Source organism: Mauremys mutica, chromosome 17, assembly GCF_020497125.1.
Source record: "Mauremys mutica isolate MM-2020 ecotype Southern chromosome 17, ASM2049712v1, whole genome shotgun sequence".
Lineage (NCBI taxonomy): Eukaryota > Metazoa > Chordata > Testudines > Geoemydidae > Mauremys > Mauremys mutica.
Genome location: NC_059088.1, coordinates 28,069,633 through 28,127,079, shown reverse-complemented (window position 1 = coordinate 28,127,079; position 57,447 = coordinate 28,069,633). Strand labels below are relative to the sequence as shown.

General features: G+C 50.6%; 2 protein-coding genes across 2 annotated transcripts; both read left to right on the top strand.

Annotated features, from left to right (window-relative positions):
* Positions 1-9,382: 9,382 nt before the first annotated feature.
* LOC123351990 (protein S100-A12-like) lies at positions 9,383-11,757 on the top strand. Its single transcript, XM_044991674.1, has 3 exons — positions 9,383-9,519; positions 9,967-10,131; positions 11,467-11,757. Exons 1-3 carry the CDS (start codon positions 9,511-9,513, stop codon positions 11,629-11,631), a joined length of 339 nt encoding a protein of 112 aa, XP_044847609.1. The 5' UTR covers positions 9,383-9,510; the 3' UTR covers positions 11,632-11,757.
* Positions 11,758-28,381: 16,624 nt separating this feature from the next.
* Positions 28,382-34,490, top strand: LOC123352104 (peptidoglycan recognition protein 3-like). Its single transcript, XM_044991847.1, has 5 exons — positions 28,382-28,501; positions 30,666-30,763; positions 31,351-31,558; positions 32,557-32,675; positions 33,349-34,490. Exons 2-5 carry the CDS (start codon positions 30,715-30,717, stop codon positions 33,525-33,527), a joined length of 555 nt encoding a protein of 184 aa, XP_044847782.1. The 5' UTR covers positions 28,382-28,501; positions 30,666-30,714; the 3' UTR covers positions 33,528-34,490.
* Positions 34,491-57,447: the final 22,957 nt, after the last annotated feature.

The window sequence follows — 57,447 nt, the reverse complement described above, 5'->3', positions numbered from 1 at the left end:
TTAAAGAGGCAGCATGATTCATTGGGGTAGGGGACAGGATTGGGACTCATCTGCTGGCTGACCTTAGACAAGTCACTTTCTAGCTCTCTGCCTTGGTTTGTCTTGTCTATTTCAACTGTAAACTCTTTGGGACAGGGATTGTCTTTTACTATGTACAGCGCCTAGCGCAATGGGACCCCTAGGTACTACAGAGCTGCAGATAATAATAATATTGGCCTTAGTGGAGCTCTCCCCATTGGCACCAGCTGAGGATCTGGCCCCAGTTGCCTTTTCCTAATAGAGGTTCTTTGCCATGAACGAATGCTGAAAGGAGTGTGGGTGTGTGGGAGGGGAACTTCGGGTTTGAGATGCTCCAGTTGCTGCTACAGGTCTCCTGCTCCCCTTTCAGGTTTCTCCAGGAAGATGCTGACCCCGCTGGAAGGTGCTGTTGCCACCATTGTGGAAATCTTCCACAAATATTCGTGCAATGAGCCTCATCATGACAAGCTCTCCAAGGGGGAACTGAAATGCCTGATTCAGAAAGAGCTTGGGAACATTCTGCAGGTGAGTCAGCCCAAGACGGGTTAGCTTGTCCTGCCCCGGGAGGAATGGCAGGACATTTCAGTGGGCAGGTACTGGGTCAATGGGCCGGATTCTGCTCTAATTACACCGGCGTGACCCACTTGAAGGCAATTCATTCACAGTCCATAGCCTCAATGCAGTTAGACACTATTCCCAGACATTCTTAAGTCAAAAGCAGCTCTGTTCTAGTATTTCGCCTCTGTCTGCTGCCTCCCATCTTTATTCCATTCAAATCCTGACACAGGACGAGATTCTGAACTCCCTGTGAATCTGGACTAACCCCGTGCAGCTGAGATCCGAATTTGGTCCCCGGGCAGTCTTGGGGAAAGGGTGCGCCAATAAAAGTTGCTGGGTCCTGTCTCAGTGTTTGCACCTCTTTTAATTGTCGGGTGCTGTTGCTCCTGATTCTGCTGTCGGGTGCACCAGAGCACATTAGGAGTAGCTCCAGTACAATCAATGGAGTTACAAGGGTGGAAGATTGGAACCAGCCATGCAACAGCGTAGGGTGACCAGATGTCCTGATTTTATAGGGACAGTCCCGATTTTTGGGTCTTTTTCTTAAATAGGCTCCTATTACCCCCACCCCCTGTCCTGATTTTTTACATTTGCTGTCTGGTCGCCCTAGCAGCAGCTGGTCTCTTTGGGACAGTAACAATCCCATGGCTTTTACTTGTAGACATCAGCATCCGCCCAAGAGGATTTGGGGGAAATCTCCAGGTTTAGGAGCTTGTTGCATAATTTGCATTTCCAGAGCTGGTCAACATTTTCCAGATGAAACATTTTTTTTAATCAAAAAAGGCCTTTTTAAAAAAAACCCACATTTTTCTTTTTAAAAATGGTTAATGATGCACAAACTTGACATAGTTTGCAAACAAGAGGTGCCTTTGTAAAAAATGGAAAACATGATAACGATGCTCTTGACAATTTTAGTGGATGGCAAAATTAAAGACACACAAACATCCAAATGTAGTTTTGTATTTTTCAGTCGGCTCTAATCAGCCCTTTTCCTAGAAAGAGTCTGCTGCAAATAATGCCATGTTCCCCCTTCCCCCACTTTCTCAACAGCATCCAAATGACCCGCATCAACTCAAAGGCATATTTGATGACCTGGACGTAAATAAGGATCAGGAGATTAGCTTTAAGGAGTTTATGATACTGATAACCACATTGCTCATTTGTGTCCATGACAAATTACACAGCGTATAGAAGCACCATCCCCATCCTCCAGTGTAACAAGGGAAAGATCCTGTAATTTGTAAAAAGAGATGAATTGACCAGCACCGATTTCTTTCCACTGTGTTACAGTGAGATGTGAACTATCTGCTTGTCTGACCGCTGTAATGCCATGGGATAATTATCATACGAGATAATAAAGCTTCATTAAAGCTCCCAGTTTGTCGTTGTTATTTGTAGTGCAGTAATGCCTAGAGACTCCAGTCAGGATCACGGCCTCGGTGTGCCACAGTCATTGACGGTCCTTATTCCTCTGACTCTGCAAGGTGATTTGCATGATTAGCAAAGAGCAGAGTCCTGGGGAAAGCAGTGGGGTGCAGGGGCTGTCCGAGCAGAGCAGCTTGCAGAGAAGCTGAATATGAGACAAGGAAAACACGGTTTCCTTGCACTGCATTTCATTGATTCATGGATGTTGAGGCCAGAAGGCACTAAATAAAGGCCAGTTATTTTGGTGGCTAAATGGGAATTGAGCTTCTTTGAAAAAAAAATCTACCCCACAGTGAACTGGTCCCAATTCACCCAGTATTCAACAACTGCTGAATCCCAGTCTGGTGTCTTGCCTGCAAGACACTCTTTCCTCTTCAATATACAGTGATACACATGGAGAGTGTATTCAGTGCTTGGAGGAAAGACTCCCTTTGAATATATCTTTATGCTGCGTGTGGCTGATGGTGTGCAAACATGCCTTGTTAGACCGGCTGCAAACAGAAAGGCAGAGAAATTCCAGTGAGGAGCAGGAGAGAGCAATTGGAATGGTCCCCTTTCAAACCAGAACATGGCCGGCACGGCCAGTTGAGGCTTGCTAAGAATGCTGCCTCTCCGGTAAATCTGCTGCTTCCCGGCCAGCTGCCTGCATCCCAGAACACAAAGTGACAAACGCAATTTCCTGAGCTCAGCCAGAAATGCTGCAACTGGTAGTTAGCTGACAAACCTGTTGAGAAATGGGCCCCCTGCCAGCTGTTGCAGGCTTCCCATTTGTTTCGGTTGTGAAATTAGTTCGCATTCTTTGGACTCAGAAGACCATTTTGCACTCCCCCAGAGCTTTGGAGCTCAGTGCCCCTTACAAACAGTAATAAATCCAGCCGCCCCTGGATGCAGCGCTGGTGTAGCCGGGTTGGTCCCAGACTATTAGAGAGACGCGGTGGGGGAGGCGATATCTTTTACTGGACCAACTTCTGCTGGGGAGAGGGACCCGCTTTCGAGAGACACGGAGCTCTCCTGCAGGCCTGGGGAAGAGCTCTGGGTAAGCTCAAAAGCGTCTCTGTCTAATTGCTCCAGTTGGTCCAGTAAAAGATCAGGCCTCCCCCACTGTGTCCATCTAAACTCCACTTGGGTTGCTCATTCTATAACCATCTTCTGCAGGGTTCCTAGACCTTCTGCTGCAGCAACTGGTGCTGGCCTCTGTCAGAGACAAGCTCCTGGACTGGAAGGACCCACTGGGCTGAGCCAGTCTGGCTATTCCTATGTCCTCCATAAGTCCCTATTTTACCTGTCCAAGGCCCAGAGAGATGCAAAGTGTTGGGTGCCCCTGAGAGATGCTGATCTCTCTCAGTTCCCACTGTCCCAATGGGAACTGAGGGGGCTTGGCCGTTTTTGCAGGATCATGCCATGAAAAGGTCTGGTTTTCCCAAGGGGTGGGCCCACAGCTGCAGCTTGCACCCCTGGGAGTCAGCCTCTGTCTAGCCAGTGTTTCTAAGAGTGGCTTCTGGTTTTGCATGCCTTGCTGTTTGGACACTTCACTTAAGACCCCTTCGGCGTGATTTATGGGAGTGCCAGCTGAAGTCAACGGGTGCTCCAGGTGCTCTGAAAATCAGGCCCTAGGAGCTAGATTTTCAAAAGAGCTTGGGGCTGAGATTAGCTAATGGCCAGCACCCACCATCAGGCCAGCTAGGAGCCCCAGCCACGGATCAGGACTCCATCGTGCTAGGAGCTGTACAAACAGAATAAGAGGCCAAAAACGGAAGCACCCATCATTAGAGGCCTCGTAAATATTTTGGCCTAAGTGACTTGATTAAGGCAGCAGAGTTAGGACTAGAACCCAAGTCTGCCAACTTCGCTACAAGTCAACCCTTCCTCCTCCCTGTGTGTAGCACCTCCTGAGATGGAGAATCAGACTTGGGATCAAGCCCCCTTACCGAGATCTCGTGAAACAAAGAGCACGGGGCTGGGTGCACGCACCGCTGCCCTCCGGATGTGTCGAGGGGCCATTTCCTTTCCAGCACAGAGATCAGAATTAAACCTTGGTGGACGGGATGTGGCAAGAAATCAGCACTTTGCTTGGAAAAAAACCAACCCCGTCATTTCAGTCTTGCAGCAGATGAATGAGAATGCATTAATGTCAAGCCCGAGGATGAAGAGAAATAGGCTGGTTATATTGTGTAACAGGGAGCAAATGCCACCATTTATTGTAATGTCACTTTACTAACCTGGATAATTTACTAGGTCAAACACGCTCTGAAAACAGAATAATTAGACAGTAAACAGCCTTAGAGCTACAGAACAGAAATCCAGGGAACAGCAGCGAAGGACTATATAGCGTTAATGCAAATCACGGCATGGTGATCCTGGACAATGCAGGGCCAGATTCACAGCTGCTACAAGCCAGCATAACTGGCTGGGATGATTTAGTTGGGATTGGTCCTGCTTTGAGCAGGGGGGTGGACTAGATACCTCCTGAGGTCCCGTCCAACCCTGACAGTCTGTGATTCTATGATGCTGTGATAATGACGCCGCTCTACATCCGCTGAGCACCTGGGCTGGACTCTGTGAAGAAGGTTGGTCTTACAGATAAGGCACCTGGCTGATAGCTCAGGGGACGTCGGGTCTTTTCCTGGCTCTGCTGCAGACTCCCTGTGACCGGGGCAAGTCTCTTCCCCCCTCCCCCATCTGTAAAAAGGGGGACGCTGCCCCCTCCACCCCTTGGAGCGCGAGCGCTTTGAGGCAGGGGCTGTCGCACTCTGGATCTGCGCCCAGCCTAGGTGCTGCCAGGTGATGACATTCACAATCGCCGTCTTTATTAGGGTCCTCAGCAAAGGGGCGTTGAGACTCCCTCCAGCTGCTCCCCATTGCAGCCCCTCTTCTTTCTTAGAGCTGCTTCGTGCTACTCCGCCACTGCGGTGCGCCCTTAGAGACCGTCTCCTGGGCCTGGGGGGGCACCGTAGGGCGACCCGACAGCAAGTGTGGAAAAGCGGGTCGGGGGTGTGTGTGTAATAGGAGCTTATATAAGAAAAAGACCCAAAAATCAGGACTGTCCCTATAATATCAGGACATTTGGTCACCCTAGATCACTGTCCTACAGGTTGATCCCTGATGGTGTCAAACCACCCTAGCAGCTCAGACATCCTCAGGGCTGCTCAGGAGTAGCCTGGCTCAGACCCAGCCCAGGAGGCAGGAGAGGGCTTGCCGACATTACTGCGTTTTGCATGCCATGATTGACAGCAGCCATGATCCTGGAGCTGATTTTACAGGGGTGGAAAAGTAACCTCAATGCTCAGAATAGAGCAACGACCTCTGACTTAGCAGCCCAGGAAAAGATCCCCCGCCAGGAGGTCCGTCACTTACGGTGACGCTGGTGACTTTCCATCACTGCAGAGAGGGGACCATGGCTGGGAGTTAGAAAATTGCACTGACAGCAGATACGAATGCAGTTGAAGGCCCGGCAGTGAAACAAGCCGACGTGCAGCTCCGTTCAGTGCAGCAGCCAACATGCTGCGGAGCTCCATTTAGCAGAGCCCTTGCAATTCTCATTCCAAGGCGGGTGAAAATAAAAACCTTGTGAAAGCCGAGTTAATCCACAGTGGAAGCATTTTGATATAAGGCCACCAGAAAATCTTGCTTCGTGTTTGATCTGAGAGCCTTGCAGGCAAGTGTCATGGTCTCGTCTCTGCAGACAGTGGAGTGCTGACAGCTTGAAAAATCCCACTGAGCACGGAAACTCCTTTTGGAAAGTAAAAGTAAACTTGTCAACTCCTCCTGGCCGCTGAGGCTTGGAAACGTGGGTTGTGTCGGGGAGAAATCACCGGTAAATCAGCATTATTATCGGCTGTTGTAAATCAGCAACGCTCCATTGAAGTCAATGGGACGAGGCCAATTTGAAAAAGGTCAATAACAATACAGGCCAATCACCATCTGGGCATCGGGCCCAGGCTATTATTTATATACAGTAAAAGCCAAAGGCCACAACTGACCCCTGGCGAGGTGCTGTCCATGCACATAAGAGAATCCCTGCCCCAAAGGGCTTCTAAACGAAATAGACAAATCCACCCAATCGTGGAAGAAAGGCAGAACGTCGTCCTCCTGTCACAGATGGGGAAACTGACCCATAGAGAGATCAAAGGACTTGTCCAGAGCTGGGACCGGCCCCCGGCCCTTCTGGCTATTACCCCAGTGTCTTCATGACAAGGCCGTCCCCCCTGGCTGGACAGTGGCCCATACATCGACAAAGCGGGCCCAATCTCGAGGGGCTGTTAGGTGCTGCGGGTTAGATCCCTTGCTCTTAGTTAGGGCCTGGTACAGAGCCCATTGAGTCACTGGATCTGACCGCTGGGCTCCTTTGGACTGAATCTCTCAGGCGTAAGGGAGTCACAGTGGCAGGTACCCCCAGAAGAAGATGCAAATTGCTGCAGTTTGAACTTCTTTGCATCAGGGCCCTCTGAACCCCTTAAGCAACGGGAGGGGATATGCGGAGAACTGACCAGAACCAGGGCAGCAGGAAACCTTTCATCGTCAGGCAGTGCACAGCTCATCCAGAAATTCTCCTGACGCCTCTTGGGTTGATTTAGCTTTGCTGGGTTTTTTCGGTGAGTCAGGTAAATCTAATTTTAATATGTTTGGTCTCAACTTTTCATCTCTCATGGAAGAAACCTAGAGGCTAAGAAATCAATCGGCAGCCTATCGAAGGTATTTACAGCCCCAGTAACTAGCACATAGGCACTAGATGCCCATTATTCATTTCAAACATGCTGAGCACCCAGCAGCTGTGCGTGACTTCCCTGCATGCTGTAGGGTACGCAGCAGAGCAATCCCCACAGCTCTTACTGGTAGACAACCACACCTGCGTAATGGTATGTCTTCAAGCCCAGGCTGCCCTTACCTTGAGCTGCTAACCTAAGGTACAAGCAGAGTTGCCGTGTCTTCACTGCCATTTTAACTCAAGTTACGCACACGCTTTGTGTGTGTGTGCAGGGTAGACGTACCCTAAGACGACTGGGCAAAGGCTCCATCGTGGTTGGGGGATGGAGGAATTTGCTGCATCATGGTCATTTCTTTTCCTAGTCAGAGATTTCTGTTACCTCCTTCTCCACCAGAAATGAAATGCTATCTCCAAAGACCGGGACAGCAACAAAGACCAACCGCTCCGCTCCAGTGAGTTCATAGCCACGAAGGCATCCTCCAGGAAGAAAACCTGTGAGCCGCTAGAACTCCCCCAAACCCAGCAGCGGTTTCCTTTTGCTGCCTTAGAACGAGAGAACAGTGAGTGAGGAGGGAAGCGGAATGGGACGAGAAAACGTAGCTACGGGTGACGTGAGCTGGGGGTGACGTGAGCTGCGGCGCTGAGAGAATCAGTTCCTTGTCAGTTCTCTAAGCCTCTTCATGGCAATTTCTACTAGGGCAACTCCTTCCACCTTCCAGTTCTTCCGCAATTTCTAGATTTTCTCGTGTTATAGCCGCAGAATCCGAGACGTTTGCCTTTATCCTCCCTGTGAATTCCCTGCTGCTCGGTCTCTGGGCCGGGGTCAGTATAGGAGAGGAGAGGAATGGAGCTTGCTTGCTTAGCCTGGGGACGCAAAGGGTGGCGGTGGGGGTCGGACTGCTCGCTATAAATACAGAAACACCAGGGAGGCAGGAGAGCTATTTAAGCTTAAGGCAGTTCTGGATAAACTGGCCATGAAAAATGCAAGGCTAGTGCATTGTTGTGGCCTACAGACCCCGAACCACACTGGGTTAGAAACATGTTCCAGCCTGATGGCTGAACCCCATGCTCAGGGCAGCGAAGGATGGGGGGCTCTGAGCCAGCTCTCCACCTCTCAGCTCCGGGGGCCATGGAGGGCAGGAGCCGCTCCTGACGTAACTATAGCCACCCCCCGGGGACGTCTGTGCCCGCTAAGGACTGGGCAGAACGCCATGCCCACCTTTGTCCGCCTCCGACGTGCCCCTGTATAGCAGGGAGGGCAGGTGATGTACCACCAGCCATGATGGTATTGCACAGCATCCCAAGGTCCCCCAGATCAGAAGATGCCCCTTTAGAGCAGCTTTCTCTCTTCTTTGTTGGATCTTAAGCAGTGTTTCAAGATGACCAGTTCTTCCTTCTCTCCGTTCCTCCCTCCTTCCATCCACCCAGGCACCCCTCCATCAGTCTATCCGGCCGTCGCGGCTTTGACTCGCCCGTCACCGTTGTAGCTAAGCACCATTAAGACACTTCTGAAGCAGGAGGCCTCTCATCCCTGGGCCGTCCACTTTCTGTATGGTCATGCTGCTCTGCTTGGCTGGGCGGTGATGAAAACGGGCCGCATGGAGGTGCAGGGGGACGCACCGTCTGCTCCAGTAACCCGGGGGGTCTGGGAAGGAAGCCCGGGAATGAGCATAGGGAGGCCGAGGGAAGGCTGCAGGACAGGGCGCTTTAATGGGGATAGAAAAGACTTGACAATTCCCCGGCTCGATGACACCACGCCAGGCACCTCCAGCCTGGCTCGTAAAATGCCCCCTGGACATTGGCCTCAGCCCCAGTCAGCGAGGGAGTCCCAGGGCTGGTATCGGGGGGTGGGGGACGGCTGCCAACCCAGCCGTGTCATTAGCAAGAATAAATGCACACACAGACTGTCCCACCCGCCTGCGGTCGCTCCAATACTTTGGGCATCTTCTTCCCCAGCCTAGAGATAGAGACAAGATTCCCCAGTGATGGGGGTCAGCCTGGTCCAGTGGGAGGGGACTCAGGGGAACTGAGTCCTGTTCCAAACTCTGCCAGTGGCCTGGCGGGCCACCTTGGGCCGTCACCTCCCCTCTGTTTGTCCTCCCCCCCTTTGTCTAGCTAGACTGTGAGCTCTTCGGAGGAGGGTCTGTCTCTCGCTGTGCGTCTGTGCAGCGTCTGGCACAATAGGGCCCTGAGCTCTGCTGGGGATCGAAGTGCTGCTGAAATCTAAATACTGAACACTTGCAGGGGACCCAGGCATGCACCTCTCTGCATTCACAGGCAGTTCCACTAACACCTCATGCTTGTGTGAAAACTGAATAACAGGGTCCCAAGAAATTGCAGGGGACCAAAGTCGACCCATTACTTAGACCTACACTCAACATCCAATGCCCCCCTCCCCTGCTCTTTGGTGCCTTCGGAAAGAGGGAGAACACAGGCCGAATCAACTGTTGCAACATTTAGTCACAATCGGGAAGAGGTGGTGGCCGAAGGGGGGTGGGGGGTCCACAGCCCTGAGACTCAGCTCTGAGCTCTCTGAACAACACCACTGACTGGTGTGCCAAGCTCCAAGCATCTGAAGTTGCAGAAAAAGCCACAGGAATTCCATTTAAGGAACTGCACGAAAACCTTAGGCAATGCCTGGGTGCGTAACGGCGCTGTACTGCAATCAGGTGAGATAGAAGCGTTTCGCAAGTGAGGGACGGAGCAGAACGCTGGACAGACTATAAAAGGGGCCACCCTCCTGCCCCTCTTCATTCCACCTTCTTTCTTGCTCTTGGTTCTTCCTCGCTCTTCCCTTGCACAAAATGAGTCTGGTGAGTCCCAGTGTAACAGGTTACCTGAATTTCCTATGTCTCATGCTAATATTCTCTTTTAAAGCGTGTAGCTTAAGGGGAATGGTGAGGACATTTCCTGCATATAGACGGAGCCTTAGCAGCCTATTTCTTCCTGCCTTATCTGTGAGGGTGACTCCTGAATGCAGCGAACCGTTGCAGTATCTGGAAGCACTTTCAGACCTAGCTTGGCTGCTTTGGTTCATTGGTAATGCTGTCTTGCCGGTTGAGTTTGCATGTGTCTAATTTTGGATGCATCTTGGCAGTGAGCTATTTCGGGAGCCTCAATTTTTGACCGCCCAGCGTGAGGCATTTTAAGAGCACTTGATTTTCAGAGGGTGGCTGCTCAGCACTGCCTGAAAATCAGGTCCATTAAGGTTTCTTCCAGTTGGACTCCTCTAAAATTCAGCCCAACGGTTTCCCTTTCAGTCTACCCAGCAAACGATCAAGGGGGATCTTTCTCAGCTGGAAAATGCCATTGAGACAATCATCAACATTTTCCACCAATATTCGGTACGCGTCGGGCATTTCGACACCCTGACCAAGGGGGAGCTGAAGCAACTGATTGACAAGCACCTTGTGAACTTCCTGAAGGTGAGTGAAATCAGAGCAGCTTGACTCGTACTCTGCAGGGCCAGATCTTCCTCTGCAAAGAATGGAGCAACATTGACATAGGGTAGCCGAGGGTCTGGCCCATGTTCTGGAAAGCGGAATGTGCCTAGAGACTGAATTTAACTAGAACAGGGTGGGGGCAATTCTTGGTCTGGAACGGGGGGCTCAGATCCTTTCACCTCCTCTCTCTGTTCACCCCAGTTCCCCGGTGTTTGACTTTCCTTAGCTGACTGCAGTTTTGCAAAGGAATCCGGCGAGATCCGGTACATGTGCCATAGGGTCTAAGGCGGTTGAATTTGGGAATGTAAAAAAGCAGAGTGTTTTGCTTTGCAGCTGTCTCACAACAGACAAATAGGTGCCGTTTTGTTGCAGAGAGTCTATCTCGGCTTAGCAAGCCCTCCTCACTGTGGTATCTGCACACCTTGAAAGGGCTTCTTGGGAACGATAGGGCACCAGGAACCATTTGATGCCAGCATGGCAGTAGATAACCACTCCTGTGCTCCCTATTGTATTTACTTCTGCTGTCTATCCCCTTCCCCTCCCCCAGTGTATTCCAAACTCCTTTTCTACACACCTCTTCAGCGTGATCACACCCACCGTGTGCTCTGTGTTGCAGCAGCCCTGGTGGCTCCTGCCCCTTGGCAAGCTGGCATGTCCCCCCCCAGCTGTGATACAGCCTCATGGGAAGGGCACTGGATGGGGCTCAGGAGACCTCGGTTCACCTCCTAGCTCTGCTGGTGACCTTGGGCAAGTCCCTGCTTGCTCTGTGCCTCAGTTTCCCACGGGGGAAAATGATACTGGCTTCCTTTGTAAAGCACCTCGAAATCTAACGATTAGAAGAGCGAGGCTGTTATGTGATCCTTCTCCCTTGAGACCCAGGCAGAGCCATTCCAGTCTGTAATCAGGAGTGAGCCCATCAGGGGAAGGGCAAGAGGTGCTCAGAGTTTAAGGACCCAGTTGGCTGGTGGGGTGGGAAACGCCCAGCTGTGCTACAGTGGTTTGCAGCTGTACTTTACCAAAGGGAGAGGGAGCATCATCCCCGGGGGAAACCGAAAGGCAAAGCAGGCAGGAATAGGCTCCCACTCCTGCACCCTCAGCACTGGGCTGCATGGTCCCTGAAGGGCGCCTGGCCCTCAGACCATAGGCAAGGCCAGCCTGGCTTAGCCCTCTGGTCCCTCTTGCTCATTCTCCAGACTGGTGCCTGAGGGTCCTGGTGGGGCTGTCGGGTGGAGAGCTTCCTGTGTCCTCATCACGTCTCGTGCCGCAAGGAGCCCGCTGCAACTAACGCCCCTTGCCCCCTCCTCTCTTTTCCTACAGAAACAAAAGGACCACGCGTCCATCGATAGCCTGTTCAAAGAACTGGACAAAAACAGAGACCAGCAGCTCAGCTTTGGGGAGTTCATGGTCCTGATCTCCAGGGTGACCATCGCCACCCATGAGCACATCCACCAGGGAGAGGGAGGGCAGCAGCACCAGCACTAAACTCAGGCTGCCCAAGTCTGAGGCTGGGGCCAAACTCATCCAGACAGTAGCTCAAAGCTGCTGAGATTCCCCCTCGCGGGGGTCTGATGATTCGGCCATGAGACAATAAAGTTTTGCTGTAAAGTTCTCCAAGTTTTTTGCCTTTGATTTGTGTTTTCCCGGGAGACTGGTGCCATGTGCCAGCTGGTGCCCCCTGGCAGGGCTCTCAGAGTTGGTCTGTTTTTCTAAAGCCCTCTGGTCCAGCACGGTGGGGCTTCAGCTTTCTGGGGCGAGGGAGGGAGTTTCTGCTTTCAAAATCCCAGAAGCAGAGGAAACCGAGAGCCATTTATGTGTGTGTGTGTGTGGGGGTGCATCTATCTGTCTGTAGAAGAGAGAGTGGGTGGAGAACGAGGCACATTTCAGCAAAAGACGTAAGATAATGAAACATATTGAAATCGATCTCGTTTTCATACTACATCTCGTACAAGGCTGTCACGCACATATCCATCACCGGGGTCCATGGGCAGAACATCTGTATCAATGGCAAAATTTACAATAATCAAAACATATAATGTATCCATGACAAGGTGTAACAATGGACAAAACGTGTGTCTGTGCAAAGGAATAAAACGGGCAAAACACATAAGGGTAGATCCCCGCTGAGGGAAAATGTCCAGCTTGGTTGATGTCAGCTGAGGATCTGTCCTAGGTACATCTATGAACGGGAATGTCATGGGCGAAACATACACAGCATGTCCATGATGGGGAATAACACGTGAAAACCATCAGACAGGTCCATTGCAAGGTATAAGAATGGACACGATGTGGCATGTATCCAACCCAAGAATCTAATGGCATAGGGTGAAATTCTGGCCCCACTGAACTCCACTGACTTCAAGGTGCGAGGAGTCACCCACAGTGAGAAATATAATGAGCAAAATATCTCCAGGCTGAGGTGTAGTAATGGGGAAAACTTGCACCCATGAAAAGGAATCTCCCTGGGCAAACCTCGTCTATTTAGGTTTGAATCCCTGCTGAGTGGCTGGGAATCCCTTTGGCTCCGCCAGCGGTCCCGCTCCCCGACATACCGAGCCTGCGCAGTAGCCCCTTGTCCGGGAGGAAGTGCTCCTGACCGATCAGGTTTATACTCAGTGTGGATTTCTTGGTACACACTCACCCTGCAGACTGCAGCAAAGAGAAAGGGCAGCCCTGGGGTCTCCCTGGGTTCCCTGGATGCGGAGAAATGGCCCACCCCCCTGGCACCAACATTACATTGTGGCTACTGGAAATACGTGTTACCCAGGTTGAATTGACTCAGTAGCAGCATGTCCCAGAAAGTCCAATGGCCAGTGTGGAGTTACATTCTGCCTGGCTAAAAGTCCCCTGCACTTTTGCTGGGGGACACTATCCTCCTTTGCTTCCTGGCCTAGGCCTGCGGGCGGTGAGCAGCGGATGTGCGTGACCTGGGAGGGGGCTGCACTGCAGGGGTGGGGGAAGTGATTCCTGGCTATTGTCTATGGACACAGAAGGGGAACTGGGGATGGAAAAGGCTCCGAGGCCTCTTTATAATTCACTGTGAGTGAAATTCACCCTCGCGGGGTCCAGGCCTGGGTTAAGGGGATGCTCAGCCCTCGTTCCCGCAGGCTTTCCCAGACACCCCGTGCTGGAGGGCCCTGCATTCACCCACAGCATTAGGCTGTTCCCTAATACCAGCAATGGCCCCAGAAATGCAGAAGTAATTCTCCTCTCAGCCACATTAGCGCTTCCTGAGAAACCGCACCGTAAATAACGACCCCCCCCACATCATGTAACTAATGAGCAGCAACAGCCCCGGCTCAGATCTGAATATGTGATTTATCAGCAGCCATTGAATCTGTCTAGACAGACAGCACTGTCCACACTCCCCCTGGCAGCTGCACCCGCATTCATTAGACGAGGGCTTTAATTACATGATTACGATTTATTATGCTAGCACCTAAGGCTCAGAAATCAGGAGCCTAAATACTTTCCTGGATCTGGCCCTCAGAGCTCTCTAGCTACGATTCATGCTGCTGGGCACTCACTTGATAGAACAAGACAGGCCCTGCCACAGAGATCTCACGCAATGAAGACAGACAAAGGATGGGTTATTATCTCCTTTGTACTGAGGGGAAACTGAGGCACAGAGAGATCAATTGACTTGTCCGAGGTCCCACTTGGCGTCTGCGGTGGAGCTAGGATTGAACTCAGATCTCCTGACCCTCACCCTGTGCCTTTCCCCCAAGAACTGCCTCCAGTCAAAAAGCAAACAGAATGTTAGGAACCAATAGCAAAGGGATACATAATAGTACAGAAAATATCATAATGCCACTATCTAAATCCATGGGACGCCCACATCGTGAACATTGCCTGCAGTTCTGGCCGCCCCATCTCAAAAAAGCAATGTTAGAATTGGAAAAGGTGCAGAGAAGGGCAACCAAAATGATCAGGGGTATGGACCAGCTTCCATATGAAGAGAGGTGAAAAAGACTGGGACTGTTCACCTGTGAAAAGAGATGACTAAGGGGGGATATGATAGAGGTTTATGATAACATGACTGGTGTAGAGAGCGTGAGTAAGGAAGTGTTATTCACCCCTTCACAAACTAGGGGTCACACAACGAAATTAATAGGCAGCAGGTTTCAAGCAAACAAAAAGAAGTATTTCTTCACGCAACCCACAGTCAACCTGTGGAACTCATTGCCAGGGGATGTTGCGAAGGCCAAAAAGTATAACAGGGTTCAAAAGAGAAGTAGATAAGTTCATGGAGGATAGATCCATCAATGGTTATTAGCCAAGATGGGCAGGGACGTGACCCTACGCACTGGGTGTCCCTAAACCTCTGACTGCTGGAACTTGACAAGAGGGGATGGATCAATCCAAATTGCCCTGTTCTATTCATTCCCTCTGAAGCATCTGGCGCTAGCCACTCACAGCAGGCAGGATACTGGGCCAGCTGGACAACTGATCTGACCCAGCCTGGCCATTCTGATGTTCTTCATTTTAATGTAGTAAAATGCTAAAGGGAAACTATTTAAAAGAGAAACAGGTGAAAGAAAAGTTTTGTGGGGACACAGAACTCCATAGTGGCAAGTCCTGCTGGTTTTATTAGGATTAAAGATGATTAATTACTCTGCTGGTTATTTGCATGATTGAATCATCAAATCCTAGAAATGAAGAGCAGCAAGGGAGCTCAAGAGGTCGCCTAGTCCATCTTCCCAGGCCGAGGCAGGATTAAATATACCCTAGACCGTCCCTGCCAGGTGTTTAGCTAACTTGTTTTTAAAAACTTCCAGGGATGGGAATTCCATGACCTCCCGAGGTGCCCTGTTCCAGTGCTTAGCTAGCCTTGCTGTTGGAAAGCTTTTCCTAACATCTAACCTGAATCATTCCTGCTGCAAACTAAGCTGATTTCTTCTTGTCCTACCCTCATTGGACATGGAGAATAATTGATCATTGTCCTCTTTAAAGCAACCATTTAAATACTGGAAGAGTGTTATCATGTGTCCTTCAACCTTCTCTTCTCTAGCTAGCGTTCCCCAGTTCTTCTGGCCTTTCCTCAGAGGTCACGTTTCCTAGACCTCTGACACATTTTTGTTGCTCACATCTGGACTTTCCAGTTTGTTCGTGTCTTTCTGGAGCATTAGACACAGGACTCCGGCTGAGGCCTCACCAGTGGTGAGCAAAGCGCAACAGTGACCTCCTGGGTCTTATGACCCTCTTGTTAATACATCCCAGCACGACATTTGTCTTTTTTGCAATAGCATCACACTGTTGACTCATATCCAGTTTGTGATTCACTGTAATCCCCCAGATCCTTTTCTGCAGCACTGCTGCCCAGACGGTTTCCCCCATTTGGAATGGCTGCGTTTGATTTTTCCTTCTTAAGCGAAGGACTTTGCACTTGTTTTTATTCATTTCAGACCAATTCTCCAATTCAGCAGGATTGTTTTGAATTCTAACCCTGTCCTCCAAAGTGCTTGCAACCCCTCCCAGCGTGGTGTCATCTGCAGATTTGTAAGTATACTCTCCACTCCATCACCCAAGACATTAATGAGGATATTGACAAGGGACCTCCCTTGATCTGTCCTCCTCATTTGACAATGAACCATTATGGAAGTACCAACTCAAGATCCAGGCCTCAATGAGAATTTCGCGAATAGATACGGAAACATTCTCCCTTCCCCGAAGAACTTATGTAGAGTGACACAGTCCTTCATCCTAACTCTACTGCTGTCTCTGGACCAGCACTGATTTACACTGGCTGAGGATCTGGCCCATACCCTTTACAATGCAGCCCGTGCATAGAAGAATGTTGCGGTTGTCTTAAGCATTCACCTGTGAAACTAACAAAAATATTGTTCTCCTGGTAGAGGCTAGTCTTTAAAACAAGACAAAAACAGAAGGAGAAATCACAGGCACACTGTTAAAGTGAAATTGCCTATTAGAAGTGAGGGTCTTTAGGTTTCATTGATCCATTTCCCATCTTCTGGTGTTAAGCAAAACTCCCCATTCAAATACATACATATTAGTCTGTACCACACTGTATGCATTCTATGGATGTAGCACTTACAGCCCTCTAACGGGTGCAGAATTCCCTTATTACAGAGGTCACTGTTGAAGGAATTCCAGAAAGGATTGGACTGTTATCTGGATAATGAGAATATTCAGAATTATAACAGTAAGGGATAAAAAGTAATCAAGAGCGTTGAAAGGGAAATACACCCTCATGCTTCAGAGCATAAACCAACCTCTAACTAATGGGGTCAGGAAGAAAACTTCCCTAGGGGTAGGTTAACCCATTACTGCAACATTTCTTGCACCTTTTCCTGAAGCAGCTGGTGCTGGCCACTGACAGAGACAGGCTATTGGGCTAGATGGACCCACTGGTCTGGCATTTTCCAGATGCTGCTGATTTTGGGTGCATCTGGTTTTCAGATCCCAGGGCGAGACATTAGGCCTGGGACTGCACTCCTCCAGTTCTAACTGAAGTCAGCGGGAGCTACAGGTGCTCAGCACCTCTAAAAATCAGGTCCTAGAAAACAGGCATCCCAAATCACTTGCCATTTTTAAAAATACCTGGCTGGAAATGCCTAGGTGCTCCAGGTGTAGCTATGCATCCATGAAAGGACCTCTCTTGGTTAGCTCTCTCCTTAAGAAATACATTCTGGCCACGACCATGCAAATCTTTTGCATCTAAAAAACTCAGAACAGTTACAATTTCCCAAGGCTGAGCGGGATGCTGCAACTGACCAGCTTTCTGACAATTCCTGTTAAGAAACTTGCCACAAAAGGTACCAGAAGCAACAACTCTGAAGCAAAGTCTGAGAATGCCATAAAACGGCCCCTCACTAACCTTACTCTTGCTCAACAGGTTGCTCCAGCTTTCTTCAGAGCGGGTTTTGACATCTGAGGTATGCTGGATGTGATTATCCCTACTGAGAGCTGAATGTGATTGCTTGCACCCTTTGAGGGAAATTCCAACCTGGTCGGGATTTGAAAGAATCCGGTAACATTCTGGGCGTCTTGTTCTCAGCTTGCACTGCTTTCTAAAACCACATCTGCAGAACAATAAGCCCAGCTCTTTATTTCACTTTGGAAAGAGCTGAATGGCTTTACCCCGCCCAAGACCCTGCTTCATCTGCTTTGAGTGGCTGCATTATTTCAGAAGAAAAATAAGCTCTGAGGAGTTAATTTCATTAATAGCATATGATATAAACTCAGCAGCTCATCTGCAAGGCAGAGACTGAGATCCTGCAAAGGTTCAGGCACATGTGCAGACCCACTGAACTCAACAGAGCTACTCACCGACTTTGAGTTAAGCACCTGCATACATTAAGCAGGCACATAAATCTTTGCAGAATAGGGGGTGTAAGTCATTCTGACTGGGATTGTCAAAGGAGCCTAACAGAATTAATGGGGTTTGGACACCTAAATCCCACAGGTTCCTCTGAAACTTCCACTCAGGTGGCGAAATGCCCCCTATGCAGATCACATGTGCACCATTTAAGTGCCAGTGAGGTGCACAAGTCGTGGAACTGTCTCTTTGCACTGTAAAAGCCAAACTCCGGTCAGGTAACTTGTCTGCGAGTTGGGTGTCCCTGCAGAAACCAGGATGTAAAGTCACCCTCATCCCCACATGCCAGAGCTACTGCTGCAGCGTCGGGCAGTAATCGGGGCCAGACTCTCCGCTGATGCACATGGATGGAGGCCCATTGACTTCCGTGGAATTTCATGGCTTGCACTAGCTGAGGATCCGGCCTTGTTTGTTTCAACCCACATTTCCCCCTCCTGTCTCTGCCAACAAGTCATTTGTTCAGAAAACTCGAGAATGGCTCCCATGATTTTAAGAGTTGCACTCTGTGACGAAGTGGGATGGTTTTAATGTTCCCTCTGAATACTGTGGGGGGGCCTCATCTCTGGCCGACCCTCTGTCACCTGGCAACTAATGGCCAGGCCCTTCCTCCCCTGCAAGGGGATGCTAAAGGTGAACAAAGAGATCAGGGGACCTCCTGGCCCCGGGAAAGACACAGAGCCCAGAGAGGAGGGGCTGGAGGGGGGTTGGGTAGTTTTTGGAAGCTGGCTGGAAGATGAAGGGGAGCCCCGAGGAGGCTCGGGCCTCCCAGCGGGGCTGTGTCCTCCCTGGGGCCCCAGATGGACCTAACTAAGGGGGGTCTTGTTGTCTGTACTGGCAAGACCTGTCTTGGACTGTGTTCCTGTCATCTAAATAAACCTTCTGTTTTACTGGCTGGCTGAGAGTCACGTCTGACTGTGAAGTGGGGGTGCAGGACCCTGTGGCTTCCCCAGGACCCCACCTGGGTGGACTCGCTGGGGGAAGCGCACGGAGGGGCAGAGGATGCTGAATGCTCCAAGGAGAGACCCAGGAGGTGAAGCCGTGTGAGCCTCCTGCCCTGCAGACAGTCTGCTCCAAGGGAGAGGAGGCTCCCCAAAGTCCTGCCTGGCTTGGTGGGGAGCAGTTCCAGAGCATCGCCTGGGGACCCCGTGACACACTCATATTCCACATCCTCAAAACACCCCTGCATGGCAGCCATGTGTGAGCAGAAAGGATAAGGAACTTGCTCAAGGCCACGCAGGGAGTCGGTATCAGAGATAACATTATGCTGAATCCCGTTTCGTATGGCAGTGCCTGGAGGCTAATTGCGAATAGCGTCCCATTGTGTTAGGTGCTGCACAAACATAGAACAACACAGTCCCAAAGCCTTAATCTAAACCGACAAGGGAAGGGGTTAGACGCAGGAGTGCTCTGAATTCCTATCAGTCTTCCAAGGAAGCAAATCTGCCATGGTTACTGGGCGTGGACTAAAAGCTGGTTTCTATCTCGGCTGATTCTATCCCGGATCACAGGCTAATAATGAAGCTACTCCTCAGCTTTCACGCACAGCTGCTAGGGAAATGATCCTCATTTCTCCTCCCTACAAATTTCAACAGAGCCCAAATTTTGTGTGTGTTTAAATTTTCCATGGAAAGTTTTTGGATTTTTGTTGAAAAACTGAAAACTGATCTGCTCCCCCCTGCGCCCTCAGTTCAAAATTGAAATCTATTAGTTTTTGTAAACAAACCCCCTCAAATTGACAAAAATGCAATTCCCCCCCCATGAACATTTCTGCCCTTTTTCCTCCAAAAAGCCCTTTTACATCCCAATTTTTTTTGGCAAAACGCCTTGCCCGCCTACCACATCATTCTGTCTGTATGTCCAAAGGCCGCAGCTTGTTTTAAGGGCACCAAGATGGAAGGGACAAGGGCAAATTCTCCACATCTCCGCTCCCCCTCCGCAGCAATGTCATTTACAGGCTTTGGGGCAGCTCTGGCCGTTCTTACCATGCAGCCTGTGTGTGTGTTTAGCTACGTAACACCAGGTGCGTTTATTTCCTAGGGCCTGCACCTTTAAATCTCGGAGGGCTCTGCAGACCAGCACCTTGGGTTCCGCTCAGCGCAGCCTCCTGCAGCCCCCCACCTGTCTCACGCTCCCCTAGGGATTCCCTGCGCCCTTCATCTAAGCTGAAAGGTCGGCTGGGGGAAAAGTTTGTGCCTTTTCTTGTAATGTGGAAAATCCCGGCCCTGGTAGAAAGAATTTGCTACGTGCAGCCTGTAGTGTTAGTGTGTTTAGGCTGCATACGATGGACCTGGCTTCCTCCTGAGTAGGGGAGATTACCCCAAAGCAAGCCCACGGGGAAGAACGCCAACAGGGCAAAATGTCACCCCCTCGGTACACCAGCCTGGAGTAAATGCTATCTCCATCTAAGCACAGCGCGGGCTGCTTCCTGTGAGCTTGGGCTAGCTTGGCCCCTGAGCTTCAGTGGTGCCTGACTCTCATGCTTGGAAATCAACGTCGCCCTTTCGTCTGCCAGCTGTTTGTGCTCCTGGCTGTCCTGTGCTCTTTTTTTCTGCAAGTCTAGAGAGTAAAAAACCTTCCTGGACCTTTTATTCTGGAAAGAATCAACCCTGAACTAGGCTCCCCTAAGAATCTCTGCTTTGCAGCCAAAGAAAAAGGCCGTTGCAGCCCTGTGGTTACTGAGATCAGAGCTGCCTTCCAGCTCCTGGCAGCACAATGGCTTAGCCTGCTTCTGAGAAGAGCTACAGAAACACCCTTCTAGGTTATGTGAATTGCCTGGCCTTATTAATCCCAATCATAACCTTAAATACCACCAGCCCAATTGCATAGCCTGCAGGGATGGGCTGGAGAAAGCCGCTCTCAGCAAAGCCCTGCTAAAGCAGAACCACTCCCCTGTTGGGAAGCAAACAGCCGAGTTTTTATCCTCCCCTGCTGCCCGGCTCTTAAGAAGATCCACCTGCTACCAGCTAAGCAGCCTGCACCCGCCTTTGACACAGCCGCTCAAGTGAGAAGTTCCATAGCACCTGGGGAGTGGCCAGGCAGCCTCACTGCTTCAGACTGATTAGCCGGGGGGAAGGGGTTTTCGGCTCTGGCTTCGCAGTGGAGTTAGCTGCGGCCTGCTCCCCCTGCCGGGTTGGCCAGCTCAGGTTCAAGGCACTGCCAGGCTGGAGTGAAGCCGTGTTGGGGTGTGGATGGGAGTCGGGTGGGGGAGACACTCGAGCGAACACTGCGAAGAGAAGCCCACTGGGGTGGGGTCAGGTTTTCCAAAGAGCTCAGCCCCCACGGCGATGAACCCTTTGGCAAACCTTCCCCCCTGCCCCACGCGGGGCAGAGAGGACGGCCCGAGGCCTATACACAACCGAGGTCCCGCAGTTGGGGCGTCCGGCGCCTTCTCCCCCACTGGCCCGACGAGGCTGTTCCCCCACGGTGTGGCCGAGGAGCAACCAGAAAGGAGAAGTTTCGGGAGGCTGACACAATCGGACGTGTGCTAATGGAACCAGACCGTTGCATCCCTACAGGACTCCCGGCGATGGAGCCGCGTTGCGTCATCCCGGGCTGTTAGACCGACATGGTGGGGAAAGACAATCACGCTGCCTCCTGAGCCATCGGAGGCAGGCGGGGCCCTGCTGAATCACAGCTGCTCCTGGGCTAGGTCAGCGGTTCTCCAGCCCGGCTCCCGCTCCCAGTGCAGGAAAGGCAAGGTGGGGATGCACTGACCCCAGTGCAAGGTTCAAGGCCGGCTGGGCACCAGGAGCATTCACCTCCTGGGCCAGACAGTCTTTCCGCCCCTGCCTCATTGAGGGCTGATGCTGGGCTGGGAGAGGGCAGCGTTCGTGCCTGTGGGGTGGGAAGGCAGAGGAGCTGGGCCAAGGGGAGGGGGGAGATGCACGCAGTTGTCCCCTCTCCAGCCTGCTCTGTGCCACGCATGCTTCGTTCTTCACTGTCCCCTGCTGCCGCGGGAGCCTCCCCACCATTCCTGCCAGGGACCCAGTACCGGGGGTCGCATTGGCATAACCCAGGGCTGAACCTAAGCCCAGTATCTCATTTGCCAGGGGAGGGGCTCGGTCCTGCACCCTTTGCTCGGTGTAACTCGCCCTGAGGTTTGCAGATTGGCCAGGGCTGCCCGGGGTGCGTGTGTGTGTGTGGGGGAAGTGGGGCAATTTGCCCCAGGCCCCAGAGGGGCCCCATGAGAATATCGTATTCTATAGGATTGCAACTTTTTTTTATAGAAGGGGCCCCCGAAATTGCTTTGCCCCAGGCCCGCTGAATCCTCTGGGCAGCCCTGAGATTGGCTGTTATCTCCCGTGCTGGGCCGGAGGGGGGTTCCCAGCGCTGCTGGGGCACTGGGCACAGGGATTACGTCTCCCGCACCACTGCCCCGGGGGGCTGTCCAAACGAGGCCTCGTTAAAACCCGACCGTCCACATTCTGGTGGCGCAGCATTCCCCAGTGGGGCCCAGGACCCCCGAGGAGGGGCAGGAAGGGGTCTGCCGAATCTAGAAGGGTGCGGAACGCTGCCCGGCGGGTTTGAAATAACTGCTTCCCGAATGAGAGGTGGTTTCAGCCAAGGTGACTCTTTCCAGGAATGCAGGCCGGCTTCGTTTAATTTCTTATGGGGCTCCACCTTCCCCAGACTAGCTGCACCCTCACAGTCCTTAGCCTCACAACCTCCCCTGGGGACTCCATTTCACAGGAAACTGAGGCCCAGCGAGATGGAGTGATTTGCCTGTGACAGGTTTGGGAATAGAACCTGGTGTCCACAGACCGAGGCCAACACCTTACCCACCAGGCCACCCCCCTGCCCTAGGCAGAGGCTTTGACAGGCATGCCAGCGCCTTTATGTTGTCAGTCTGAGGAGCAGGCCGGATGCGCAGCAAGAGCCACTCACACTAGCGTAAGGACCAGGAGACCAAGGGGCGGAATCCCCATCACTGGAGGTTTTTCAGGACGGGTTGGACAGTCCTCTGTCAGGGCTGATCTAGGTTGATCGGCTCGGCCAGCAAACCTCTCGAGGTCCCTTCCAGCCCCACGGGGCGCCGATTCTGGACCGGCACGGAGTAGACTTTGCCACCTTGAAAGCAACAAGACAAGGGAGCTACCCGTCCTGCGACCTTGTATGGCCACCGACCCGCACCAGACAGTTACTCCTCAGGGTGCTGACGACCCAGAACTCCTCTGGGTAGAGCGCTCGTAGGGAGCACTCGTAAAGCTTTGGGCCTGGGTTTCAAAGGTGCGCTGGGCACCCACTGCTCCGAGTGCCTCTGAAAAGTCAGGCCCCTGCAGATTAGGTTCAGAGACGCAACGAAATGCTCCATGTTTTGGAAGCCTTCCCCTCCCCACCCCAGCCATTTCCCCTCCCTCGCAGCTCCGCTTCGCTGCAGCAGGCCCGGAGGGGGTTAATTCTTTGGGCAGGTGGGGAGACGCAGACAGGCCTGTTACCTCCACCTCCTCCCGTGCGAGTCCCCTGTTTGGATGCTGGGAGAAGATACCTCAGTACGGGAGCGGGGTGGAAGACCACCCCCCAGATAAGGTAGGTCGAGGTATGTGTGTGTGTTGGGGGGGAGGACAAGGGGGAATGTGGGGAGAACATCAGGGTCATCTTGGCGCCTTCCCCAGAGGATGCAGACACCTTTAGATGTACACGCACCCTCTAGTTCAACTACAAAGGATCAGGCTCCGTGTCGGGATCCCTGGGTCAGTTCTGTGCCTTATCTTATGCCGGAGGTTGGAACGGACAGTTCCACTGGGCTGGGAATCGAGGGGGCCTGATTCTCAGCTGGGATACATTGATGTAGCCCCATGGATGTCACTGATAGGGGCTTAGACCTGATGGCCCTTGCGGTCCCTTCTAACCCTGTGGTTCTATGATTTCCCCCGGGCCGTAAGAATCCATCGAAACACACATGCCCAGAGGGCCCAACTTTGCAGCGATCAGCCTGGCGTACCCGAGAGACAGCGAGCGTGTTCTGGGACGCAGGAGTGTCGCAACGGGGAGTGGCAAATACCGTGCTAGAACCAGGATGAGCCTTCAAGGGAAGCGTATCGTGGATTGTGCCGGTACTTAGGAGCCCAGTGCGGTATTAGACAATCCGTTTGTGGTGCCAAGGAGCAGGCAGCCTGGATTTAGCAAGGACAGATCAGCCCACGCCTGCCTACGTTTGCTCCTTTGACAGGGTGACCGGCCTAGGGGAAGCTGTAGACATGGATTTCTCTCAGGCTTTTGACACTGTCTGACATGGCATAAGATGCATGAACTTCATGGGGGCGAAGGAGAGGCACAGGTGTCAGAGGAGCACCCGGCCCTGCGGGTACACCTGGAGCCCAGGGGCTGACGAGTGTCAGGGGAAAGGCCGGCTGGCTGCATGCGTCCGTCCCCTGAGGTAACCTTCAGCTTTCAGCCTATTCCAAGCTCCTCCTCGTGTAGCCTCCACCCCATCACCGTCACTGCTCTGGCCACTCCGGGCTTCCGATCTGAGGTGAACAGCGCGCTGGGGACCCAAATCTGCTACCTGGTTCCAGCCCTTGGGGCAGGATGTGTGTGTGGGGGGATTAGCTTTGGCCCAAGGCCCTGCCTGGCTCCTCGGGTCAGTTAGAGCAGCCTTAATGCTGATCTAAGTTGTGCGACGGTTCTCCCAGGCCACAGCCCTGATTCCGTCCCCAGGCCAGCGGCAGTGAGCAGGGTGGGCTGCTGAGGCCCCCTGCCCAAGGGAGGTTCCAGCCACTTTAAGGCTCTTTTTTCCTGCTGCAGTGCCTTACGGGGGTGTAACTCAGAATCAGGCCCTCGTTATGTCTTGTCACCATTCTTGCTTCCTTCAGTGCAGAGTAGAAAAAGGCTCAGGCCCCCACCCCCAGCCTACGTGGCAGCAGAACAACACACACACACACGTCCCTTAGCGGGAAGCTGATGAAATTAGCAGATGATAAAAATAAACACCAGGAGATGAGTCTTTTACACACTGCGCAATTATCCCGTGACGTTCATTGCCACAGGGGACCATTGAGGAATGTCGCCTCGCCCCATTCGGAAATGGATCCGATGTCCACCAGAATCATGAGACCAGCATCTGCTGGAATAAAAAATGTGGATCACCAGCCCTCATGCTTCAGGGCATGAACAGAGACCCAGGTAGGGTCAGGAAGACACTCTCTTCCTTCACTCCATGCTATGGGAGTGCACAGCTGTGGAGGGAAGGGTGGTTCTGTGGTTAAGGTCACAGACCTGAGCCTCAGAACAGCTGGTTTCTACACCTGGCTCTGGTTTTCTGTGCTGCTTCTGAGCAAGTCACTTTAATGGCTCCATGCCTCAGTTTCCCCACCTATAAAATGGGCCTTATAACAGTGCCATGGCTTGCCAGGGTGTCATAAAGCCTCGGCTGTCAGTCAGGGGGTGTGCAGCTTGGATGCAAACATGGATTCAGATTTTTCCCAACCTTCAGTGGTGTTTGGATCAGGTCAATAAATCGCAGAGACCCCAGGCCCACTTCACCACTGCCTGATAAGGTTTCAGTCCCGCTTTGACCGTGTGAGGTGCTGGGCTACAGAGAGTCAGACCCGCCATCCCTTACCCTGCCTACGGCAACAGAGGGCCCAATCCTGTAGGGTGTTGAGTGCCTTGAAATCAGTAGGGCTGCAGCATGTTCAGCCCTGGGCAGAACTGGGCCGGAAGCTCCTTGTGGGTTTGGAGAGGTCCCTCCAGGGGTAGAAAAGGGTGCATAGTGTGGCCTTTCAGAGCGTGAGTCTCATCTCACTTGCATGGGTGCAAATCAGGCCTGCGACATCCCCAGTGCAGGCAAAGGGTAAATTCTACTCTCATTTACATCATTGTAAATCCAGAATAAACACACTAACTTAAGCAGAGTGACTCTGGAGTGACACCAGTGACACTGGGAGCAGATGCTAGCCCCTGGTCTTTGGGTCAGGTGCTGAGCTGGTGTAACTCGATGCCAACGGAGCCATGCTGCTCGACCCTAGGTGAAGCAATGCCGCCATCCACCCCTCCACCCTGCCATGAAGCTGCTGGACCACACTGGCCTGCAAGGAGTTCGCCAGTTCCTCCTCAATGGGTCGTTTGAGCTCCTTCCTGGAGAGTGTTGGAATGCCCCTGCGGCACTGAGCTCTGGGGGCACCTGGGGCTGGTCCTTCGCTCGCCCCATCAGCTTGCTGCTGTCTCTGCTTAGCCTGAAGCCAACGCACATACCAACCCCTGCCTCAAACCCAAACGATTGTCCTCCCTAATAGATGTGGTCAGGACACCAGTCCCATCCTAAGAACATAAGAACGGCCATAGTGGGTCAGACCAAAGGTCCATCCAGCCCAATATCCTGTCTTCCGACAGCGGCCAATGCCAGGTGCCCCAGATGGAGTGAACCTAACAGGCAATGATCAAGTGATCTCTCTCCTGCGGTCCATCTCCACCCTCTGACAAACAGAGGCTAGGGACACCATTCCTCACCCATCCTGGCTAATAGCCATTTATGGACTTAACCTCCATTAATTTATCCACTTCTCTTTTAGGATCTGATTTGTCTTCATCCACTTACTCAAACAATGGAGAAACCGTCCCAAGGTGGACGCGGAGCAAGCGGGTTACAAGACATTTCTAGGCAAACAGGAGACACCCCCCGGTTTTGACACCACGGCAAATCGGAATTGCCTCCCGCGTGCGTCTCGGTTAGCTCTGTAGCTTGTTCCTATTGTAAGTGTTTCACACCAACAGCATCCTTAACAAGCACAAAGAAAAGCGCTCTTCAGAAATAACCCCGCCCTGGGCCCTGGGCCGCAGGAATCCTTCTGGGAACAATCCCACGCTTGCCGTCCGGGGGTCTTTTCCCACGTTATTTGGAAAATGAACTCCCGGCTGCTGCACGGTGCTGGCGGTCTGGCCCTGGAGTCTGAAGGCCTCTGTTTATCCACCGCGCAGGACCAGGCCAGGGCCCCTTGGTGAATGCTTCCCTTAAACTGCCTCTCACCACTGGCCATGTCTACATGGCACACTCAGGCCAGGCTCTGACTCTGGTTTGAGCCCAAGTCCTACTTCTGTCCAAACACAAATCAGTCTTGGATCAGCGAGGACTCAGGAGCCAGGGTCCTTGGACCCGCCAGGGGGTGGGTCGGAGCCCGAGCCCGGCTGTGACTGGAGTCCGAGCCCTGTCACTCGGCAGGGTGGACACAACTGAAGTGCAGACCTGAGTCGTGAGGGCTGCGCGGTGGAGTGTGGACACAGCTGCACAGACCCGGGTCCAGCAATTGGAAACCCAAGTTTACAGCGCAGGGCGGATGCTGGAGTGAGGGTTTAGAAACACCCTGTCCACAGGCCCAGGGTCAGTGTGCTGGGCAGACGTACCATGAACAGCCTGTGGATTATTATACAGCCCCCCTCTTTCTCCTCCTTCTGCCTTTAGTCCTGTTGTGTGAAGTGCTGCTTTTAACCAATTATCCAATGGCCACTGAGAAGAACATGACGGCAAGGGGGGGAAAACGTTGCTGGAGACACAGCTGCTGTTTCAGCCTAGGCCCCAGCCCTGGCTCTGAGTCCAGCTCATTTCCCAGTGCAGTGGTACGAACGGGACGGGACTGACGCAGGACAGACTCGGGGGTGGCTGGTGCCAGCCTGTTGGAGAAGGCAACTCATGTAAGTTTCCGCTGCCGCCTGGTGGTGAAATGCAGCCACGGCTGGGCTTGGCAGAGGGCCTCTCTCCAGAGCTTTGCACGGGGCCTGATGCGCTGAGCGCAGCGTGACTCATGAGGGAAACGTGAACGCTTCTCACTTATGCAGGTCCTTTGATCCGGGCCCAGAGGGCTTATCCCGAGCCCCTTTGGCCTCCCTTACACAAGAGCCCAATGTAGGTGACCAGAGAGCAAGTGTGAAAAATTGGGTGGGGGAGGGGGAAATAGGGTCCTATATAAGACAACCCCCCTAATACTGGGACGGTCCCGATCATATCGGGATGTCTGGCCACCCGAGCCCAGTGGAGCCCTCTCTGTCCTTGAGCAGGAGGGGCCAGGTCCCACCAGTGGAGGATTCGCCCTGCCTCCAGGAACTCTCCTGGTGTCACCTATGTTAACCTCGTCCTGGCTGCCAGTGCTGAGGAAAAGGGTGTGTGGCCAGGGCACCCCTGCGCCTCAGTGATCTCTGGCTGCGTTAGTGGGCAGTCAGTGCAGTTTAGAGCAGCCCTCAGACTGCTGGGTTCTGTACCAAGAGACTGGCCGGGGGCCGAACTGGTGGGATCAGCGAGCGGCTTAAAGCTCCGCCAGTGAGCCAGGAATCAACCCTGGAGTCTTTTACTCTGGGCCACGAGCCTGAGCCCAGCTCAGAGCTAGATTTGTGACCGCAAACCTGTAAAATGGGGATTCCCCAGAAGGGGGCAGTGATGGGAACCTTAATTAACGATGGTCTGAGCCCCCACTCGGTGGTGTTACCTTGGCCAAAATGGATGAAACGTGCTGGAGAATCTCAAATCTTTGGAAAGTGCCGTTGGGTAAAAGTGACTGTATCTGGGAGTGTTTCTAAAGACCAATTGCACTAAAAGGCTTATGAAGATCCAGAGACCATTAGAATTTCTTTGTTTCCTGATGCTACCGAATCTCCCAGTGTTTTCTTACACTCCCTCAGGAATGCTTTTATTGAGCAGGCAAAATAACAGAATTTTTCTTCTTGTTTTTGAAGGAGTTTTTCTCATAAAAGCTTCCCAAATATCCCGTTTTTTTCAAGGATAAATATAGCTCCTTGCACCGACTGGCATTTCATTGTTACTTTTCCAGACAGAAAACCCCCTTGTGTCCTCCGTTCCGTGACATCATGGCCCACGCCCACGTCAAAGCTGGTGTTTCGAGACGTGTGCACTTGCCAGCTCTCACCCTTCTCTCTTGAATCACAACGCACAATTTCCCGGCCAAGGGCCTTTTTCCTTCCAGGGCTGTTTCAACATCTCTTTTCTCCCTCACGTCCGCAGCCAATAAAAAGAGACACGTCCCTCTGTGCCTGCAGAATGAAGACTCGGGGAGTTCGAGTGAGACCCAGGTAAATACTAGATGCTTTTTCGCTGCTCCCTTGCTCTTCGTTTTGCTTCGGCATTTCCACCCCACCCTTTCTGTCCAAGCCTCAGGGTTGCTGTTGCAAGTGATGGAGCCGTTCAGCCTGCAGCGGGCACGGGCTCCTGACCTGTGGTATATCTGTGTAATAACCCATGCCAGAGGGAGGCCTCTGTCCCCTCTAGTGGCCGGTGCGGGTAAGAACTTAGGAGCCAGCGGTTGCTATCCCTTCCCTTTCGCCGAAGCTGCAGTGTCTCCTGCTTTGAACTCTGCCGCTCACAAGGGCTCATTCCCTGCAGTCCGCCTAAGTACAGCTGGTTACAATTGCACCAGCTACTGAGTCCTCTGTCTACCTTGCTGAGAGTCAGAAAGTTGCTGCAGGTGTTTAAGAACATAGTGAAGGCCCAAATTTCCAGGGACTCGAGCCCATGGGAGTCAGGGTCATCTCCCCACTGCAAATGCCTCTGGCTGCCTATTTACTCTGGCCTTCAGGATTTTCTCTGGGGTGCCGCAAACCCCCCAGAACACAGGCTCATGCCCTGTAAGCGTCAGACTGCTGGCCGGGTCTCGTGGTGAGAACTCTGCTCTGGAGGACTGGAACTGGTGTTTGAACCAAGGCAGAGTCTCCTGAGAACAGGGGTAGAACTGGGCCAGAATTTTTTGAAAATTTTTTTGGGTCATAAAATGCCGATTGGTTGACATGGAAGTCCCCGGCAGCTACCGCCATCACTGGCAGTGCAGTGGGGCTAAGGCAGCTTAGGGGTGTGTCTCCACGTGCTGCCCCCACCCCGAGTACTGACTCCGCAGCGTCCATTGGCCGCAGTTCCCGGGAGCTGCAGGGGTGGTACCTGTGGGAAGTGGCTTATGGAGACCCACCCCCCCTCGGCTCCCTGCCTAGGAGCTGCTATCAGACGGGGGTGTGGGTTGCTTTTGGGAGCTGGCTAGGAAGGAGAGTGCAATGGTTAGAGGGGAAGCCTAGGACTCAGAGGACCATAGTCCAGCACCCTGCTCTGACACAGATTTACTGCATGACCCGGGGCAAGTCACTTAGTCTTTCTGGGCCTCACTTCCTCTTCTGGGCAATGGAGCTAACAGCCCTGTCCGGCCTCGCGATGCGGTGGGGAGGATAAACGCGTTACAAATAGCAGGGTGCTGCCATGCCATGGTAACGACTGGGCGGGGAGTGCCTGAGTCACCAGCAGGAAGGAATGAAATAAGGCAGCGCTGGGAGGATGAGCCAGAGAATCAGGAAGTTGGGCTCCGCTGAACACAAACAACTTTGACATTGTGCAAATTTCCCCCAAATTGTTTTTCTAATGTTTTTGACGGGCTGTTGAAAGCAAGGCAGAGGCTCCGAAGTCAAGGAGGTGTCGCAATGTGGAGCTGAGAACCCCTAAATACCTTTATAAAGCAGGGCCCAAGGGCAGGGACTGTGTTTTCCTATGGGTTTGACCAGCTCCTAGCACAGCAGGTTCCTGATGATAGCTGGAGCCTGTGGGTGCTACCATAATACCAGTAATAACTAGCATTCCAAGCTGTGTCCTGGTGCATTCTCAGCATCCTGCCAAGCCAGACTGAAGAGATGTTTGTTTCCACCCTCACGGAGGTCGGCCTGTGGGTTGGTTGGTTGCCCACAGGAAGGCTGTTGGGTTGATAGAGTTGTTTTCTTCTCTAGCCCTAGGAATATATCTAGGTCCTGTTGCCATGAATGTTTGTCACGTCTTATGTCTTTGGATGCCCGTAGGTACCTCTGGTCCCTACAGCAAATCACAAACATCAGCATTATTATCACTAGCTATAATCACTTGCATTGGCTTGGGAACTCGGGCGGGGGGGCAGGGAGGGGGATTCTCCCAGTGGGCAGAAGGTCCTTGCATCACTCAAGCCCTGTTTGGAAGGTGGCAGTGAAGCCTGGGCCTTGAGCTGCCTCTCCATGCACACCCGAATTCTAGGTTACGATCAGGAGTGAAACACAAGAGAGGGAAATCCATCCCTGGTGTAACTCCGCTGATGTCCATCCAGCCACGCCGCCGACAACGTGGCTCTGTGTTTTGGACTTGATCGTTTGTCAGTTTCTTTCCCTGCATTGATTTTGCTCCTTGGAGCACTAGACATTTTTTTCTCCTGGTGTAAAGTACAATATTTGTTCCCAGGTCCTTGTCGTGCTTCTTGCTTGGAGATTTTAACTGAAGGCTCCACAGGATGTTCAGGCTGGCGGTGTTCCTCTGTGCTCTGTGCGCTGTCTCCTGGGGTGAGTCCAGGGTTTATCTTACCCACAGTTCTTTCAGTTACTTGGCATGGGCAGGCAGAGCGGTGGAGTGGGAGCCAGCAGAAATGGGTTCTGTTTTTGTCTCTACCAGTTTCTCGGTGTTTGACCGAGACCAAGTCACTTCACCGCCCTCAGTTTCTCCTCATCTAAAGCAAGAATAGTAATGTAGCAATGCAGGTCTGGTCAGCCGGGTACGTGGCACAAAGTTATACAAAGGAGAAGCTGCCCAGAATGTAGCAGTTAGGAAGGCTATTAGGGGGGGTCTTAAACTTTTTGGTAGTGACAGTCACTGAAATGTCAGTAATTTACAGCGGGGTTTTATATGAGGGAATTGGAGGAAGCAAAGGAACCTGCAAGACTGAATCCCAGGAATTGGTACTTGGGCCACTCAGCATTTACACATGGGTTCCACACAGAGGCCCCAAGACAGGATTATCAGGGGGACATGGAAACTATCTGGCTACAGCGTGCCGGGGTGTTCAGAGAGCGCTGCCGGGCCAGGCAGTGACGCAGCCTGAGGCTGATGGCGGCCGCATCCCTTTGGTTCATCTTTCTCTCTCTCCCTCCAGGGTTTCTCTGTCTTCACATTGTCACCCCAGGCAAATGGGGCGGCCAACCCGCCAACTGCTCTTCGCCTCTCAAGGCAGTGCAGACTGGATACGTCATTATCCTCCACACGGCCGGCAGCAGCTGCAAAACGGGTGCTGAATGCAACCAGCAAATGACGAATATCCAGCATTTCCACATGAACAAAGGCTGGTGCAACATTGCCTACAAGTAAGAGGCAAAAGCACATTCTCTGGGCCCCGATCCAGGGGAAACGTGCGCATGTGCACTAGCATCAAGCGATTACTCATGCGCATGAAGTCACGCACATGCTTCAAGCCTTTGCAGGATCAGGCTCTAAGGTAGCGCCGATTCGCACATGCTCAGTAGTGTAGCTAATGCACATAACCAGCTTCATGCGGTAGCTTTTGCTTTTCACTCAGGCTGATTCTGGTCAAGAGATGAAGAAAAAGCAGGAGAAATCTGAATAACATGAGCCAATGTTTTCAAATCTGAAAGCCTAGAATTAGGCATCTAAGTCCATGTTTAGGCAGCTAAATAAGCTACTGGAGGCTTCCAACTTGGGGAATGTTGGTCTTATTTTTTTTAACTAATCACCATGAATCTATAACAAAGGACTAAACCCATTTAAGGTTTTTGTTATTTAACAAAAGCTTTGGAGCTACCCTCAAGAATAAAGATCCCCCCTCCCATCCAGAAAACACTTGCAAAGAAAATGAATGTTCCACCCTGCAGAGCTGTGGAATGCAAACAAACGACAATTCGTGGGACTTATCCAACTTTTTTAAATTTTTTGTTGACATTTCAGAATTTCAAAATAGTGTCAAAATATCTCAACCGTCAGCAAAATTCCCAGCAGCGCTAGGGTAGGTAGAAAGTCCCCCCGCATTTCTATGAAAATGATGACGTTTCTATTCACAAAATGTTCAGAAACTTGTTCAGAAACTTTCGCCCGGCTCTGCTTTTCCGATCCTTACCCAGAAATCTGCCTGTGCTGTGGATTTAAGCTGCAACGTTCCAAACCTGCTTTTGCTGTTTGGATCCCAGTGATAGCAGGGTGACAGGTGGCGGCGGGATACAGGTACAATTCTGGTTAAAACGAATGGCAGTTAGAGTCCGGCTCTCTAGGCAGCCTTAGGGTAGAAACCTCAGCTGGAGAACTGATGGCAAATTTTGGATTAGAACCATTTCCTTTCCCATCCCTGCAGCTTCCTGATTGGTGAGGATGGGAAGGTGTACGAAGGCAGAGGCTGGAATACAGAAGGTGCCCACACTTATGGTTACAATGACATCTCTCTGGGCATTGCCTTTATCGGTGACTTTACAGGTAAGCAACTTTCTTGGCTCCCGTTTTCCCCTGGCTCCAAGACTCGGCGATAGGGGTCACTGCAAAAGTTGGACTATGGAGATTTTGTTGAATCGATCTGGGCATTTTACAGGAATTGATGGTGGAGGGGGGCAGAGCTTTTGATCTGAGGATCTCCCAACCGTAGGTCAAGTTCAGCCCTGTGCTGGGAGACAGCATCAGGCCTAACGCATGAGAGGTGAACTCCACCCATTGTGCAAGGTGCTGTACAAACACAGAGAGCCACAAGCCAAAAGGGACAGGACATCGCTGGGGTGAGGGCAGCTTTCTTAAAGGCTCCCAGGATGTCTGCCTGCTTGGTCCCTTCCGTCAGCCTGGTGCCTGTCCTGCGCTCCAGACCTCCTCCCCATGACCCGTGCATAGCCCCCTGCATCACTTGTGGGGGGTGGGTGAGTGGGATGGAGGAGCTGGCTGGTGATTACACTTCTTATAGTTCACTGGCCTCTGGGTGAAGTGAACCCAAGCCGATGCGCAGCAGCCTTGTGCAGGTCTCCACGGTCTATCTTCCCCATCTCCCTCCTGGGCACCTGCTCAGAAAAAATTATATTGATTCCTGGGGCCTGTCCCGAGTCAGCCCCCAGGAGGTGAAGCCGGGCAGGTTCTCTGAGCCAAATCCCTTCCTGGTCTCTTTCAGGAAGGTCTCCCAACGCAGCGGCCTGGATAGCTTTGAAGCACCTGCTCCACTTCGCTGTTGAGAATGGCTACTTGTCTTCTGACTACCTCCTCATGGCTCACGGGGACGTCAGCAACACCATTTCTCCCGGGCAGCCCATCCGCAAGGTCCTCAAGACGTGGCCGCATTATAAACACTGAGCGCCACCAGCCTGGTGAAGGACGCGTGTGGGTGTTGAAAGCCGAGGATGCTGGCCGAGGGATCCGGCTCTTTTCATGTGCTTAGTACATATAGAGAGAGATAGTTTGACTCTTCAATGTTTCGGGTTGGATTCTCAGCCCCAGTTCTGTCTGCTGAGCAATGCACGGGGGAAGCAATGTGGCTGCATCCAGCCAGTTGAGAGTCCCTCCCGCCCCGTTGAAATTCTGACCTGGTGTCAGACCAACAGAGCAAATTCTTCTGCCGATTGATCAGGCACCTGAAACCCATTGATTTCAATGTGTTTTAGGCACCTTGTTGCTTTTGAAAATCCTCCTAGGTACCTAAATACCTCGGATTTGTGGCTTGGGCTGTGCCTGCTTTAGCCTCACTCCCCTGCAAAGGTTTTACAGTAGAACGAACCTCAGAGTTACAAACACCAGAGTTATGAAGTGACCAGTTACCCACACACCTCAGTTGGAACTGGAAGGATGCAATCGCAGTACTGAATTAAACGTAAACTACTGAAAAAATAAAGGGAAGGCAGCATTTTAAAAGCATCTTCTGCATAGCAAAGTTTCTAAGCTGTGCTAAGTCAATGTTCAGTTGCAAAGTTTTGAAAGAGCAGCCGGAACGTTTTGCTCAGAGTGACGAACAAGCTCCAAGCCCGAGGTGTTCGTGACTCTGAGGTTCTCCCGTATTTGGTTCTGAAGCTAATCCATGTCTTCTTGCCCTGCTGGCCCTCAACACTGCTGCTGAAGTCAGCAGCTTCTTGTCCTCACCGGCCTCCAGAAGTCCATCCTCGTCAAACCCTGACCACGTCCCTGCTCCCTGCACGATTTCTTCAGCTCCAATGAAACTAGGGTGACCAGATGTCCCGATTTTATAGGGACAGTCCCGATATTTGGAGCTTTGTCTTATATAGGCTCCTATTACCCCCCACCCCGTCCCGATTTTTCACACTTGCTGCCTCATTACCCTAAATCAGGGATCAGCAACCCTTCAGAAGTGCTGGGCCGAGTCTTCATTTATTCACTCTAATTTAAGGTTCCGTGTGCCGGTAATACATTTTAACGTTCTTAGAAGCTCTCTTTCTATAAGTCTATAATATATAACTGAACTACTGTTGTATGTAAAGTAAATAAGGTTTTTAAAATGTTTAAGAAGCTTCATTTAAAATTAAATTAAAATGCAGAGCCCCCCGGAGCGGTGGCCAGGACCCGGGCAGTGTGAGTGCCACTGAAAATCAGCTTACGTGCCGTCTTCGGCCCATGTGCCATAGGTTGCCTCCCCCTGCCCTCAATGAAACGTGCCTGAATTCTGGCTGGGCGGCGAGGAGAGAGGGAAGAGGGGGTGGAATCCAAACCTGGATCTGAAGTTTGCAAAAAGTGCGCCTGTGTTCACAACAAGCCAACCGCCCAGCTGGAAACACCTCCAAAAGCTGGGGCAGTGCCCCCCTCCCGGCCAACATTTTCTCACCTCATCAATTCCTGCCGTGCCATTGCAGGGGGCTCGGGCACTGCAGGAACCGGGGTCTCTCCTGTTCTCTGCCTGTGGGGCCCACAGTTTAGTTCCCTGAGGACTGACATTACAGCATTGCAGGGCTGGATGGAACCTTGTCAAGTCGTTAAATCCAGCCCCTGTGCTGAGGCAGGACCAAGTAAGCCTGGACCATCCCTGATGGCGGCTGGTCCAACCTGGTCTTAAAAACCTCCGGGGTGTGTTGAGCCAACTGGAATTTGGGCTTAATAGGGGACATCTGGGTGAAATATAACAGATGGGCCAGGCTAGACGATCTGGCCTTAAATTCTATGAAACGATGAACAAGTATAATAATAATAATAACAAATAAGATTAAAAATGAAGCCACTAGCCACATTGCATTAGTAGGTTACCAGGATACGCCTCGGGCATCCAAAAGGCTGTTGACTGAGTTTCAACGACGGCTGGGTGAAATTTTTAGGCCAAAACTTCTTTTGGAGACAAGGACATGGTCAGCGAGCATGAAACGTTCCACAGCTTGGCGTCAGTTTCACTGACTTGTTCATTTTCGGGGGGAAAAACCCACCCCAAATTTCTGAAAAAAATCGAAACATTTTGTTTCAAAATGAAAACGTGTCAACTGTTCGGTTTGGAACGATGTTTTGTTTCAAAAATTCTTTTAGTTTGATTTAAAAAAGCATCAAAAATTGGTCAAAATCAAAACAAAAATGTTTTGTTCATTCTCAAATTATCTCTCCCCCCCCCCACAGCTTTGCGATTTGCCAGAAATTTCGAACATTTTCGGTTTTGGTCTGACCCAAAGCAATGTTTTCCCCCCTCACTTTCTGAAATTGCCAACAAACTGAAAAGCCCATTATTCACCCCGCTCTAGTTCTGACGGCTCAGTAAGTTTAATTGTGGTGTGATGGCTCCACTAAAGGCTCCTGCCACAAGCAAAGCGCAGAGGTAGGCAAATCAGCTGGCACAGGGTCTGCTGGCACAGGTATGCCCAGCTCTGCCAACCCCCTATGGGCAACAATCATGAGTCGGGCCCTAAAACAATCTCAAGATTGGCTTAATAAATCATGAGATTTAAGAACTAATAAAATCTTGGGTGATTTCTATTCATGTTCTGGTTTTTAAGCCACAGTTTCCAGTTGTGCTCTGCAGCCTTGACGAGGGAAGCTTACTTGTAAAAAAAAATAAAAGCTGAGATTCTTTTGTCATTACTTGACTCCAGGATCTGGGTGTGACCGTTCGGTGACTCTGAGTCACTTGTTTCCCCTGCTCCAGCCAGAGGGTGTTTTTCCTGTGGTGACTGAGTGTCCTCTGGGCTAGGCTGAGTGTCCTTCACCTTGGAGTTTAACAACAGCTGCATCCCAGTTCCCGAGTCCCTTTGAGTCCTTCCCCTGCGATATCCAGCCCCTGACACTGGCTACTCACAGAAATTCCAGCTTCTCTCCCCCCAAAGGTGCCGTGTCCCCCAGGTTACCAGTTTTACCTTAAACTCCCGCTCCGTAAAACACCCAGCCCTTGTGACAACCCTGCCTTGCCTGGATGGGCCAGGTGACTAGTCATTGCTTTTCACTGCAAGCCCAGCAAGCGCACTACCTTCACTGTTACCCAGGCAGACACCGCGGAATGATTCTGAACAAGTTAGGCACTTTCTGTAAGCGCCTCGTGCGCTATTCGCTAGGGATAAATATCTCGCAAGGCGTGTGTTTGGTGGAACGAGTGTGCCAGGTCTGAGGTGAGAGTTGTTTGCAAAGAACAGGGGTCCCTTTGCCAAAGGGTTTCTGTGTCCCAATGGGACTTTAGGTAACAGCCCAAAGAGCTTGGAATAAGACTGCAAGGGTCGGTGACGCTCGCTGGGTGCCCACAAGTGTGCCTGATGTTACTCATTCTGTGGTTAATGTAGAAGCACATTGTGAGCCTCAGGTGGAAGCTGCTATTGCAGCATGTACTATTATTTCAGTCTGAACATATGCTGGATTTCGGTCTCTTAGGACAGTGGCGCTCAACCAGGGGTCCAGGGCCCCCCGGGGGGCTGTGAGCAGGTTTCAGGGGCTCTGCCAAGAAGCCTGGCTGGCATTAGCCTCGCTAGGGCCCAGGGCAGAAAGCCTGCCACATGGGCCTGCAGCCGAAGCCTGAGCAGCTCAGCTTCGTGGTACCCACCTGTGGCAGTGGTGGGTTCCCGCGTCATCAGGGAAATCCGCTGGCGCCCGCCAGACGGTTTGTTTACGTTTGCACAGTAAATGGCGGCTGCTGGGCGCTGCAGGCAGCCGTGCAAATGTAAAGAAACTGTCTGGCGGCCCGCCAGGTTCCCCCATACGGTTTCCCCCATGGCGTGGGGCCCCGGGCAATTGTCCTGCTTGCTGCCCCTCAACACTGGCCCTGGCTTTTCTATGCAGAAAAACAGCTGTGGGGCAACTGGGCCGTGGAGTATTTATAGCATGGGAGAGGGGACGAGGGGGACTCAGCAAGAACCCCTGGCTTGGGGAACAGCCCAGTTCAGAGAAGACGTAATTCACCCTTTTGCTGAGGGCTAGAACAATGGCCAAGCACCGCTGAAGTCCCTATGGGATTATGGGGTATTTAAATTGTGCATCAGATTTGTGTGTCTGTACTAGGAGGAATTTCACCCTTTGAGCCCAAAGGCTTGTCTACAGAAGGAAGCTAGCCTGGAATAAGGGAGGGTGTGAATTTAAAGCCCAGTCGCTATTCTAGAACAGGTCCCCACGGCGACACTTTCATTCCGGAATAAGGTGCCTTGTTCTGGTTTAACTTAATCCACAAAACGTCTCAGCTCAGTAGCTTCTCCCTTGCTACAGACTGTCCTTAACCCCTTTGCCCTGACACCTTTCCCCGGGCGCCGTCTGAAACACCTGGCCCCACGTATAATCAGGAGCGAGGGCGCCGTTGGGAAGTGGAGTCATTTAGAGAGATGCAGCTGGAGAGCAGGTTTGGCCAGGAATAAAAATCACCTTCCTCCTACTCGGGAAGGGAGGCTGCACTGCGTCTGCACAGAGCTGCCGTCACCGTCCCGGTCTGCTGCTCTTCGCTGCTGTGGACTGGTGACCTGGGTAAGTCTCCCTGGGATTCTTTCCCTTGAAACAAGCTTCTAATTCCTGGTGTAAATTGCAACGGCTTCTTTCCAGCAGAGGAGGCAGCCAGGCCGAGTGCGCAGAGCCTAGGGCTAGTCGTCAGCACTCCAGAGTTCGTTTCCTAGCTCTGACACCGACTGATTGTGCTGCCTTGAGTAAGTCACTTCACCTCTCAGTGCCTTGGTTTCGCAGCCTGTAAAATGGGGGAAATGATACCTAAGGGAATTAGACGCCTTTTAACCCAAATGTAAGCCCTGGTGATAGGAGGTAAAGATCAAAGGACAACAAAGTATAAGTGTTGCAAGAGCAACATGGGCTGCAGCGTTGCACAATTTTTCGCATGCAGAATGTCTACGCTTCACTCACATTGGCTGAGTCATAACCTGCCTTTTCCTCTGGGGTATTGCATAATGCAGAGACAACAGGCACATGAAGTAGCAAGCCGTGAATGGAGCTGGGCGTCCCGCTCTCTCGGCTGTGATGAGTGGGAGTGATCCTGCGCCATCAGTTCCGCTGGCTGCTTCAGAGAAGAAGTAGGGTCTGGTTTGACAGCTTAACAGGACTGGCCGATTCTGTGTGGGTGAAGGGACCCCCTTGAGCCGCAGCACTGATGCAAACTGGGAAGACCTGAGATAGAACTGGGGGTGGGGTGGGGGGTTGACTTTCCGACGACGCTTTTTCCAAAAACATTTCTCTGATACAATTTCTGACAAAAATGTCAGTTTGTCACCTGTTGGCGGGAAAGGGGGCGGTTCTGATGAATCTCCTGATACGAAAACATTCAGAAAAAAATGTGAACTTATTGAGTATCCTGTTTTGACATTTTTTAAATAAAAAATTTTTTTTCAGTTGGAAATGTCTTTTCTTTCTGAAATTTTAGTTAATTTACAGATTTTTTGTTAAAAAGGGAAAACCATTATAAACAGTCACTTTCAAAACAAAATGTTTTGAAATGACTGAAATTAAACATTTCAATTGATCCAGTCTGAATGGTTTTTCCCAGAATACTGGTTCATGAATCTCTTTTTGCGATTTCATCTTTTAGTCCGGATTTGGGATGGGAATTTTTTTTTTTGAAATCTCGAAAATTCTCATGGGCTGGGAAAACCATGTTGTGTTCTGTGGTCTGCACACAGCCCTGGGATACAGAACATGCATTTCCTGATTCTGGTCCCCCCTCTCGGGATCCGACTGATTTCTACTTATTTTGCTCAATGCTGCAGAAGAGAGAGTCTCTTAAAACGTAGCGTATCAGGAAGATATTTCCAGCCTTATTTCCCATCCTGTTTCTTTGTTTGCTCCTCTCACCTCCATTGAGCAGAACCCACAATGACTCTCGAGAGCCAGCCCCCCAACGAAGGTTGTGCTGGGTTCGTAAGGATTGACTCACGATCCCTTCCTCCCCCCTGTTTTTGTCAGGGTCTGCACCATCACCCCGGGATGTCTAACTTCATCAAGGCCATCGCAGATATGATTGACAGCTACCAGGGCAACTCCAGAAAGGGCCGCGAATCAGAGAGGTTCCGGAGGTGCGAGTTTAAGAAGTTGGTCCAGCAGGAGCCGTCTCCTGCCAAGGTAACTTTCCCCAGGCTGCTGGGGAAATATGCGTGGGAGGGGAGGAATGGCAGTGGGGACCTTTGCGACCATCATCCAAGTCTCTGGTTGCCTCGGCATCACAAAGGATGGAATTTGCCGCCCTATGGGGGTGGGGGTCAGCATGAGGCTTATGCACCCCTCAATTCCTAGTGTAAACTGGGATTAGAATTCAGGAATTTGAAGGGATTAAGAGGCATTTCAGCAGAATTTAGGCCTTGTGCTGGCCCCTCCGCTCCAGGGGTGACTGATGGGAACCTTCACACGTGACTCCTTTCCACCAGCTGACCATGGCTTGGCCCGTTGCAAGTCACCGCCTTTTGCCTCCATTTCCCCCATCTGTAAAAGGGGAGAGTTCCCCTTTCCAACCGCACAAGAAGGTTGTGGGGCTCAATTATAGTTTGGAATCCTCAGCAGAGCAGAGCTGGAAAAGTGCGATGAGCTAACTGATATCATTCTGCATTTTCTACCTAGGCACTTGCAAGGACCCCGCTATTGTAATGCTTGAGCAGCTCATAGACAGTCCTGGGTTGATCCCCACAATGCTAATGCGAGGTCAGGGAGTAGGAGCATAAGAATTGCCAGTCCGGGTCAGGCTCCAGGTGCAACCAGCCCAGTATCCCTCTGACAATTGCTAGCACCCAGCTGCTGCAGAGCCAGGAGTAAGAACAGCGCAATAAGCAGAAGTGGGACAATCTGCTCCCACATAGCGCTCATCCTGGTCTTTAATAGTTAGACAATAACTTAAGCCCTGACCCAGGAGGTTTAATATCCTGGCCAAGATTTTTGCTTTCAGTAACTATGATAACTCGGGAGATTCTTGACAAGCACAGAAATGTCCAATCCCTTTTTGAATCTTGGTAAGTTTTTGGTCTCAATGGCTTCCTGTGGCAGTGAGTTCCACAGTTTAATCACTTCCAGTATGGAAAAGTAGTTCATTTTTTCAGTTTTGAGTTTCCCACGTTTTCACTTCCTTCAACGTCCCCTTGTTCTCGTGTTCTGAGAAAGGGAGAACAGAAACTCCTGATCTGCCTTCTCAAGTGGTCCGAGCAAATCTCTTGAATCCCACTCCAATGAATGAAATACACGACCAGCTGTGTTATGCTGTATGTCTAGTGACACTTATCTGGATAACATAGCAATCTGCTGCGAGCTGCCCCAGTCCCAACTTACACCAAATTCACTTTAAGAAGCTTTTACATTGAAACCATTTCCCAAGTGGGATTCCTTTCCAAATGGAGTCACAGAAGCTGACACAGAAGGAAGGAGCATGTGCTTTGCCATTTCACACGTTGAAAAGTGATCAGATCCTCACGTGCGTTTTCATTATTTCAGAGACCATCCAGCAGTAAATATAAATACACTATGAGCTTGCCAGATTCTGACGCTGAGCCGATGAACAAGAAAGAACTCATCACTGCCAATCCCTGTGTGTACTGAAGCCTGGACAGTGGTCACGGTCGTGGTGCAGATACAACAAGGTAAAACAGACACCTCGAAAAGCACCTGGCCTGAGGTTGTTGCTGTGTGCACATTCGGGGGCTGGGGGGGCACACGCCAATTGCTGTGTGGCCCACGTGGCTGCTGGGAGTGCTGTCAGTGCAGCGCCTGGGTCCCACACTGTGTGCTGGGCCCTTAATGTGCCACCGGGTGACTGAGCCTCCTGTTCCTCTCAGCCCCGGGGACCGGGAAGTGGGAGGGACAGACCTGAGGCTCACCGGCAAGGAGGGGTGAGGGCCAGAGTTGGGGAGGCAGGGAGTCCTGAGAGGGAATGGTGGTGGGGGATCCCTGTACGGGCAGGCACCGGGGAGGAGTGGGTGTAGGGGCTCATGGGCCAGGCAGGTGGTGGGGGTATGCTTGAGAGGACAGTCAGGCTTTGGGTGAGGGGGAATGGACCTTTTTTCTGAGACTGGATGGGGTGAATTTCGTAGAAAACAGTATTCCCAAGAGTCAAGCAAAAAGGGGCATTTCCATCCCTAGGACTACATTTCCCATGATGCACTTTCAGCCATGTGGCTGCCATACTGTACCGCACCAGTAGATGGCGTTGCATCATAGGAGATGTAGTCCATCCAGGGATCCCGATCTGTAGGAGTGAAAGTGGGCTAGAGAGACCGAAACTACAGCTCCCATGAGGGGATGCGCCACCATAGGAAAATACAGCTGAACATTCAACTGATTTGAAACAAAATGTTTTGGGTTCATTTCAACAAAAAAAATTTGAATTCAGGTGGAACCAACCCAAAATGAAATACTAGATTTTGGTTTTCCTGATGGATGAAATTTTCCCTAGAAAAACAGAAAACTGCCTTTTCTGTTGAAAACTCACCCAGAAGGAAAATTCCCAATTAGCTCTAGCATTCGGTATTTGGTATTCTCCCATTTTAAAAGTGTCCCTTGTCAAGTAAAGGAGAAGAAACAATGCCATGTGACATAAATGACCAATCACAGGCCACAAGTAATAAATAATAGATGAGACTTCATGAACAGCTATAGGCCAAAAATAGTTAATTCAGCCAGAAACCAGGATCAGGATTTGGGACTGAGTTAGGAACAAAGAGAAGGCTGAATGTGCAATGAATGTGACTCACTGTGAAATATTTGGCTGGAGGGGTGCTAAGAATGTCAGCAGAGAATCACAGTCTCGTACAAAGGGATGCAAAGCATTGATGTGGCAAACATGAGCTACGTATGTATCGGTTGGGCAAAAGCGTAATTGGCTGTTCCACCGTTGCAGGCTCCTGCCTTAACTGCAAGTCGGAGGAAAGATTCCCCTTGGCTTCAGGGGGCAATGGATCAGGCCAGCCGTGCTTCACAAAATCTAACTCAGCTGTGTGTGTCTCCCACAGCGCGCCCACACTCTGGAGGGAACAAAGAACAAGGACACCAGCAATTCATGAGCACAATGCAGTCACAGGCCCTGGTATTTTGGGGTCTTTCTACAGAAGCTTTGAAGTTCCTGCCCTTTTCCACTCGGAAGATGCCATCCGCGGTGCACAAACCGATTCTCGCCCGGTTCCTCCAGAATGGGAAACACCTGCCTTCAGATCTACAGCAGCAGCAAAGATCTGAAACCTCCCCCATCCTATTCCACGCATCCACCTCCATGAGGCAAAACTTACGCTGGGTTCTCTCACTTTGTTGTGATGTTGTGTGACTGTTGATGGGTAACTTTGCTAAAGTGCACTGCTGCTGGCGTGTGGAGCTATAGCCTCAGTCATAAACACAGCTGCAAAAGAACACTGCATGGCTGAGTCTGGCGTGTCCGGCTTCTGAGACTGAGGTCCGTGAGCTACACGGTTTTCTTAGGTAGAGGGCAAAAATATCTGAGCAGAAGAGGCCAGAATTCTCTGTAAATGTAGGCGACTCTTCAAGCCGTACAGGAAGGTGGACGATAGAAGTTTAATGGAAAATCAAGGGCCGTGGTCTAGACTGACCCCTGCAATCTGCTCCGAGGAAGGGGCAGCACATACTTGCATTGGCTCAAAAGCAGAGCAGACTCATAGTTTGGCCTCAGCTTCCCCCTCCACGTCAGCTCACCTGCACCGGCCGACAGGGTGGGGGAAGAGGAATCAAGGCTATACCCAATCCCCTGCTAACGTCTTGCTCCCCTGGGTGGGACAGGGAGGAGCAGCCCAGCAGTGGCGGCTTTCCTCCCGTGTCTTTCCTCAGAAGGCAGGTAGGTCATGCCAAGGGCTAAGACGGCACAGGCTGCATGACCGGCTCACAATTTAGCATGCAAAGGACCAAAAATTCTCAGCAACTGAACAGCCATTTTCCCCTGCCTGTAATTTTATAGCATCTCTGGTGATGTGAGACCAGGATGGATCACCTGATTTTAATGGCCTTGGCGGTTAAACTGGCTGGATCCTACCAATGGTCATTGCACTTTTCACCTAGACGTAAATGAAATCCTGGCTCCCCTCAAGTCAGTGGCAAAATTCCCATTGACTTCAATGGGGCCAGGATTCTACCCCGATCTTGTGTCTTGTAACCATGTCAACAGCTGACAATGAGTAACATTTTCAAAAGCAACCTAGAAACTCCCAGTAGGAGTCTGGGGCTTTTGAAAATCCTGCTAGGTGCCGATCTGCCTCTTTAGGATCCTAAATACCTTTAAAAATCTGGCTGCTAGCGTCAAATTTTCAAAAGCACCTAAGCAATTTAGAAGGTCAAGCCCCATTTTCAAAAGTGACTTATGCACTTGTGAGACTAAGTCTCATTCAAAGTCAATGCAATTTTAGATTCCCAAATGGCCTGAGTCACTTTTGACAATAGGGTTTCAGCTACACTTTTGAAAATGTCATGCCATGCCCACATCCAGAAGGCAAATTAATATCCACCTTCCATGAGCACACATTTCTACCTCCATTACAAGGCATCTTCCTGTAGTAAAATATTCCCACTAGTGGCTTCAGCTTAAACAGTAGTGTTGCTGGCTACCCAAACAAAATACCTGCCCCCCCAGTCCCGGCTAGGTGGCTGAAAATAACAAGTGAAAATAAAATAAGCCATGACATAGCTTCTACTCCATGCCGATTAGGCCTCAACTGGAGTATTGTATCCAGTTCTGGGCGCCACATTTCAGGATAGGTGTGGACAAATTGGAGCAAGTCCAGAGAAGAGCAACAAAAATGATGAAAGGTCTAGAAAACATGAGCTATGAGGGAAGGTTTAAAAAACTGGGTTTGTTTAGTCTGGAGAAGAGAAGACTGAGAGGGGCCATGATAACAGTTTTCACGTACATACAAGGTTGTTACAAGGAGGAGGGAGAAGAATTGTAGGATTGGGCCCTTAAATTGCTACTGGGCTAAGGGTTACTAACCAAAGCCACATTATGATTAGATTTTATTGCAATAGTGTCTGTGCTTGGTGCTGTACAACACAGAATGGCCCCAAGACGCTGAGACACTTGCCTGATTTCCTCCCCTCCTGCCCCCATGCCTGCAGAGGTTGGTGCGCAGGGGAACTGAAATGTCTCATGCATCATGCGCAGGGGGCTTTCGCGGGCTTGTTATTCAGAGGTGAGACGCAGGAGCCGTGATGTAGCGTGTCATGTATTCTGAAGCACACGTTGAGCACACAGGTAGGAGGCTGATAGCTCCAGAGTGTCGTGTTAGCTCGGGGCATTTAGTGTTTGTCTTTGTTTCTTCCATGTTGGTGCACCCAGGCAATCCTGAGGCTGCGTGACACTAACCCTGGTAATTGCAGAGGGTTTTCCTCTGAGCCACAGTGGGTTCGTCCCCGTGGCCGGCCTGTGTCAGCTGGCTCAGGCTTGCGGAGCTCAGGCTAAGCTAAGAGTCTGTTTAATTGTGGTGTAGATGCTCCAGCCTGATCCCAGACAGCTGCAGCACAGTTAAACATCATTCCCTGTGCAAGATCCAACTCTGCTGGGCTTCTGGCAGTTCTCACTTGATCCCAACACTTTCTGACCTCCTGGAGGCAGCTTTCCTTGCTGATCCGTCCCATCTTCCATTCCTGGGAGGCTTTCTGCTTCTCACCTGCTAGAGAAGCTTGCTCATCCAGCGTGGTCTGCAACCATAGGTGTAGTTTGACTTCTGTATTTGGGTGAGGGGCAGCTCCAGGCAGACCAACTGGGCTGTGCATTAGGGGGCAAATTCCATGCCTGCCCAAGGCTTGCAGTTCAGGGGGGTTGTTGTGTATTTGGTTGTCATGGTTTTTGTTCCTATGGCAACTAAATTAGATTATTAGGGGATAGCCCAGCCAGCTTCGGCCGGTTAGGTGAGCTCTGTGTCTGTAAATAAAATGGTAGTTTTGTTAGCTGTCTGCTCTCTGGCCTCAAATGATTTCTTCCTAAAGTGGCTGCCCCCAAGGATATAACAGGGGTAATGTTCCTCCTGCTCCTCCAACTATGCCCGTGTCTGCCACCCTTCGCTGCGCACTGTTCCCCTTGCTTGTTCTCATGTAATGCAGCCTGCGTTCCATAACCTCGAAACACATTTCTATAATCCTGTTCCTGAGTTTAACGATATTAACGCAGGTGAGCCAGACTGATTGCAGATTTGTGTTTGTCAGTGTTCCGCTGAGGCCTGAAGACCTTGGCATGAGCTGGCACCTGATTTGCCAGCATCACATCTACCAGTAGGACCTAACCACCGCATCTTATCTCCTCTCCGGCGCGGACATTACTGTCATGGCTTTGAATAAAGACGTTGTTGGTTTAAATTAGAAGAGCAAAATATGCAACACTTTAAGGCTGTGTGCACTTTGGGCAAAATGCACATTGTTGTTAGCACAAATCCCAACCTGGCTTGAAAGGCTAGTCTGGCTGCAACGAGAGTGTGATGCCTGATGGTTATTCCCAGCGCATGTTTGGTATGAAGCACAAGTAACCATTCGTCAATGAGCTTTATGGGCAAAAGTCACCTTGGAGAAAGTCACCTGTATACAGACACTGCTACAATCCCACATACCTCTTTCTTTCGCTCTCAAAGGGCTTGAGTGGTGCCTCTCCATGGGGGGGATTTCACTCTTAGTTGTGTTTTGAGTGACAATAAGCAGTACGCAGCCATTGTGATTCACTATCAGTCATTAATAAAAGACGTGGACGTGCTGCCAACTCTGACAATCTTAACAACAAGGAGTCCGGTGGCACCTTAAAGACTAACAGTTTTATTTGGGCATAAGCTTTCGTGGGTAAAAAACCTCACTTCTTTATGCATCTGCAGAAGTGGGTTTTTTACCCACGAAAGCTTATGCCCAAATAAATCTGTTAGTCTTTAAGATGCCACCGGACTCCTTGTTGTTTTTGTGGATACAGACTAACACGGCGACCCCCTGGTATCTGACAATTTTATTACAAGTCCCATGATATTTGGTGCTTTCCTTAAAGCCCCAGCTCCTGGAGTCATGTCATTTCATAGTGGTGATAGCCATGTTAGTCTGTATCAACAAAAACCACGAGGAGTCCTTCTGGCACCTTAGAGACTAACAAATTTATTTGGGTATAAGCTCTTGTGGGCTAAAACCCACTTCATCAGATGCAGTGGGTTTTAGCCCACAAAAGCTTATGCCCAAATAAATTTGTTAGTCTCTAAGGTGCCACAAGGACTCCTCATTTTTTTAATGTAATGTCATGAGAATTTCAGCTTTTGTTTAACACCCCGCCCTGTAAATTTCTATCACTCACGGTGGCAGAGAAAATCTTTGGTGACCTGAATACCTCCTACGGGTTCAGAAACCAGAATGCAAAGGAAAACAACCCAAATTTATGATTTGAACCCCCCCCAACTCAGGATTTTTAGTTGTGAGGGCCCGACTCATGATTTTCAAAGGCTTGGAGATGGCAGTACCACGTGATCCTCTTGTCGCTGATTGAGATTTTTCGCTGTGTAGGAGTGCAGAGTTTCAACTTAGCCACTTCTCCGTCTGAGTCCATATTACGATAAGCGTGTTCACATCAGGCTGCTCTCATCTCACAGCATCTAGTAATTAAAAACCTGCTTTCTGAGCTCGTTGATTGCCTTCTCTCTTCACACCCAACATCGCTGCTAGCTCTGCCAACTCACCATTGGGCAATTCGCTGGGCTAGAATGTGAGTGGAATATACAGAATAAAGGATGTGCGTTACTCTGCTGATCGTGCAGCCATCCTTATCGTACATGACTGGGCCCCGTTCTATCCCCCTCCCAGTCATTTAAAGGAAAAGCCAGATATTTCAGCACGTCGGCCCTGATCCTGCAGCCCGCGCCTATGAAGCAAAGGCCTTATGCCCATGCTGAGCATTTGAGCAAAAAGAGATTTGAGGAAAGAAAGAGAGATTTGAGCAAAAAGAATGGCTCTGGCTGTCTCTCTGCTCATTTGACTTTTCCCTTTGAACTCCCTTCATCACACCAAATGCTCGCCCAGCTGTTTGATACTGACAAACCCAGAGAAAGTTCTGTGTGTTGTGCAATGTGGATCACGTGTTGGGTGCGGAGCACTTTTGAAAACATCACCCCAGTTTTGGATGCCGAGTACTTGAAAATCTGGCCCTGAGAATTTTTGAAATCTAAACCTTAGCTGTTCCTTGAAGTAGGTGTAATGCTTGTTATATGGTTAATGTGTCATATGTGACCATCTACACTGTATGGATGTGCAATAGTATACAAGAGACTAACACGAGGAAACACAAGGACAATGGAACTCTCATGAACTTCAAATTTTAATGTCTCACAGGCACCATTGGAGACTACAGCAGGAAATGGATGGATTAGATTATTACAGCATAAAGATACAATTCACATTTCTCCCATGGTTTCATAACTGCCTCAGAGATACAAGAGCAGCTGGAGAAGAGAGGAGACAACTTGCAATTTATGATAGTTACAAGGCCATGCAAAGCTTTACAAATTCAAGGTATGATCATGAGACTAAGCAGTGAATTGGTATGTTTCTGCTCAGAGTTTTCCCTTCCAGCCGGTCTGTGCTCGGCTACTTCAGCTTCTGGGATGGCACCTGGCAGCAATACTTCTGCTGCTGCTCCTGCTGGCAGGGCTTCTGTGGTTTCCCATGGCAGGATGATCCTCCTCCGCTCCCGTGGCAGGATGATCCTCCTCCGCTCCCGTGGCAGGATGATCCTCCTCCGCTCCCGTGGCAGGATGATCCTCCTCCGCTGTGGCAGGATGATCCTCCTCCGCTGTGGCAGGTGTCTTGTTTGTGGCACTGGTCTTTCTCCTGGCGAGAGCACATCTTTCTGTAGCTTGGGGAACCCTGAAAGAAAGAGACAAACCGTTGGTAGCTGCAAACACCAGGGAATCTGCCTGACTGATCCCCAGCTGTTGGTTCCTGAATGCTGAGTACTTGAGCACTGATCATTAACTCTGCCTGTGGTGACCTGCAAGATCCCCCTCCCAGCAATCTTTGCCACTCCCAACCTACTCGCTGCTTCTGGTCTCCAGCAGGATTTCTCCAGCTGTGCCATTGTTCCTGGCCAGATGCAGGGAGAGGCTGCACACTTTGCACTGGTTCCCATGCTGCAGACTGTGCAATCCTATCGGAAGGACACAAAGAAGGGTGTTGCGATACCTCTGAGGAAGGCTTAGGCTGAGCATGGGTCACTTTTCAGCTGGGAACCGCAGCTGAACACACCCTAGCTACATAAAACTTCAGCAAGTGAATTTAGCATCAGCAAAGAGGCCCATGGAGATGATCAGAACTTGATTACAGATCCTCATTGCCCCAAGACAGACTCTTCTATTTTGTTAGAGATCCCAGGCACATAAGCAGTGGAGCCCATATTCAGGAAGCCATCCCGCTCCGCGACAGCACGTAGATATGTGCTTCGATTGTAGCACATCTCCAAGTCCCTCACCCCCGGCATTCACTGAGAGTTAAGCGTGTGCTCAGCTGCTTTCCTGAATCAGGACCTAAATTAGTTCTTTATCTTGCACCCATTGAACTCAATGGTGATGCTTCCAGTGAATTCCACAGCGCAGGATTGACTCCCAGACTTACCCTGAATGCAGAGAAGAACTCGTGGAGAGAAGCGAAGATGAGTGAATGCGGATCGTTGGGACGGGAGCCCTTTTATATGTTCCCAAGACCTCTTACCGGACATGAAACACCTCTCTGGCATGGTGAGTTATAGTCAAAGACTGCTCCAATTCCTCATCATTTGCATTGTTTGCATGACTCAGTCTCACTTCAGAATGGTATCTCTCCTTTGTATCTTTTGGTGTTCCCGTGCCACATAAGGATTTAATTGCTGGCCTCTCCTGCACTTAAATGAGATGGGAAAAACGTGGGTGGCCTAGATTTCCCGAAGTCTCAGCGGGGTGGGGTTCTGTTTTGCTAAAGCTGGGCATAGTTCTGGATCTGCGTCCTCCGGCTCTGGACCACAGTGGGATTAAAAGTCAATGGGACTTGTGATATGTCTACACTAGAGCTGGGTGTGACTAGGGCTAGGTCTGCATGCTAAAAATAATAGTGTGGACACTGCGGTTGGGGCGGCAGCTTCGGCCGACCACCCAAGTTCAGTCCCAGGGGATCAGGTGGGCTCAAAAACCTGAGCTGGAGCGGGGCCCTCAATGTCTATGTATCCTCTGGGCCAGTTTACGGAGAATTTAGATGCCTAAAGATTCAGACAGACACCTCGTGGGATTCACAAAAGAGCCTGAGTAGGTTAAGTGCCTAACTCCCATAGAAAGCTTTCGTAAGCCCCACTAGGTTCCTATTTGCATCTTCAGCACCAAGTCTGGTTCGTTGTCATTGGTGGGGTTGTTTCAGGAAGGTGGATGAAACACGATGAAGTTCTGAAGAAGAAGAAGAAAAAGCACAATTATTTTTCCCAGGAAAGCTCTGTGAGAACGTCCCGTTCGTCAAAGCTTTCAAAACAGGGAAGAAAAGAAAACAACAACAAAAGTTTTCATGAATCGTTTTTTGGCCTAATATTTAGTTCTCGATCTTGAGTCAGCAAACTCCTTAAGTACATGCGTAACTTGAAGCATGTGAGTGGTCCCCATGGGGCCATTCTTGGTTGTTTGTGAGTATTTGGGTGGCCAACATATAGTCACAAAAGTGTTTGTGAGTCCCACAAATTTTCATGCATTTTAGCACAATTTTCTGAACATTCACAACAGAAACGGCATCCTTTGGTCTTTATCATTCATCAATCTCCTCTTCAAAAATGTTCAGTCATTCACTCAAGGAGCAGACAACACCATGCGACTCTGGGGGCCAGCCAAACACCCAATAATGGACTAGTGTGGAGTTGAAGCAAATGGTCTGGGAATGACTCTTAGGTTGAATTTTATCCACGTCAAGATACGAACAGTGAATAAATCAATGGAAATCTGGCCTGGATTGAAACCAACACGTGGACAGAATGAATGGATAAATTTGCAATGAATAAAAATGTAACCTGAACGTTATCCAACCCCCTGGTGTGTGTGCACTGGGGAGTTGGTCAGATCCCTGGTTCTGGTTTTGGCCCCATCTCTTAGAGAGGATATCTTATGGGAAGATGCTTCTTGACCTTCTAAATGTACATTCAGACTGTTGTTTAATGTAACTTTTAATATAAAGTTTGGTCTGAAAAATATCAGGCTTTCTAATGATAAACTGAGGAGGAAATAGTTCTGCTCATGGAAATCCAAGGGCAGAGAAAAATTTGGAGTGTATTTTCCTGCTTCTAATAATAATAATCCCTAGCTCTTATATAGCATTTTCCATTGGTAGATCGCCAAGCGCTGTACAAATGGAGCTCAGCATCATTGTCCCCATGTACAGATGGGGAAACTGAGGCATGGGAAGGGGAGTGATGTGCCTGTGGTAAGACCTGAGGCAGAGCCACAGGCAGAACCCAGTCCAGTGTCCTATTCAGTAGGCCACACTGTCTTCACAAGCTAGGGGACCGAAGTCTTATTTATCCACAAATATGCTATAATGTGGGTAGCTGCTGGGCCAGCCTTCCCCCCTTCACCTCCCTTCCTCCTCGGACCCAGAACAACCACGCCCAAGGGGTTATATGGTAGTTGCGTCCCCATCCCTTATCAATGTCCTCCCCCTCCATTCTATTCAGGTCTTTGCATCATGCCCAGCATCACTGTGGAATCTAAGCATTTAAAAGGTGGAAACGGAGGCACCCAGAGTTGAAATGACAGCCGGCCAGCAAAAGACCCAGGAAGAGAACACTCCAGTCTGGCAGGGCCTAGGCTACTGTTGAGTTATGACTTCAGCTTTTCTGCTAGGCTCTGCTTATTATGAGTGATTATTATTTGCATCGTGGTAGCATCTAGGAGCTCCAGGCATGGATCAGGCCCCCGTGGCGCTAGGTGCTGAACAAACACAGAGCAAACAGATGGTCCTGGCCCCAAGACGCTCACAGTGCCAGTAAGCTTTATTTGATTGTTTCCTACTCCCTCAAGCCCACTCCCACCCACTTTGTTTCATCTGCCTGTGGCAGCCTGTCCGCCATGTAGTCTGTGAGCTGTGCGGGGCAGGGACTGTCTTTGATACATCTCTGTTTAGTGCCCCAAGCCTCCATTGTGGTTCCTGGGTGCTGCTGAAATAGAATCGATATGAAATAGTAAAAACTCCGCTGTGCCGAGTCCTAATCCACAGGGCGATTGCACCTCTCTGTTGATAATCCCAGAAAGGAGGTCAAATATGCTGGGGACTGAGTCAATGTGGAAACTCTTCTACCATGCAGTGGGCACGGACCAAGAGTTTCATTCTTCCTGGGCTTGGAGCCAAGCATGTGGTGGTAAATATGTTCAGCATGCGTTTGGTCTCATGACTCTATCATCTCACGGGCGATCGCCTCTGTAAGGGCCAGTTATTAAAATCATTGGGCTGAGTGTCACCTAAACCTTTCATTACAGCCAGTAATTCCTGCACAATCTCCTTTAGCTGGTTCTGGTTGTGACAGCAAACAGATGACACGGTGACTGCTGCGGGCAGGCGGGAAATGAGGAATGAATCAGTTCATTGGTGCCGTCTTTGCGCAGAAATGCTGCTTTGACCTGTTTGAGACAAATGCTCGTTTCGTAGCCTGGGCAAAAGGTGGCAGCATGTCAGGCTGACAGATATGATGGAACCCCCTCAATAGCTTTTGCATCAAATTTATGTTAGCTGCGTCTTTGTGAGGCAGGGATTATGTTCTAGCTCCAGGTGGAAGCGTTATCAAGCTCCTTTTGGGAACTAAAATCAGTGGGGAATAATTACTGCAGAGCGGGGGACAGTTCCTAAGAAGTGCCCCCCCCCGGAGGGGAATTGCACAGGCTGGGTTCAAGAAACCCAGGACACAAAGAAAGAGTTTGGGGTGTAAAGGGTCGGCCTGAGCTGGCTGCATGACTCATTTTGATCCAAAAACAGACATGAGATTGTAACCAAGAGGGCAAAATCCATCTGGCAGGGTTTGAAGGACTGGAGCCCCTTTGAACTTGAAGATTAGGTGTGATGTGAAGAGCTCAATCTACTTAGCTTAGCAAAGAAAAGGTTCCGGGGTGACTTGATCACAATCTATAGGTATCTACATGGGGAACAAATATTTAATAACGGGCTCTTCGGTCTAGCAGAAAAAGGTCAGAGATGATCCAATAGTTCTAGGTTGAAGCTAGACACATTCAGATGGGACATAAGGTGTAAATTTCTAACCCAGAAGGTAAATAACCATTGGAACAATTTACCGAGGGTCGTGGTGGATTCTCCATCACTGATGATTTTAAAATCAAGACTGGACGTTCTCCTGAAAGCTCTGCTCTAGGGATTACTGTGGGGCAGGTCTCTGGCCTGTGCTCTGCAGGAGGTCAGATGGGATGATCACAGGGGTCCCCTCTGGTCTTGGAATCCATGAACCTGCCAGGGGCTCCTCGTGGAAGATGGTGACCCCTGGTAAGCTAGCGTGTGCAGAGGCGGCGTGCTGTTTTCAGTAATGCTTTTGTCCTAAAATAAATGTCCTGTGCTCTGAGAGAGCTGACTGGCCGCCGGGAACCTGTCGCTGTCCCTGAGAGAGAGCGAAGTGCCGGTGCTGGAATAAAGTCAGACCTGCTGGGATAATCGCAATGAACTGCAGGGGCACTGGAATCCTAAACCGCTGGCAGGACGTTCTCTCTGAGGGCATTTCTACGCTGCAGTTAGACAGCCGTGGCTGCCCCAGGCCAGCTGCCTTGGGCGTGTCGGGGGTCTGGCTAAGGGGATGTTTGATTGCCGTGTAGACACTCGCAGAGCCCTAGAGCCCAGGCTCCAAATACCACAATTACACAGCTCCTTTGCCCGCGCCATGCGAGCCCATGTCAGCTAGCACGGGCCAGCCACGGGGGTCTAACTGCGGTGTAGACACACCCCGAGACTCTGGAACTCGTCCTCCCGCGTGGTCCCAATTCGCTGACCACCCAGGCCTGCTGCAGAAGGCCCCACGTCAGCTGGGTTTTTGGGGAGGGTGGAGGGCACGGCTCCCGCAGCGACGGAAGGGTGGACAGGAATGTGTTGTGGGTGTCTGGCCGAGTTATTTTGTGAATAGTTATGTTGATGCTCCTGGGGTTTTGCCAGAGTATTAGCTATGCATTAGATCACTTCTGTTATTATCTACGTTGACATACATAGGCCTGGGTGGATCCCCATTGACAAGCTTGCAGTCAAATGCTGAAGTCCTTCTTTATATAAAAGAATCCCAGCCCGCTTGGCAGGGCGCGCTGCCTGAGGGGAGATTGGGTAGGATGATTTTTTGCTAATTGATGGCACAAACAATAGGCCTCACCCCAGGTGGGTGTGCAGGGGAATGGGTGGAAGGGAAGGATTCCCTTAGGGTTCCCGTGTCTTTGCTCTGGGTGCTGGGAGAGAGATGGAAGCTGCCTGCCAAATGCTGCCTTCCCTCCCCTTCGTCCGGGAGGGGCCGTGCCGGGATGCGGTAGCGGTGGGCAGCGGGCAGAGAGGGGGTGAGCAGGAGGAACCATGGCACCATGCTGTGTGCCAGCCAGTACGGCGAGGCGCCCGTCCCCTGTAATGGGCTGTAGGAGATTATTCCTCATCCTTCCCTAGGGCAAGGGGGTGCCGCTGACGTGTTAATCCTCAGCCAGGTGTCTCGGAGGTACAGCGCTTCTGGGAGCTCACCGGCTCTGGCTCGGGGCTGGGCCTATCGCCGCAATCTAGCCCCGTCCAAGTGCAATTTTCACAGCAGCTTTTGCGGCCCAAAGATCAGGGCTGCCCAGAGAGGGGGGCAAGTGGGGCAATTTGCCCCATGCCCCGGGTCCCGCAGGGCTCTGGCCCGGCGGCCGTCCGGCTCTTCAGTGGCATTTCGGCGGCGAGGGGGCCTTCAGTGCGGCCGAAGACGCGGAGCGACTGAAGGGCCCCTGCCGCTGAAATGCTGCCGAAGACCCGAACCGCCGCTGGGTGAGTACAAGCACCGCAGCTCCCGCGCTTTGCCCCAGGCCCCTGAATCCTCTGGGCGGCCCTGCCAAATATTGAAAGCTCACGTGGCAGCATGGGATGATGATGGCCGAGGATGTGGCTGCCTTGGAGAGCAGGCAGTGCCAGGCCACTTAGGAATCTTGTCACCCAGGATGGAATTTGGCCACTTCACTGGAGTTAACACCCTGAGACTTGCGAAAACTCTTCTGGAATCGTTAACGAGCACAGGTGGTCAGGAGAGCTCGTGTGAAAGCTACCTCTGCCAGCCTCCTTCCCACCGTCCGGGGGAGAGAAATCAGCGCTGTACTCCCCCGGGGCAAAAGAGCACCCTCTTCTGAAACCTGCACCCCCCCACCCCCCACCACCACCACCACCACCACCTCGGTAGCTAATAAACAGCTTTTTAAACTGCACAACCCCAGTGTGGTTTGCTTGATAGCAGCTTTTTCCCTCCCTGATCATCTCACCCAATTTAAATTGAGATGCGTTTCAGGTGCAAGGTTTGTCTAGTGCCCATTTGTACCTGTTTTAAGGGTTTCTTACACTTCAGTTGAGCAAGAAGTAATGCTCTTTGCTTCCCAGAGGAAATACTTTGTGTTTTTGCATCGCTGATTGCGTAGATAGTGAGCAGAGCTGGTTGAAAAAAACAGAATTCCCACCTCATGGGAAATCCTAAGACTTTGAAATTTCATTGGGCCCCAAACTGGGACGTCAAGGTAGAAAGCTTGGGCTTTTTGGAAAAATGAAAGGTTCTGAAATAGTTTGTCTTCCTCATCCTAACATTTTGTTGCAGTAAGGTCAAACTCTGTATCATAATTGATAACTTACGATCAGATGGAAACATATTGATAATTTCCCATAGAAAGTTTCACCAAACCATTAAGTGCCCTCAAAAAGTTTTGATTTAATCGAAGCAGCATTTTCTGATGCAAAAACATCCCATTGGAAAACTTTTGACCTGCTGTAACGTGAGCATTGTTCAAAACACACAGACTCTTCCAAAAACCTCACCAAACACTAGGTAGTAAAGGCTCTGGGTAAGCCGCTTAGACAACAGAGATGTGACAGGAGTTTCTGTATGAGTTTTGGCTGGCTGAGCTCTTGTTAAACTGATCATTTTAACATTGCTGAGATTTACGTGTGTTGAGGCCCTTCCAGCCTTGGAGAGGCATCTTATTAGTTATTTAAATTGAAATGACTAAAAATAAATACATAAACATTGCTGGGGATGGCATTTCAGGGTGTACTACATACCACACCTCCATCTGACCCATAGAGGATGAAGGTAGGAAGGATGGTCTGATAGCTGGGTACTGATTTGGAATTAAGGCCACCAGGGTTCAGTTACTGGCTCTGCCACAGACTTCCTAGACAACCTTGGGCAGGTCACTTAATCTAGGCTGTGACTCAGTTCCCCATTGATGAAATGGGCAAAAGTCCACCAATGATTGCAACATGCACAGATACTACAGTAATGAGGTCAGTATTTTTTAATATTATACATTTCCTTGAGAGCACTTGCTTTTACAACTTGATCTAAATTTGGGAGGTCCCTGGTTCAGATCCTTTGGGTGACCAGACACTAGCTGCTATGCAAACCTCAGGAGAAGTTTTGCATTTCTTTTATCAAGCAAGAATTTAGCCCACTGTCCCCATCTTTACTATCTATAAATTAGGTGGGCCTGATTTTTCCTCTGTAAAAACTCCTTGTGTGAGGTATTAAGGCCTAGGTTTGAATATCAGACACAGATTTCTACCATTTATGTTAAAGAACTAACCACATTAGCTGCCAGCTGCAGTAGGTTGTTATCCTCCAGTTGACTAGCCACTACAGAGAGGCACCTCACTCACTTTACCAGTGCCCTAAACTGCTCAGATCAATGTCAATCAAGAGTAATTCCATGGAACCAAATGAAGTTACTCTAGGGAGAAGGGAATCTGGCTATTTCATCCCAGCTGTACATTGTACCATTTTTCAGCTCTTGAAATAAACAAATGATTGGGCAAGTGGAAAAAAGGATAAATCTATTGCACTGTTAAAATAATTCAGTGTCCAAAACCTTTTAGTATCCCAGAGAGCTCCTAGATTTCCAACAGGCAGCAGCATTGCAAACCCCAGTGCTGTGATTGGAGTTCACAGCTAGGACCAAAGCCTCAGCTGGCAGCAATTGAAATCAATAGAGCTGCACTGATTTACACCAGCTGAGGAATTGGCTTGTGAGCTAGAATAGCCATGGGGGGGGGGTGTAGCTCAGTGGTTTGAGCATTGGCCTGCTAAACCCAGGGTTGTGAGTGCAATCCTTGAGGAGGCTATTAGGGAACTGAGGTAGGAATCTGTCTGGGGATTGGTCCTGCTTTGAGCAGGGGGTGGGATTAGATACCTCCTGAGGTCTCTTCCAACCCTGATCTTCTATGATTCTATCCAGCAACAGCCTCTTTCCCTACAGAATTGCAGGCTCTGTGCTTGCCATCTGGGAGATGAGGGGCAGAGTCTGTGTAGCTAGAGAGAAACATCATAGGAGGCCCAGAATCAGATCCTCCCCCACAAAAAACAACCCCCACCCCACCTCTTCAAGGGTTTCAATTTAATTTTCTCAGGTTTCCTGTGCAGCTAAAACCCAAACCCATTGTCAGTATGTTCCCAAGTCCCTGCCTTTCAAAAGCATGGGGCTAGCTTAAAAGAAGGCATGTCATTTAAAGAGAGAGATTTCAACTGGGGGGGTGGGATTTTTAGTCCCTTTCTACTTGAGGGCTAGAGAAGCCCTTTGGTTTTTAAAATGAAAGCTGAGAGCCTCATGCCATCCTATGACACTAGGAGCTCAGACTTTAAGAAGGACACTAAACATTATGAACCTTGCTGTAAAAATCCCAAGAGCTGGTAACAGTGCATTAT

Coding starts and splice junctions, on each gene's coding strand:
- LOC123351990 (XM_044991674.1), top strand. Junction 10,132..11,466: donor ACCTTGTGAACTTCCTGAAG/GTGAGTGAAATC, acceptor CTTTTCCTACAG/AAACAAAAGGACCACGCGTC.
- LOC123352104 (XM_044991847.1), top strand. CDS start 30,715: ATGTTCAGGCTGGCGGTGTTCCTCTGTGCTCTGTGCGCTGTCTCCTGG. Junction 30,764..31,350: donor TCTGTGCGCTGTCTCCTGGG/GTGAGTCCAGGG, acceptor CTCTCCCTCCAG/GGTTTCTCTGTCTTCACATT. Junction 32,676..33,348: donor CTTTATCGGTGACTTTACAG/GTAAGCAACTTT, acceptor GGTCTCTTTCAG/GAAGGTCTCCCAACGCAGCG.